Source organism: Pseudorca crassidens, chromosome 9, assembly GCF_039906515.1.
Source record: "Pseudorca crassidens isolate mPseCra1 chromosome 9, mPseCra1.hap1, whole genome shotgun sequence".
NCBI classification, from domain to species: Eukaryota; Metazoa; Chordata; class Mammalia; order Artiodactyla; family Delphinidae; genus Pseudorca; species Pseudorca crassidens.
In genome coordinates, this window is record NC_090304.1 from 78696353 (window position 1) to 78757300 (window position 60948).

Consider the following 60948-nt stretch of genomic DNA (forward strand, 5'->3'; position numbering starts at 1 on the left):
ATTGCAGAGTTTCAAATATAAAATATTTTACCACTAGATACAAAATCTAGACCTGGAAGAAGAATATGGAGATCCTATAGGACAGGAAGGTATTGACAAGTAGGATTTATTTTTCAAAATGCTGTTAGTGCCTTTCCCCCCTTACTATAAAACATTGAGGTAATAGCAATATCATGTCTAATTTTGGGAAATAATAATTAATAATTTCATCTTAAAATGGAATTTTAAAGAAGTTTTATGGGTGACTGATAATTTAAGAAATGTTCTATCATTTTAATTCCCTTGATTTTGCCTTTCCCCACTTTGACTAGAGTGGATTAAAATTTCAATTTTATTTGGTTCTAAGTTTTATTTGGTTAAAGGATTGGCAGTATTGCAGAATGGTAGAGAGCATAGATTATGAAACCAAATTGCCTCAGTTTGACTTTTGCTAGTTGTGTGTCCTTCAGCAATTTACTTGCCTCACTGTACCTCTATTTTCTTACCTGCTAAATAAGGGTACTAGTACCTACCTCAAAGGGCTGTTGTGAAGATGAAATGAGTTAATGCATGGAAAGTGCCTACCACAGTGCTCAGTGTTAGTTCTTATTATAAGTAGAGTTACTATCAAGCACAGGGCATCAGGTACCCCCAAAGCTAGCAATCAACTTCAGTGCCAACTGATTATGAATTATGGTTGTTTTCATTCAGTTATATGTGTATATGTGGAAGGAAGTTTGTGGGCAGAGTTTGAACGTGATTGTGTTTGTGTTCTTTTCTATAAAGATGACCTATCATTAATCCGGAAGAATAGAATGGCACTTTTTCAACGTTTGACTTGTGCGCTTCCAATCCTGGATAGTCTACTAACTGCCAGAGTGATTACCGAGCAAGAATGTGATGTCATTAAACAAAAAACACAGACATCCTTACAAGCAAGAGAACTGATTGATACTATCTTAGTAAAAGGAAATTTTGCAGCCACCATATTCAAAAACTCTCTACAAGAAATTGACCCCATGTTATACCAGCATTTATTTGGTGAGTGCTGGAAAATTACTTTTGGAACTTCCTAGGTCAATTGAAAATACGCTTTTATTAATGATTTGTGATTATTGAAAATAATTCAACCTAATTTATAAACTATTAATTGTACAAAAAGATTGAAGGCTTTCATTGCCTTGACATTATGAAAATTATCTATAGTATTTGGGCAGAGTCTACACTGTTAGTTTAAAAATATATATTCTGTGACTAAATATTGTTAACCTTATTTGTCATAGTAATGCTTTTGCTTTTTCTCCCTTAGTGCAACAAGACATAAAATACATTCCCACAGAAAATGTTTCAGGTAAAATAGTATTAATAATTTAAATCAGTAGAAAACATTGTTTTTTATTTTCTTGGCTTTTCATTGGAGGAGAAGCAGCAAATTGCCTTTTATTAAAATTTTTTTTCTCTTCTTAGATTTACCAATGGAAGAACAATTGAGGAGACTACAAGAAGAAAGAACATGTAAAGTGTGTATGGACAAAGAAGTGTCCATAGTGTTTATTCCTTGCGGTCATCTAGTAGTTTGCAAAGATTGTGCCCCTTCTCTAAGAAAATGCCCTATTTGTAGAGGTACAATCAAGGGTACAGTTCGTACGTTTCTTTCATGAAGAAGATCTAAAACTTTGTCTAAACTTTAGAATTAGTGGATTACATATATTGTAATTTTAACTTTGATACTGATTTGGTTTCTTTAAGATTTCTTATTTATTTACAACAATTTTGTTTTATATAAATATCTAAAACATGAACATACATATTTTATGTAGCATGGGAATGATAGGCTTTTGTTTTTGTGAACAAAAAACAGGAATAGCACTATAAGCACAATACTAAATGAAAATTTCAGCACTATTGAAATTGTAAGTGAAGTAAAATTTAAGATTTTGAACTGAAGTTTCATAGCTTTAAATATTTTGGAGTTGTATTCAGGATCAGAAACATGGATTCTCTTGCTTTTTCCATCAATGTCCTATACACAGAAGGTCTTGATGTTTGTTGAATGACTTTTTCGGGACATGATGTTTTTGTAAAGAATTCTGTGAGGAACATTTTAATAAATCAATCAAAATTACGCTTGTTCTTAATACCTTCATTTCTATGGTAATCGGATAGTTTACTGACTCCCAGCCTCCTTCCATACCTCCCTAAGACCTCTTGAATATTGAACTACAGTTTAGATCCCTTTCTGTAAGATGCTTCTTCATTTATACTTGTAGAGCACAGGGGTCAACCACACCTGGCTTTAATCTATAGGATTTTATAGGATGTCTGAGTCAAAATCAAATAATCTTCCCAGTAAATTTCTTTATTCATTTGTCTGTTGATTCATTCAAGGAAGTCTCATGCCTGCCCTACCCATTGGGAAAAGCCCCTAGTTTTATTCTCACCACTTTGGTATTAATTCTGGGACTTGAAAAGTACACTGGTTAGCAGCGTTTGGAACAAACAGCTTGTTCTCATAAATCGATTTGTTCTGTACTGCCAGTGCAGAAAAATTTCCTCCTTTGCATTACTTTTTGGTACTCAACATGTCCAATTCATAATTCTCTATCCTTTGCTTCCTGTAGAGTTTTTAGGGCTTTAAAACCAGAAGTGACACTATAGTTGGGAATAGACTGGAGAGACAAGCAAAGGCCAATCATCTAAACCAGTTCTAGATGTCTGCTGGAGTTCTACAGAAAGATTAGGAACCAAGCAAGAGGGGAGATTCCATCTCTTCATTCTGATGCTGGGAGACTACTTAGGATGCAACTGATTTTGCCTCTTTGTTAGAAAATTCAGTTGGCTAGCCTCATGTAACCACAGTGTCCTGCTGGAGTGCAAGGCTGAATCCATTGTATTATTGCTTAGGTGATTTGTAGCTCAGCTTTAAGATAAATACTTAGTATATACGCTTCTTGCAGCAGCTATTTTTTATCTGGTTCTTAGTTCATACTACACTTAATATTTGAAATTTGCCATCTCCACTGTGAAACTCTTGCTCATTTCTCATTTTGGTAATATATGTATAGCTAACATAACCAACTTATTTATCCAAATATTTTGTTATTTGCCTAAGTGTTAGTTACATTGAAATTTTGTTTTGGAAAAAAAAAGTCACTGTAGATAATAATGGTAGCTTCACTTGCTGATGTCATGTCAGGCATTAGGCATGTTTTTAGGTGCTTGACATGCATTCATTCATTTGATTCTCTCCAACTTCATCCACCATCCAACCTGGCCTTCAGTCCCCAGAATTGGGTAGATAATTTAAACCTCAATATACAATATATAATAAGTGTTATAATTCAGAACTTTGCAGTGGGCTTAATTTCATACTTAGGTTATGCTCCTCATAACTTCCATTCATTCTTTTTATCCATTTCCTTATATTACTTGATACTATTAGCCATTAAATTCCTTTGCAGTCACAGGCCATGTCATTCAAACATCTTTACCTCCTTTTGATGTCTTGCACATCATATTAGATAGCATGGATGTTTACCATGTAAGTTCCAGTCAAAACTATCAGATGGAATGTTTAAGAGATTCACTATTTTAGAAGCAACACTATAGTACGCTTGAGACAAAGAGTATTAGTAGGTCAGGATTACTCATTCTTTTAAAAACTGTGCCGACCCCTACCCTTCTAGTAAAGAAGAGATAGGCAAGGTCTAACCTCTGGAGTTTGTACCGTGCAAATACAATAATAGGTATTTTGCTCTTTATCAGATTCTGACACGGCCCTGTATAGTTTTCAGCCTCATTTTCTACCACTTTCCTCTTGTTCAATATATCTCAGCTACCTTGGCTTTCTTCAGTGTCTAAATAAACATGGCAAGCTCTTCTGCTTCAGGGTCTTTGACTGGACTGTTCTTTCATTCACTCTTTCCCTGACAAATTTCTACTCATTCTTCAGGTCTTACTTAGCTTAGATGTTACTTCTTCAGAGAGGCCTTCTCTGACTTCCTCCATCTAAATTATACCCCTTAGACTGTCTTTCTGATGGCCTATTTGTTCTTTTTCTTCATGACATTTACTACAATTTGTATTTATACATTTATTTGTTTAATGTCATGTTCTATTGTCAAAACTTCCATGAGAAAAGGAACTATGTGCTTTGTTCACCAGTACGTGTCTAGCACCTAGCTCAGAGCCTGACATAGAATAGGCCCTTACTGAAAAAAATGAGTGAATAAATGACTTTCTATGAGTGGGGGTGGGATGTGAGAGGGAATTTCTTCCTCCTTAATTACCACTGTTGTTAAAGTAATAAGGCATAATCATTGGTGGAGAATCATGGGCCAAATTCTGTACTTCTTTAAATATCAAAGGGAATTTTTAGCAAAGAGCAATCAACTTAGTTAAAAAAAGATTTATGGGGGCTTCCCTGGTGGAGCAGTTGTTGAGAGTCCACCTGCTGATGCAGGGGACACGGGTTCGTGCCCCAGTCCGGGAGGATCCCACATGCCGCGGAGCGGCTGGGCCCGTGAGCCATGGCTGCTGAGCCTGCGCGTCCGGAGCCTGTGCTCCTCAATGGGAGAGGCCACAGCAGTGAGAGGCCTGTGCACCGAAAAAAAAAAAAAAAAAAAGATTTATGTAGGAGGTGGGACTTGGAATTATTTTCAGAATGATGAAGCAAGGCATTTCCAGTTAGGAAAGAGCATTTTAAAGAGGTACAAATATGGGCATCAGAATCTTAATAATAACAATAATAAACTGACACTGAACTTGCATGTACTAAGTATCTGTGTGTATTATCTCATTTGAGAATCACTGTAATTTAAGAAAGACAGTATATAGCACGGGGATTAAAATTGCAGGTTTTGGGTTCAAATTACAGCTGAGTAATCTTGGACAAATTATTTAACGTCACAGTGCCTCTGCGTGCATCTGTGTGGAATGGGGATAATATAGCAACATCTCATGGGATTGCAGTGAGGATTTAAAGAGCTGGTGCATGTAAGATGCCTAGAGTGCTCAACAAATATTAAGCAGATACTGTTCTTGTTTTTTAAAGATGAAAAAACAAAGGTTTAGAAAGGTTTAGTATGTTGCCTAAGGTCTCACAGCTGGTAAGTAAGAGAGTTGGGAGGAGAACCCATATTAAATACTACCATCAACTGGAAGAGACCTTAGGAATTCTTTAACAATCATCTTGCTACCAGGATATTTGAATCATATCTATAAGGAACCTCTCAAAAAGTGCTCATCTGTCAGCTTTATTGATCTTACTGTAATAGGGGTGGATACAATAGAACTTAGGTGATGCCTAAAAATAGTGATCTATATGTTCTGTCAGGCCAAAATCCAATTCAAATTAGCTTAAGCATATTATGTGATATCATACTATGATATGGGATGATATATAATATCATATCTTAGGGTACCATTTTTCAAACACATGTAGACACTGTTATACAAAATCAACATACATGGAAAAGCATTGTTAAATTTGCTCAAAAGAGCTTTTTCAATAAGATTTATCAATTGATGGATATTAAAAGTGTCAAACTATAATGTGGATATCTTCAAAGTATTTTGAGAGGCCTTCATACTTTAAGATATTGGGAACCATTAGTTCAAAATAGATCTGTGTTAGCTGATATATTAGTCCCATGTCAGGCCATTGAGCACTTGAAATGTGACTTAGTTTGAATTGAGATGTGTGGTAAGTATAAAATACAAAATAAATATAGAAAACCTAGAAGAATATAAAATATCTCAATAATTTATACCGATTACATGTTGAAATGATAATATTTTAGATATTTAGATATGCTGTGTTATATAAATATATTATTAAAATAAATTTCACTTGTTTCTTTTTACTTTATTAATATGGTTACTAGAAAATTTTAAATTATGTATATCACATTACATTTCTGTTGGACAGTACTGATCTAGATAATATAATTGCTCTTAATTTTATCAGACATTAGAGACTCATCAGAAATTATTAAAAGGTAATATGTAACTATAAAATATCTTCTCTAGAAAGCTACTCTCTCCATGCACCATCCACCCCCTTTTCTCTGGGCTGAGTTAAAAGTTTTCTTCATGCTCCATATTTTAAAATTTTTCATTTTATTGAAGTATAGTTGATTTTCCTTCATGATCATTTATTGCCCCTGTACTTGACTTTATGCTAGCGCTTATCACATTGTACAGGGGTCATTTATTGGTCTCTTTTGCTAGTTTGTGAGCTCTTGGGAAGGGACTGTTTTTTATTTGCACTGTCCTTAGAATTTGTGCACATGGTATGTACTCCACGATTCTTTTTTTTTCCAGGTTTATTGAGATATAATTGACATACGGTACTATATAAGTTTAAGATATCCAGCATAATGATTTGCTTTACATACATCATGAAGTGACTATGACAAGTTTAATAAACATCCATCATCTCCCATAGGTGCACAATTAAAGGAATAGAAAAAAAATTTTCTTCTTATGATGAGAACTCCAGGAATTTACTCTAACTTTCATATATAACATACAACAGTATTGATTATATTTATCATGTTGTATGTTACATCCCTAGTACTTAGGTATAATACATTTAATACCCATGACTCATTTATTTTGCAACTAGAAATTTGTGTTTCTTAACTTCCCTCACCTAGTTCTTTCCTCCCCCTGCCCTCCTCCCCTCTGGCATATATCTCCTTGTTCTCTGTACTGTAACTCTGTTTATGTTTTGTTATGTTTGTTCATTTGTTTTGTGTTTTTAGATTACACATATAAGTGAAATCATATGGTATTTGTCTTTGTCTGTCTAAATTTTTTCACTTAGCATAATACCCTCTAGGTCCATCCATGTTGTCTCAAATAACAAGATTTCCTTCTTTTTTATGGCTTAGTAATATTCCATTGTATGTATATATAGCATATCTTCTTTATCCAGTCATCTCTTGATGGACACTTAGGTTGCTTCCATATCTCGACTACTGTAAGTAATACTGCAATGAACATAGGAGTGCATATATATTCTAGTGTTTTTGTTTTCTTCGGATAAATGTCCAGAAGTGCTGTTGCTGGATCATATGGTAGTTCTATTCTTAATTTTTTGAGGAATCTCCATACTGTTTTCTATAATAGCTGTACCAATTTACATTGCCACCAACAGTGTACAGGATTCCTTTTTCTCCAAATTCTCACCAACATTTATTTGTGGCTGTTTTGATGACAGCCATTCTGATAGGTGTGAGGTGATATTTCATTGTTGTTTTGATTTGCATTTCACTAATAATTGGCAATGTTGAACATTTTTTCATATGCTTGTTGGCCATCTGTATGTCTTCCTTGGAAAAATGTTTATTCAGATCCTCTGCCCATTTTTAAATGGATTGTTTGTGGGTTTTTGTTTTTTTTTTTTTTTTTGATGTTTAGTTGTATGAGTTATTTGCATATTTTTCATAGTAACCCCTTATCAGTATATCATTTGCAAATATTTTCTCCCATTCAGAAAGTGGCCTTTTTGTTTTCTTGATTGTTTCCTTTGCTGTGCAAAGGCTTTTAAATTTGATGTAGTGCCATTTGTTTCTTTTGCCTGAGGAGACAGATCCAAAAAATATTACAAAGACCATTGTCAAAGAGTGTACTGCCTATGTTTTCTTCTAGAAGTTTTATGATTTCAAGTCTTACATTTAAGTCTTTAATCCATTTTGAATTTATTTTTGTGCATAGAGTGAGACAGTAGTCCAGTTTGATTCTTTTGCATGTAGCAATCCAGTTTTCACAAATGTATTGAAGAGGCTGTCTTTTCCCCATTGTATATTCTTGCCTCCTTTGTCATACATTAATTGCCCATATAAGTTTGGGTTCATTTCTGAGTTCTCTATTTTGTTCCATTGATCTGTGTCTGTTTTTGTGCTAGTGCCATACTGTTTTGATGACTGTAGCTTTGTAGTGTAGTTTGAAATCAGGGAGTGTGATACCTGTAGATTTGTTCTTTCTTAAGATTGTTTTAGCTATTTGAAGTCTTCTGTGTTTTCATACACATTTTAGATTTATTTGTTTTAGTTCTGTGAAAATGCTATTGGTATTTTGATAGTTATTGCATTGAATCTGTAGATTGCCTTGGATAGTACGGGCATTTTAACAATATTAATTCTTCCAATCCATGAACATAGTATATCTTTCCATTTGGTGTCATTTTCAATTTCTCTCATCAGTGTCTTATAGTTTTCCAAGCACAGGTCTTTATTTCCTTAGTTAGATTAGTTAGACTTATTCCTAGGTATTTTATTCTTTTTAATGTGATGGTAAATGGGATTGTTTTCTTAACTTCTCTTGTTCATTGTTAGTGTAAAGAAATGCAACAGATTTCTATTTGTTAATTTTGGATCCTACAATTTCACCAAATTGTTGATGAGCTCAAGTAGTTTTTGGGGGGTGTCTTTAGAATTTTCTATGTATAGTATCATATCATCTGCAAACAGTGACAGTTTCACTTCCTTCGACTTGGACTCCTTTTATTTATTTTTCTTCTCTGATTGCTGTGGCTAGGACTTCTATTGATAATACTATGTTGAATAAAAGTGGTGAGAGTGAGCATCCTTGTCATGTTCCTGTTCTTAGAGGAAATGCTTTCAGCTTTTCACCATTGAGTATGATGTTAGCTGTCAGTTTGTTATATATGGCCTTTATTATGTTGAGGTATGTTCCATCTATACCCACTTTCTGGAGAGTTTTTATTGTAAATTGATGTTGAATTTTGTCAAAAGCTTTTTCTGCATCTATTGAGATGATCATATGATTTTTTATTCTTCAGTTTGTTAATGTGATCTGTCACATTGATTGATTTGTGGATATTGAATCATCCTTGCATTTGTGATATAAATCCCACTTGATAATGATCTTTTTAATGTATTGTTAGATTTGGTTTGCTAGTATTTTGTTGAGGATTTTTGCACCTATGTTCATCAGTGATATTGGCCTGTAATTTTCTTTTTTTGTAATATCTTTGTCTGGTTTGATATCAGGGTGATGCTGGCCTCATAAATTAGTTGGGAAGTGTCCCTGCCTCTGCAAGTTTTTGGAATAGTTTGAGAAGGATAGGTGTTAATTCTTCTTTAAACGTTTGGTAGAATTCACATATGAAGTCATCTGGTCCTGGACTTTTGTTTGTTGGGAGCTTTTTTTTTCTTTAATTACTGATTCAATTTCATTACTAGTAATTGGTCTGTCCTTATTTTCTACTTTTTCCTGATTCAGTGTTGGGAGATTGTGGGTTTCTAGGAATTTGTCCATTTCTTCTAGGTTGTCCATTTTATTGGTGTATAATTCTTCATAGTAATCTCTTACAATCTTTTGTATTTCTGTGGTATCATTTGTAACTTCTCCCTTGTTTCTGATTTTATTGATTTGGGTCCTCTCTTTGTTTCTTGCAAGTCTGGCTAACAGTTTATCAATTTTGTTTATCTTTTCAAGGAACGAGCTCTTAGTTTTACTGATCTTTTCTATTGTTTTCTCCATCTCTATTTACTTTATTTATACTCTGATCTTTATGATTTCTTTCCTTATATTAACTTTGGATTTTGTTTGTTCTTCTTTTTCTAGTTCTCTTAGGTATAAGATTAGGTAGTTTATTTGAGATTTTTCTTGTTTCCTGAGGTAGGCTTTTATCGAGGTAAACTTCCCTCTTAGAAATGTTTTTCCTACATGCCATAGATTTTGGATCATCATGTTTTTTTCATTTGTCTCCAGGTATTTTTAATTTTTTTCTCTTATCCTTTTGTTGTTTAGTAGCATGCTGTTTAATCTCCACATATTTGTGTTTTTTTTGCAGTTTTTTGTCTTGTAGTTGATATCTAGTCTTATAGAATTGTGGTTGGAAAAGATGCTTGATACAATTTCAGTTTTTTAAAATTTATTGAGACTTGTTTTGTGGCCTGGCATGTGATCTATCCTGGAGAATGTCCCACGTGCACTTGAAAAGAATATGTATTCTGCCATTGTTGGGTAGAGTGTTCTGTATATATCTATTAAGTCAATTTGGTCTAATGTGTCATTTAAGGCCAGTGTTTCCTTATTGATTTTGTGTCTGGATGATCTGTTGATTGATGTAAATGGGGTGTTAAAGTCCCCTACTAATATTGTGTTACTGTCAGTTTGTCTCTTTATGTCTGTTACTATTTTCTGTATGTATTTAGGTGCTCCTATGTTGGATACATATGTATTTACAATTGTTATATCTTCTTCTTGTATTGGTCCCTTGTACATTATGTAATGTCCTTCTTTGTCTCTTGTTACACTCTTTATTTTAAAGTCCATTTTGTCTGACATAAATATTGCTACCCCAGCTTTCTTTCCATTTCCATTTGCATGGAATACTTTTTTGCATCCTCTCATTTTCAGACTGTGTCTTTAGATCTGAAATGTGTCTCTTGTAGACCACATAAATATAGGTTTTGTTTTTGTGTCTATTCAGCCACTCTATGTCTTTTGATTGAAGTATTTAGTCCATTTACATTTAACGTAATTATTGATAGGCATGTACTTCTTGCCATTTTGTTAATTTTGGGGGGTTGTTTTTGTAGTTTTTGTTGTTGTTGTTCTTTCTTCTTCTTTTGTTCTCTTTCTTTGTGATTTGATGACTATATTTAGTGCTATGTTTGGATTCCTTTCTTTTGTGTGTGTGTATCTATTATAGATTTTTGGTTTGTGGTTACCATGAGGTTTATATGTAGCAATCTATCTATCTATCTATCTATACATATGTGTATATATATATATAATCATATATATGTTTATATTAAGTTGTGATCTCTTAATTTCAAATGCATTTTAACAACCCTGCATTTTTACTCCTCTTTCCCCCATTTACTCTTTTTGACATATTTTATATATTTTTATTTTGTGTATCCCTTAACCACTTATTACAGATATAGATGACTTTACTACTTTTGTCTTTTAGCCTTCCTACTAGCTTTATACATGGTTGATTTCCTACATTTACTGTATATTTGCCTTTACCAATGAGATTTTTTATTTCATAATTTTCATGTTTCTAGTTGTGGCCTTTTCTTTTTCACTTAGAGAAGTCCTTTTAACATTTCTTGTAAAGCTGGTTTGGTGGTGCTGAACTCTTAGCTTTTGCTTGTCTGTAAAGATTTTGATCTCTCCATCAAATCTGAATGAGAGCCTTGAGGGGTAGAGTATTCTTGGTTGTAGGTTTCTCCCTTTCATCACTTTAAATATATCATGCCAGGGACTTCCCTGATGGTCCAGTGGTTAAGAATCCATGCTTCCAATGCAGGGGTCATGGGTTTGATCCCTGGTTGGGTAAATAAGATCCCACAAGCTGTGCAGCACAACCAAATAAATAAATAAATAAATAAATAAATAAATAAATAAATAAATAAATAAATAAATAAATCATGCCACTCCATTCTGGCCTGCAGGGTTTCTGCTGAAAAGTCAGCTGATAGCCTTAGGGTAGTTCCTTTGTATTGTTGTTTTTCCCTTGCTTCTTTTAATATTCTCTCTTTAATTTTTGACATTTTAATTATGTCTTGGTGTGGTCCTCTTTGGATTAATCCTGTTTGTGACTATCTGTGCTTCTTGGATCTGTGTGCCTGTTTCCTTTCCCAGGTTGGGGAATTTTTCAGCTATTATGTCTTCAAATATGTTTTCTGCCCCTTTCTCTCTCTTTTCCTTCTGGGACCCCTGTAATGTGAATATTAGTGCACTTGATGTTGTCTTAGAGATCTCTTAAACTGTCCTCCTTTCTTTTTATTGTTTTCTTTTTTCTTTTCAGCATCAGTGATTTCCATTATTCTGTCTTCCAGCTCACTGATTTGTTCCTCTATTGCATCTAATCTACTCTTGATTCCTTCTACTATATTTTTCATTTCAGTTTTTGTATTCATCTCTGGTTCTTCTTTATATTTTTAATTAACTCTTTGTTAAAAACGTCTAACATCTCTGTCCATTCTATCTTCTCCTGAGTTCTTTGATCATTTTTATGTTCCTCTGTTACCTCATTTTGCCTAATTTGCTGTTTTTATTTCTGTGTATCTGATAGGTTGGTTATGTTTCCTAACCTTGGAGAAGTGGCCTTTTGTAGGAGCCATCTTACACATCCCAGCAGCACACTCCCCTCTGGTCACGAGAGCTATACGCTCTAGGGGTGCCCCCAATGTGGACTGCATTGGTCCTCTGTTGTGGCGGGCTGACTACTTTGTGTGGTCTAGTAGGTGTGGCTGGCCCCCAGTTTGGTTGGTTGCCAAGTTCTTCCCAGTGTGTAGACTGCTGGCCACTGGTTGGTGGGGCTGGGTCATGGGGTGGCTGGCTGCAGAGCCTCATGCGGTTCCCAGGGCTAGTACAGGCTCACTGGTGGGTAGAACCATGTTACAGGGCCAGGGTTTCTAGATCTAATGTCAGCCTGCTGGTGGGTGAGGCCAGTTCCTGACATGGCTTGCTGCAAGCTCTGTGGGCTGCTGGCCCACCTGTGAGTGGGGCTGGATCCCAGAGTGGCTGGCTGAGGGGTTCAAAGTCTCTTGTAGCTGGTGTTGGCCTGCTGGTGGGCAGAACCTGGGCTCAGGATGTCCTGGGACTTGTGCTGGTCACTGGTAGTCAGAGCCATGTCCTGGGTTCTCTGGGTGCAAAACCCTGGGGTCCTGAAACTAGTGTCAGCCCCCTGGTAGGTGGGGCCAGATCCTGGGGCCACTGGCTGATAGGCCCAAGGTTCCCAGAATTGGTGTTGACCTGATGGTGGGCAGGGCCAGGGCACCGGGGGTCCTGGGGCTGGGGCAAGTCTGCTGGTGGGTTGGCTGGGTGCTGACAAGGCAGTATGTGTGTTGTTGTATTCCTGGGACTAGTGCCGGCCCACTGGCGGGTAGAGCAGTGTCCTGGAATTATTGGCTGTAGGGCCCTAGGGGCTCTGGAGCTTGTTTGGTCTGCTGGTGGGTGGACGCTGCCTGTGGGGTCTGGAGTGCCCTGAAGGCTTGTGTCAGCCCACTGGTGGATGGGGCCAGATCCTGGGGCAGCTGGCTAATTGGCCCAATGTGTCTCAGAGCTGGTGTTGGCTTGTTGGTGGATGGGCTGGGTCCTGCTACGGCAGGCTGTGGGGCTGCAGTGGTCCTAGGGCTTGTGCCCACCTACTCGTGGGTAAGGCCAAGGCCCAGGGGTTCCTGGGGCTGGTTCTGGCCTGGTAGATGGAGCTTGGTCCTGGCATCTCTGGCTGCAGGGCACTGGGGTTCTGAAGTTGGTATATTGACCCACTGATGGGTGGAGCCGGGTCCCAGGGGGTCCTGGGGCTGGTGTCTGCTCACTGGTGGGTGGCTGGTTCCAAGGCTAGTGCCAGCTCCCTGGTGGGCAGGCTTGGAGATCCTGGGACTGATGCCTGCCCACTGGTGGGTGAGGCTGGTCCCAAGGCTAGTACAGGCCCACTGGTGGGTGGAGCTGTGTCCCAAGGTCTCTAGCTGCAGGGTCCTGGGGTTCTTGGGGCTAGTGCTGGCTCACTGGTGTGTGGAGCCAGGTCCTGGACCCTCTGTTGGATATGACCATATCCCAGGATGTCTGTGGGCTCAGTGGTCTTAAGGCAGCCTGCCTTATTAGTCCTGATGCTAAGAAGCTAGAGTGAGGATTCCAAAATGGCACTTGTCAGCACCAGTGTCCTAGGGGTAGAATGAGCTGCCAAAAGTGGTTGTCTATGTCTCAAGGGTGAGCTCCATTTGCCTCCTGCCTCTCCAGGAGGCTCTCCAAGATCATCAGGTGGCTCTGACCCAGGCTCCTTTCAAATTACTGCTTCTGCCCTGGGTCCTGGAACATGTAAGATTTTGTATGTGCCCTTTAAGTGTGGAGTCTCTATTTGCCACAACCCTCTGGCTGTCCCCAAAGTAAGCCCCACTAGCCTTCAAAGCCAAATATTCTGGAGGTTCATCTTCCAGGTATAGGACCTCTGGGATGGGGAGCCCTATGTGGGGTTCAGACCCCTTGTTCCTTGGGGAGAACCTCTGTAATTGTAATCATCCTCCCCTTTGTGGATCACCCACCAGGGGGTATGGGTCATGATTATACTGTGTCTCCTCCCATGCTACCCATCTCATTGTGGTTCCTTCTTTATAACTTTAGTTGTAGACAATCTTTTCTTCTAGATTCCAGTCTTTCTTATCAATAGTTGCTCTGTAAATAGTTGTAATTTTGGTTTGCCCATGGGACGAGATGAGCTCAGGGTCTTCCTACTCTGTTATCTTGGCCACTCATCTCCATGATTCTTAAATGAATGAAAGAGTTAAATAATTTATTCAAAGGCATGTTACTCAAGGAGAAACAGCAGAGATTAAAGCAAAATCTGTTTCACTGTAATGCCCAAGTTTTTGTGACATATTGCACATATTTCAAAGATTAGAATGATTTTGCACTGTCACCTATAAAAGGGTATGTTTTCACTAACATAGTTTACCTATGTTGTGAAGAGAGCTCAAATTTCTAAGTCACCTGAGGTTTTATTTATTTATCGCACTTTACTAAGGCTTTCAAATAATTCTACTACAGATTCAACTTCTCAGTTTCTCTCACATGATTATTTTCAGGAAAACCACAGGAAAAACTTTCTCGAGATCTGCATCAGCTATTTGGATCCTAGAAGTCTTTTATCTTCTCCTCCCTTGACAGGAAATATGCATAGAAAGAACAAGGTCCTCTATGCCTTGCGTTTGCCAACATGACTTCTTGTGACTATTTTTCTCCAATCCTAAGGCTTTTCCTTTTGTTATGAGTTCGAGGATTTCGGGACTTATTAAAGAAAAGACCACCAGGTGGCAGTAGCACACAAGCAGCTTTATTTTGGTGTGCTTGGCAGGTTCAGACAAGGGGAAATCCCTCACAACAGGCGACCTTCCAGAGTCAGGTGTGGGGCCACCACCATAAGGGGAAGAGGACAAGGGAACTCCCAGGCAAGAGGGGTACCAGAGAGGAGGCTTACATAGCTAGGTGATGCTGCAGACAGCTTAGTCATGGATCTCAGAAGGGTAGCAGTGACTGGGGTTCTTAAGCTGAGGTTTGTCCTGCGGATGCTGGGCATGCAAAACAGGCAGGCTCTAAATGGCTTAAAATATGGTTATTTAGGATATAGTTAAAGCAATTAGATGTGTAAAAATTTGAATTTGGCAGAGGCAAGCTTTTGAGCTAGTGGTCCCAATCTGCTATGAAGTAAAATATATAGAGCCAATATGCAGGGGCCATTTTTAATCCATTTATGTAAACCTTTATCATCCTAACTTTTAACTCATTGATTTTTTTCAATTAGAGCTGCTGAGATTCTACTTTATATTAAATAAAGTTCACTAATTAAGCTTTTAAATATTTCTGATATTTAAAAATTTTGACTTTTGCTACAGACAACAAAATTTTAAAGCTGTCATGACTAAGATATATAGTGTTTTTTTTTTCAACAGATAGAAAGGTAATGCTTGGGATGTTTGAAGTAACTAGACGTTCGGGAAGAAAATTGTGATGTGGCCAAAATTTCCAAGTTCTTAATGTGTTGGGTTTTGTTTATTGAATTTTTTAAATAAAATACTTCAAAAATTCAGGGAAGTATACATTTTATTTATGTACTGAGGGGTAACAGAGTATGCCACCCCAAAATGTACTTTTGGCAAATGGATTATTTTGAGCTAAAGGGTATTGAGATCTATCATGAAAAGCTCTAAAGTAAATTTCCATTTGTAGAGGTGTCTCCCTCTTCACTATCTGAAAGAGAAGTACTCTTAAAACTCTTATCAAAGGAGAAGGCAAGGACTCAAATCTGCATAACAAACCTCACTAAACAGCTCTTGTTTACCATGCTTTTCTTGGTGACCTTCCTATAACTTGCCTCTCTCACCCAGAAGCTCCAAACCTCTTTTCCTTTGTTGGTATTAAAACCCAAGTTCTAACCCTCTCTTTAAGGTTTCTCATCACTGAGGGTTCTTATTGGTACATGTGCAATGCACATGTTAATTAGCTTGTTTTTCTCTTGCTAATATATTTTTGGCTAGTCTAGTTTACAGGACCCCAGCTGGAGAACGTAAGATGGGCATAGGAAGAGATTTTTCCTTCCCTACGGTATATACTAATGCAGGGGAGAAAAAAATAATTTTCCCTCTACCTTTCTGAGTTCTTGGCTGACACCCCTGTAGTAAAAGACTGATTAAGAAGAAAAACCAACACAAGTTTCACATATATACCTCATGTATACGTGGGAGATACCCAGGGAAAAATGAGTAACTCCCTGAGGTGGACCAAGCCACAGGCTTAAATACCATTTTCAGCTCAAGACAAAAGAGAGAAAGAAGGGTGTGAGGAAGCCAGTTATGTGTAAATTACCAGGAAAAGCATGGTAAACCAGGGTAAAGTTTGTTATGTAGATTTAAGTCAGTGCCGTCTCCATTTGTCACCCTCCACCCCATCTTTGGCCTGTCTAGCCCAGTCTTAGCAAGAATCCTGCTAAGTCAGGTTAGTGAGAATGCTCCCACCCTTGATATCTGACTAAATTCTTTATCTTCCACTTTTGTTGTATAAGCCCTTGGCCAATCTTCAGCAAGAATCCACCTGCCCTTGATGTCTCCACTAAGTAATTTTTCTTCCACTGACCCCTTCATTCCATTGTTTGGCTACAAATCCTCAGCTATCTTTGCTGTATTCAGAGTTGAGCCTGATCTCTCTCCCCCATTGCAATGCTCTTATTGCAGTAGTCTTGAATAAAGTCTTCCTTACTTGTAGTTCCTTACCTGTTAATGTTTTAACAAGTGTCAGAATAATTTTTCTTTAATAATACCACATAATCAATCCTAACATTCCTTTATAATTTAAAAAAAATAAACCATTACATATGCAATTGATACACTAAAAAGATTATCGATCTTATTCATAATACAGCAATGAAATTAAAACCACACTGAGATTCTATTTAACAGACTGGCAAAAATCCAAAAGTTTGACAACATACTCCCCTGATGAAGCTGTGTAGAAAAAAGGAATTTACATACATTGCTGACTGGGTTGCAAAATGCCAACAGTTCCATGGAGGGGGAGGGGTATTTGATCATACTTAGCAAAATTACGGATGAATTTGCTATTTGACCTAAGAATCCAACTTCTGGAACATATCCTAAAACAAGATATCCATAACTATTCATTACAGCATTACTTGTAATAGCAAAAGATTGGAAACCACCCAGATGTCCATCAATAGGGAAGTAGTTGAATACATTATGGTATATGAAATAAAATTATATTTTATGGCAAGACAAGAAAAATTTAAACATAAAAAAATTTTCTCTGCTCTTTGGTCCCCTCTTCCCACCTCTACTGTGCATTGTGTATCTGCATTATGCATCAACCAAACCTCTCCATTGGCAGGAATACCTGCTCAACAATAAAGAGCAACATTCTCCTAGCCCCAACAAGCCAACTCCTTACAAGATAACATTCCTTCTTAATCTTGTATGGGGCCACAATGACCCATGACCCACTACACGCTAGATTATATTAACTGTCAATAATACATCATTTAACATACAGCCCTCTGTCTCAAAAACTTATATAACTGTGCTTTGACCTGTAAAAGGCAGAACAGTTCTTGGAGCTTTCTGAGAGACTGTTCCTGGGTTATAACCCTCAATTTGGCACAAGTGGGCTTTCCTGGTGGCACAGTGGTTAAGAATCCAGCTTCCAATGCAGGGGACATGGGTTCAAGCCCTGGTCCGGGAAGATCCCACATGCCACGGAGCAACTAAGCCCGTGTGCCACAACTACTGAGCCTGCGCTCTAGTGTCCACGTGCCACAACTGCTGAAGCCCGCATGCCCAGAGCCCGTGCTCCACAACAAGAGAAGCCACCACAATGAGAAGCCCATGTACCGCAACAACACCCCCCCCCACAACTCACCACAACTAAAACCCAATGCAGCCAAAAATAAATAAATAAAGTATATAAATTTATTTTTAAAAAATTTGGCTCAAGTAAAATTTCCATTTCTTTCTTAGATCAAATGATTTTTTCATCAACAGGGACTAGTTGAATATATTGTGCTACATCTACACAATGGAGTACTGTGCAGAAATAAGGAATCTTTCTCTATATATACTAGTATTGAGTGATCTCCATAATTTATTAGTAAGTAAAAAAAGGTGGAAAAAAGTATGCTACCAGTTATCTAAGAAAAAGGGAGATATGGATAAATGTACATAAACTCTATTTTTAGAATAAAAAAACATTAAAAAATGTTTAAATCATTGCCTACAGGGCAGGAAGGGAGTACAGGTGAGAATAAGGATTTTTCCGTGTGCAGGAAGGAAGGGAGCTGTACAATCAATGAGGTTAAATAAAACCTTGAATTCCTGAATTTGAATTGGAAGTTAGAGTTCATGATGCTTTTTATTAAAAAAACCAAAAGGCCATATTTACCCAACTGTGTCCACAGAACAGGTTATAAAAACAATACAACTCAATAACAATTAGTACCACAAACATTCAGATTATGGTCTTTATATATCATTTCCCACTAAAGGAACCAGAGCACTTTGAATAAATGGCTAATTATAGTATTGGGTAAGAAATGTACAAAGCCAGCCGACAAAGCAATCAAAGACTACTATGGCCATGTCAAAAGGACTCAGGAGTCAACGTGAATAAGCTCCCATTGGTCTACTATGGCCTGCAATAACTGCAATGGATTATAACTCAAAAAATATGTTTAAAACCCTGGATTCACAATCATAGCTGTTCATTTTTAGGGTTTTTATCCAACAGGAATTTTTTTTTAACAGTTAGGTGATTATCTAATTTTATTTTTCATTAGAATAACCATTCATTCAGTATTACTTATTGACCAGTTAATCCTTTTCTCACTGATATGTAATACCAATGTCATATATCAAATTCACATATACATACATATCTTTTCTGGGCTATTTATCTTGCTCCTTTATTTGTCCATCCTTGTGCTAATACTATCTGAATTACTATGACTTTATATATAACTTGTTATCTAGTGGACAAGCCCCTTCAGTCTTATATTCCTCCTCAAATTGTCTTGGATCCTGTAAATATTTTTCTACATAAATGTGAAAAATATTAGTATAGCAACCTCAGCAGAAAAACACAACTTATTTTTAAAAATCACCAGCAATTCTACACTGGAAATATGAAAAAGATTAACTGAATAAGTGGGTAACTGAATAAATTTAACACTCAACTACAAGGTTATATAGGATTAAAAGTTATAAAGTAGTATTTATTATACCTGAATGTTATTACGTGGTTTCTTGGGGAAAATATATAAGGACTTCGAGTTTTTGAAATATGAATTTTCCCCTATACTTTTTTGGTAAGGACAAGAACTGAAAAAGAGAAATAATCTTTAATAATCTTGAATCCAGAACGAACAATTCTTGCTAATACATATTTTCCCGCACATAAAAAGAAAGTCCCGTAACTTTCCCAGAAATTGCAACTTGAACTACATACTGAACTACTATCAAAACTCATGTGCATATTTGTAAGTTTTTAGTCATTGGGAGCCATGACATTTCTTTTCTCTGTATCACAAACTGTTACAAATACTTTCTTTTTACTATTAACACTGGAACAGAAGCCCTATTCTGTGACTGACTGGCATGCAGAAATGACAGGGACAGGAAATGGGAAACGGTTCAGGGTCTTGGAATTCCCCCGGCTGCCTAATTAAGTGGCTTGTTATTTGGAAGTTTTTGAAATATTTGCCCCCTGGAGTTCCCCTGAAAGAAGAAAACATCTGATTTCATTGACAAAGAGTGTCTTCACGGAACATAAACTAAAAAATTCTCTCGCTGCAATGCAGCAAATATTTACTGTGTTCACCGCACTGCTAGAGAGGGGGGAGAAAAACGGTCCCTGACTAGGAAAACCAAGATTTTGTATTTACAATTTTTCTATCAGTTAACTAGTTAAACATGTCATTGATACAGGGCTCCTCTGTGGTTCACGTATGATTTATATATACACACGTATATGAATGTATACACTCCATCCTAGTCACATTCAGGAAAAAAAAAGGGGGAGTGAAGCCTGGCCTGAAGCACCGAACCGTTGCTAGTGATGAGCTTCTGAAATTAGGACACTTTCGTCAGTGCATTCGCCTCCAGAACAGAAAAACAAAAGTTTAAAAATAAAAGATACAGTGGTTGATTATAAAATAGATATACTCCCCAAAAGACTATAAAATCAAAGCTTCAAAATTAATCCTCTGATGCTGTTCTGCTTTCCAACACTCGTCTTTTTTCCATTTTCACGGCCAGCTGTTTAAGATTGACATCACAAAGCTGCTGAGGAAAACGGTTACAACCGTTCACTTAACCGAAGCCGAAACGCCGCCGGGTTGACTCCGCCCCCGGACGACGCGGTCACCCACGCCGAGGGGAGGCCCCACTAGAGGAATCCGGCTGGGGCTAGACCCCAACCGGGTGACGCGGGGGAGACGCTCACCGCCCGCGCTGGGGCGTTTCCGCAGGGCTTCCCGCGATTCAAAATCTACGGCTCACGCTTCGCCACGTCCCCCTCAGGAGAATGTCAGGAACGGCGAGGGAAGGAAACGTCAAAAGTGCTCACGCGGCGAAATTAAAGGTTGGAACACCGAGGGGACGCCCGGCCCCGCCGCCCCCGCGGGCTAACAGACTGCGTACGGCCTAGCGTCCGCTTCGGGCCACTCTTCGCCTGCAGACGCCCCGGCGCCCTCGCGCGGCATGACGCGATCCCGGCCGGCGCGCTGTCGTCACTGTGCGTCGGCGTGGGCCCTGCGCGGGCGGGGGGCTTTGTGAGCACCGGAGCCGAGCCGTCCGGCTTCTTATTCTGTCGGCGTAGCAGCTCTCGGGGCTGTGGCGGATCCAGACTGCCGCGCCGTTCCCGCGTTTGCTACGCCGGCCCAGCGGTGAGTGCAGCTCCTTCCGGGCCCCGGCCGCGCGAGGCGGGTAGGGGCGCTCGGGCCGTGGGGGCCCGCTTCCCTGAGGCTGCAGTTGGGTGAGGGAAGACAGGGCCGGGAGCCGAGGCCGGGGGTCGCAGTGAGCTCTCTGTTCTCTTCACTCTCGCCGAGGCTGTTTAATTCGGAAGCTCCAGGTCCAAGACTTGCTGCCGAAAATAATTTTTTTTCAATTGACCTGTTTGCAAGTCTGCTCTGGCCGCCGCCCACTTCTCCGGCCCTTGGACTCTGACCAAGATGTTCGTCAAGTTTTTGCAGGGTTTTAAACTTAACCCTCGGTATTCCTTTGTTTAGTATGTTCAAACGGAGACAGTTGTGTGGCGGCAGATTCCCTGTATCAGATAGTTGCAACCGCGCTCTGCCGCTTTAGTGGTCTATTGTGTATTGTGAGAAATAGCTCCGGGAAATTAATAGGTAAATTCCATAGTTTCTCTTATTTTCCCTTGCAGTTTGTCTCCCGCCTTCAACCCCCAAAGCCACAGTTTGCCTAAAGAGGGCAAATCCACTGTACGGTGCTTGTAGATAAAAATCTGTAAAGATAGGACACCAAGTTCTGGTGTAACGAAAGCATTCATGCAAGTAGTCACATTCCCAAGGCCAGTGTTTCACAAGCCATTACTGTATATTGTTTTCAAGTTGTTTTCTGTGGTTGTTGCTTTGGAATTGTGAGGGCATTGTAGAGTTGTAGGGTTTTATGGGTGGATTCCTGATGCATTTACTCTCACTGGTCAGTTTGCCTAGTCCTGGAGAGACTTGACATTAAAAAATAACTTTACAGTCTATTATGCCATCTAAATAACTGCTGCACTGTTGCTGATGGGTGCAGTCTCTTTCACCACTAGTCCCCCTTTGCCTGTAGCAAACTGCCAGAGATATTATCCTTAAACTATTAAAAGTTGTCACCAGAAGAGGGGAGGAGACCAAGTCCAAAATATGTTTCTGTGTCCATCTGTCTTCAAAGTTGTGCATTAAAAAAAGTATTCTTAGTGCTACGGGGAGTATATTGCATTTATTTTGATTAAAAACTTTTCTAATTAGTTTTGTTGACAAATAGCTGGAATGAAGCTGTATTATCTAAAGTGTAAATCACTTTTAGAATTTACTGAATAAATTGAAAAGAATATAAATTGTATTCATCGTGAAAATAGTTTTCTAAAATAGCGTTTGTTTTTTCTTTTCAGATATACAGCCCTGAAGAGTCTACTTTTTCCCCCTCATTTTTTCCCCTGCAGTAATAAATCCTATTATGGAGACTCAGAAACTTTATAAAGGGATATAGTTTGAATTCTGTGGAGTGTAATTTTGTGTATGAATTATACTTTTAAAATATGAAGGGTTTTCAGAAAGAAGGCTAGTAGAGTTAATTACTGGTTTATTATGCATGAGCAGTAATTTTGTTGGTAATACAGTACCTTAGGCATTTGTGATAACACTAGAAAGGACAAGCTGTATCTTGATAAATTGATTTACCTTTAATTACAAAATGAATGATATTATAGATGCATGATTCTTAAATGAAAGACAAGTTATTTAATATTTTTGTAAGAAGTTTCAGCTGTGGAAATTTTATGGTTAACTAGTTTATGGAGAAAATACCTTCATTTGATCAAGTATACTAAAGTGGTAGGCAAAGTTAGGAAGAAAGACAACATAATAATGATGCTGCAGGAAATGGAAACAAATACAGACAATATTTAACAAAGAAGAGTTAGCAGTTTGTGAGTTTTAAGCAAAATTCATTTCATTTGACACTGTACGCAGTATAACTGGTTTAGGTTCAACAACACTTGTAGGTGTTGACATCTCCAAAAGTTGTTAGCTGAAGCTAGTTTAACCTTCTTAAGTAAATACTATGATGATAAACTTTGTGAAATTGGCCTTTAGATAATGTGACCATATGAAAACTTTAATTCTTCTTGTTTACTAGAATAAAAGAAAATTAAAAAAAAAATGTTAAAGTGCTCATAGGGAAAGAAGCCCGCATATAGTTTTTTCCTCTTGTAGCATAGTCATTAATTGGCTTGATATCCCGGCTTTGTAGCTTGTAACCGAAAGCAAATTAAAGGCATAATTTAGGTATTCTATCCTTGTTTAGAATTTTTGGAATATAAACCTCCTTGAAAAGTCAAGGAGTCTTAGCATATTTTTGGAGGTGTGTCAACTTCTTTCAGGCTATTAGGTCAGTATTACGCCAAATAACGAGCAAATAACATTTGAGTTAATATAATCCCAGAAAGTATTAAATAGTATCTTCGTAATTTAGGAGAGATATTCATCCTACCTGAGTATCAACTCAGGTATAAATCCAGTAAAGAAGGTGTAGTGAATTTCCCATAAGTAGGGGCCTATCATTTGATTCTTTTTTATGGAAAAAATCTAATGTGAAGGGAAGAGAATTGTCATGTGAAGGGTTTTAGCAGTCAAAAAGTAAAATGACTCATGCACAAAACTACCTCCCAAAGACTTTTCCCAGATCCCTTGTATCAAAAAATTAAGAGTATGATGGAAGATAGCACGATCTTGTCAAATTGGACAATCGTCAACAAACAAAAAATGAAATATGACTTTTCATGTGAACTCTACCGAATGTCTACATATTCAACTTTCCCCGTTGGTGTTCCTGTCTCAGAAAGGAGTCTTGCTCGTGCTGGTTTTTATTACACTGGTGTGAATGACAAAGTCAAATGCTTTTGTTGTGGCCTGATGCTGGATAACTGGAAACAAGGAGACAATCCTATTGAAAAGCATAAACAACTGTATCCTAGCTGTAGCTTTATTCAGAATCTAGTTTCTGTTACTAGTCTGGAATCCACCTCTAAAAATGTTTCCTCTTCAATGAGAAACAATTTTACACATTCATTATTACCTACTTTGGAACATAGTAGCTCGTTCAGTGGTTCTTATTCCAACCTTTCACCAAACCCTGTTAATTCTAGAGCAGTTGAAGACTTTTCCCCAATGAGGACTAACCCCTACAGTTATGCCATGAGTACTGAAGAAGCAAGATTTCTTACTTACCAGATGTGGCCATTAACCTTTTTGTCACCATCAGAATTGGCAAGAGCTGGCTTTTATTATATAGGACCTGGAGATAGAGTAGCCTGCTTTGCCTGTGGTGGGACTCTAAGTAACTGGGAACCAAAGGATGATGCTGTGTCAGAACACCGGAGACATTTCCCCAACTGTCCATTTTTGGAAAATTCTCTGGAAACGCTGAGGTTTAGCATTTCAAATTTGAGCATGCAGACACATGCAGCTCGACTGAGAACATTTATGTACTGGCCTTCAACTGTACCAGTTCAGCCTGAGCAGCTTGCAAGTGCTGGTTTCTATTATGTGGGTAAGAAAATGTATAGCTATACATTTTATCTAGTTCATTTTGATTTATATATTAGGACACGTATGTATTCAGTTTTATTATTGTGTTTTCTTTAGGTCGCAATGATGATGTCAAATGCTTTTGTTGTGATGGTGGCTTAAGGTGTTGGGAATCTGGAGATGACCCATGGGTTGAACACGCCAAGTGGTTTCCAAGGTAATTGTTTTGAAAGGTATTTCTACACAAATTCTGTGCTTAAAAGGAGTAGGCATACTTGAATGATTAAGTTTACATTTCAATATAACAAAGCTTCTTTATACCATTAGGGAATTAACCTTTTTAAAACACCAAATTGTAACATTAATTGTTTTGGTACAAAATGTTGTAGAATGTTGTATGATTTCTTTTGTAAGCCATGTATTCAGGATATAATTTAACTTATTCTTGATGAGTCACTTACAGTTATGGCCATACGTTTCATTTATGTTTTCCATTTTGCTTTAAAGAAGACTTAAGTATTATAAAAATATGTAAAATAGAACGAAAAGGAGATAAGTAAGAAAAAGATAAGAAGGAAAAAGGAAAATAAGGGACATGAAATGGATCTAGGAAAAGGATAAATACAAAAATGCATATAATAAAAGCTGATTGTACAATCAGTATTAAGTCTGATTATAATTGTAAATTATTTTTTCTCTGTACAATTTTATCTTGTCAAGGGAGATATGTCAAATATCTCCCTTTAGTCACTCTGTTTCTCCCACTATGTCCTATTTTTTACTATAGCCTAGAAAGAATTTAGAGGCAGTGCTGTTGATGGAAATAGAATTAGAAATTAATTCTGTCTTTGTTACTGAGTAGCTGTGTGAACTTGGACAAGTCATGTGACACCTTTGATCCTTTCCTCATTTGTAAAATGAGGGAGTTGAAATAGATAATATGGTCTTTTAAAAAAATTGTAAAATGTACCTAACATAAAATTTGCCATTTTAACCATTTTTAAGTATACAGTTCTATGACATTAAGTACATTCACATTATTCCTCATTCATTACCACCATCTATTTCCAGACTTTTTTAAAATCTTCCCAGACTGAATCTTGTACTCATTTCATTAATTCCTCATCCCTCCGTCCCTGCAGCCCCTAGCAACCACCATTCTGCTTTCTGTCTCTATGAATTCGACCATGCTAGGTACTTTATATAAAAGTGGAATCACATCATGTAGGTAATGTTTTGACTGGTGAGTGCCTTTCACAATAATGAGGAATCTCTTGAACCTCTTTAATATTCATAATGTATCAAGATAAATTGTGACTTTTTAATTCTCAAAAGTGATACATATTTTGTTTACTTTAAATTATTATTGTAGGAAAAAAGCATGTTCCATTGTCAGAATTGTATTTTCTTTTCTTTTTATATTTTTGGCCCCACCACATGGCTTGCGGGATCTTAGTTCCCCAGCCAGGGTTGGAACCCAGGCCACAGCAGTGGAAGGGCCGAGTCCTAACCACTGGTCCACCAGAGAATTCCTGATTGTCAGAATTTTAAGTGATTTGATTGTGCTTGGCTCTATGAGAGTATGTACATATAATTTGAAATTTAATACTGTATTAAAAAGACAGAAACAGCTTTCCAATTCCAGTGTTTCAGTTGCTACATTTTGTCCTTTATAAAACAAAACCAAACAAAATCTTAGTTTACTTCTGTAATTTGTGTTTTGTTTTAGATGGTTAAGTAAGGGAAAAGGCCAGTGGTGCTTTTTGTAAGCAACAGATTTCAATTGTGGATAATCTTTAATCTCAGAAAATGAAAAACCAAAGTGGATGATCATTATCACTGTATTTTAACACAATTTATTCATTAATTAAATATTTATATGCCTACTGGATACTGTTTTTATTTTTTCCCTCTTAACATTTTTAGTAATAATCATTTGGAATAAGAGGTAATAGGGTTTACATTTCTATATACAAAGGAATTTCTGTTTTTCATCAGTATTGGTATTTACACAACAGTGTGGAATCAAATAAAAAACCAAGCCAAAGCAAAAGAAAGAAGAACCAAATTAAAGTGAAAGGCAAAAATTGTGGTACCATTGCATATGAGGTTGAAAATGAAATGAATAGGCAGACAAATGCAGATTTTGCAGCAGACCAGGAAGAATACTGGGTTTCATTTCGATTGAGCATGATAATTCATGACAGTAACAGCATTGTCTGAAGGCAAGAGTCCTAGAAATAAGTAGTTGAAAGTAATGATGGGAAATCAGACATCATCATGAGGATCTTTTTTTCCTTTCTAATATCTTTTTTTTAAATTGAAATATGTGACACAATATTATATTAGTTTGAGGTGTACTACATGGTGATTTGATATTTGCATACATTATGAAATTGTTACCATGATAAGCCTAGTAACCATGTGTCCCCATACAGAGTTATTGCAATATTATGACCATATTCTTTATGCTGTATATTACATCCCCATGGCTTATTTATTTTATAACTCAGGTTTGTACCTGTTAATCCCTTTCACCTATTTCCCTATATCCCCCTGATCACTCTTTTAGATGCTGGGAATATATCAGTGAATAAGACAGACAAAAATCTCTGTCCTCATAGAATTTATTGGAGAAGGGGGAAATGCGGGGCAGCCAATGTTCATTATACTTCCTGTCTTTAGTCGTTATGAATATAAGTTAGTCAGTCCCAGGATGAAAATACTTTAGAACTATATTAAGATCATGAACAATGAAAAGCTGTATTCTCTGCATGATGAACTTGAGTCTTGAGCATGCTTACATGATCTCTACTAAATCTAACCATTTACCAGTTGAAGGACATTTGGGGCAATAATGAATAAAGGCACTCTAAACATTAGTAAACCTTTGTGAACATATGTTTTTGTTTTGCTTAGGTAAATGTTGTACTTAGGAGTGGGATTAGTGGGTTGGATGGCAAGTTTTGTTTTCTATTGTAACTTTAGAAGGAACTGCCAAATCGTTTTCTGAAGTGGCTGTACCATTTTAAATTCCCACCAGGAATGTATGATACCTCTAAGAATTCCAGATTCTTAATGACACACGGTATTGTCAGTCTTTTTGATTTTAACCATTCTAATTGATGTGTAGTGGTATTTCACTGTGATTTTAATTAGCATTTCCTTAATGATTAATGATGGTGAGCTTCTTATTTGCCATCTATATACAGTTGTCCCTCAGTATCAGTGGGGAATTGGTTCCAGGACACTCCCAGGGATTCCCCTCAAGAAACCAAAATTCATGGATGCTCAAGTCCCTCATATGACATAGTACAGTCAGCCCTCTGTATCTGTGGGTTCTTCATCCTTGGAACTGTATTTTCTTTGATGAAGTGTCTCTTTTAAATTTTTTTTTTTTTCATTACTAAGTTCCGAGACTTTTCAATATATTCTGGATACAAGTCCTATATCAGATGTCTTTTGCAGCGTTTCAGTCTGTGGCTTGTCTTTCCTTTTCTTATTAGTGTATTTGATGAGCAGAAGTTTTTAATTTTGAAGATGTCAGTTTATCAATTTTATCTTTTATGGATTGTGCTGTTGGTCTCTTAGCTAAAAAATCTTTACCTAACCTAAGGACAGAAAGATTTTCTCCTAGGGTTTCCCTGGTGGTGCAGTGGATAAGAGTTTGCCTGCCAGTGCAGGCGACACAGGTTCAATCCCTGGTCCAGGAAGATCCCACATGCATGAGCAGCTACGCCTGTGTGCCACAACTACTGAGCCTGTGCTCTAGAGCCCGTGAGCCGCAACTACTGAAGTCCCGTGCCTAGAGCCCGTGCTCCGCAACAAGAGAAGCCACTGCAGTGAGAAGCTCGTGCACCGCAACGAAGAGTAGCTCCGGCTTGCCGCAACTAGAGAAAGCCCGCATGCAGCAACGAAGACCCAACACAGCCAAAAATAAATAAATAAAATAAAAATTAGAGGAAAAAGAAAAGATTTTCTCCTGTGTTTTCTTCTAGAAGTTAAATTGACAGGTTTTGTATTTAGGCATATGATTCATTTTTAGTTTGTTTTTGTGTATACTATGGACATAAATCAAGGCTTGTTTTTTGCATATTTTATCAAGTTGTCTAGCACCGTTTGTTGAAAAAACAAAAGGGAAGAAACAGAAACATGTTATATGAACTTCCTGGAACACCATTGAGAAATTCTAGTAGTTTGAAAGCAAGTATTTGGGAAACACTGTCACATGTATAGATGAAAATACTTGATTCTCTATTTTTTAGAGAGAGGGTTTGTGTTAAGTATAATGGTAGAGTGGACAATGGAGATAGATTAGCAGATATTTTGTGAAAGATCACATTTTAGGAATAGCAAATTAAAGTTTCTGCTATGTTAAGTCCCCAAAGTAAATTATCTAGAACAGTATTTTTCAAGCCTTAGCTTGTGCTCCTTTGAGATCCAGACCTTTTTATTGTTGTGATTGTATTAATGCAATCAAACAAAATATCACAATGCATCAATGCATAGTAAGAATTTGTAATATTGTATGAGAGTTTTGTTCCTGTTAGATGTGTATATGTACTAGGTTGTGATGTAAAATGTTTGTACTTTGGGATACAATCAAATAATTTGAAAGCCACTTTTCTAGAGTAATCAGATTATATTTTTGTTATAAAAGAACTTAAAAATTTTTCCTCTTACGTTTTAGGTGTGAGTTCTTGATACGCATGAAAGGGCGGGAGTTTGTTGATGAGATTCAAGCTAGGTATCCTCATCTTCTTGAACAGGTAAATATGTTTTTATAATTGGCAACATTGAGTTCTCCTAGATAATAATTACAAATATGATTAGAAGTGACAATTACATCTGTTTTCTCAATTATAGTTACATGTTTTGTGTCCATCTTAATGGACATGTTTGTTCAGGGGCTTTTAAAAAATGACTCTTTTTTCCTTTTTTTTGAAAAATCACTCAACCTGCCACTGTACAAATTTGTGGTGGGGTTGGAGAAGAGCTTTAGTGTCTCCTCCGTATTTTTGAGAAAAACAAAATAACTTGTTAGCAGTTTGGAGTCTCTGAGAGTGATTCAGCTGAAATACGACTTTCTAAGTGGGATGAGAAACCATTAATACTTTTTCCTGTTTTCTTGAAACTAGAGAAATACTTGAATTCTAATTTGGAATTGGGTGATGTATAAGGAAATGTTTTATGATTAAAGTAAAACATAGCAAATTGAAGTATGTTTTCAAAAGCGTGTATACAGTAATTAAGATAAACTTAATGTTGCTATGTTCAGGTTGTTTGAGATTTCTGATTTTATCTATTATTTTTTTTCTACTGCTTCATAGCTATTGTCAACTTCAGATACTCCTGGAGATGAAAATGCTGATCCACCAAGTATGTATGAAAATATTCCAAATATAGGATAGGATTTTTTTGTCAGAATATTAAGAATGAAAGTATGTAAACAAAGGACTTCTGAGGTCATAGAAAAAAGTGCTAGAAAGTTAATAAATATTATGTATCTACTAAGATTCATGACATTTTTAGAGGATTCTTGGAAGTATTCTAGTTTTTGTTCTTAAAGTGCTGACATTCTCACTGGAGAGACAAGACAAGTGCAAAAGAAAAACAACTTCAGGGAATACCAAATGAGAAGAGCAAATAATAAGCCCTCCAAAGAGGAAATGTTTGTATAAGCTAGCATGTTTGGAAAGACCCAGTTCACATGGTTTGAAAATTGGGCTAGATATTAGGTATTTGCCAGGTATGTAGTAGTTTAGTGCAAGGATAGGAAATATGTCTTCTGGTTATAATTTAATTTTAGCCACATCTGGCATTTAGTGTATAGTGTTATTCAGGTCTCCTTTTTCCTTATTAACTTTCTGTCTGGATGATCTAGCCAGTCTTGAAAGTGGGATATTGAAGTCCCCTACTATTATTGTATTGCTCTCTATTTCTTCCTTTAGTTATGTTAATATTTGCTTTAAATGTTTAGATGCTTCAGTGTTTATTGCATATAAATTTACAATTGTTTTGTGTACTTTTTGTTTTGTTTTGTTTTGTGTACTTTTAATGAGTTGACCCCTTCATCACTACATACAGTGATCTTTGTCTCTTGTCACTGATTTTGACTGAAAGTCTATTTTATTTTATGTAAGTATAACCATTCCTCATTACTTTTGATTACCATTTGCATAGAACACCTTTTATATCTTTTCATTTTCAACCTTTCTGTGTCCTTAAAGCTAAAATGATTCTTTTATAGGCAGCATACTGTTGGATCTAGTGGGTTTTTTTTAATCCATTCAGCCATTCTGTGTCTTTTGATTGGAGAATTTAGTACATTTACATTTAAAATAATTATTGCTATTGTAATTATTGCTATATAAGGACTTTTTATTATGATTTTATTAATTGTTTTCTGACTTTTTTTAGTTCCTTCGTTCATTTCTTCCTCTTTTGCTCTCTTCCTTTCTGATTTATTTTCTGTAGTAGTGTGCTTTAATTTCTCTGTTGTATTTTCTGTATGTACTATAGGTTTTTTCTTTGTGTTTACCATGAAGCTTATGTAAAATATCTTAGATACAATAGTCTATTTTAAGCTGATAACAACTTACCTTCATTTACAAAAACTCTACAGTTTTACTTCTTCTCACCCCATGTTTTACACTATTGATGTCATACATTTTATATTCTGCATCCAGTAACAAGTTAATATAGTTATAGTTAATAATATTATTGTTTTGTGTTTTTTATTTTTATGTTTTTTCTATAAATATTTCTTTTTTCTTTTAATTTTTATTGGAGTATAGTTGGTTTACAATGTTGTGTTAGTTTCAGGTGTACAGCATAGTGATTCAGTTATACATATACATATATTCGTTCTTTTTCAGATTCTTTTCCCATATAGGTTATTGTAGAATATTGAGTAGAGTTTCCTCTGTAAGTCCTTTTTGGTAATCTATTTTATATATAGTTATGTGTGTATGTTAATCCCAAGCTCCTAATTTATCCCTTCCCCCCACATTTCCCTTTTGGTAACCATAAGTTTGTTTCTGAAATCTGTGAGTCTGTTGCGTTTTGTAAATAAGTTCATTAAATCAGTTTTTAAAAAATTAGATTCCATATATGAGTGATACCATATGATATTTGTTTTTCTCTGACTTCTCTTAGTATGATAATCTCTAGGTCTATCTATGTTGCTGCAAATGGCATTATTTCGTTCTTTTTTATGGCTAATATTTCATTGTATATATGTACCACATTTTCTTTATCCATTTCTCTATCAGTGGATGTTTGGGTTGCTTCCATGTCTTGGCTATTGTAAACAGTGCTGCAGTGAACATTGGGGTGCATGTTTCTTTCCAAATTATGCTTTTCTCCAGATATATGCCCAGGAGTGGGATTACTGGATCTTATGGTAGTTCTGTTTTTTAGTTTTTTAAGAAACTTCCATACTATTCTCCATAGTGGTTATACCAATGTACATTTCCCACCAACAGCATAGGAGGGTTCCCTCTTCTCTACACCCTCTCCAGTGTTTATTGTTTGTAGACTTTGATAATGGCCATTCTGACTGGTGTGAGGTGATACCTCACTGTAGTTTTGATTTACATTTCTCTGATAATTAGTGATGATGAGCATCTTTTTATGTGCTTTTTGGCCATCTGTATGTCTTCTTTGGAGAAATGTCTATTTAGATCTTCTGCACATTTTTTGATTGAGTTGTTTTTTTTTTGACATAGAGCTGCATGTGCTGTTTGTATATTTTGGGAAGTAAGCTCTTGTCGGTCGCATCATTTGCAAATATTTTCTCCCATTCTGTGAGTTGTCTTTTCATTTTGTTTATGGTTTCTTTTGCTGTGCAAAATATATTGTTGTTTTTTAACTTATGCTAGAGATACAGTATAGGGTGTTATGAATTTGACTACATATTTACCTTTACCAGTAAGTTTTATTTCATGTTGTTACTTAGCATCTCTTCATTTTAACTTGAAATCACTTTAGTATTTCTTCTAAGGCAGGTTTAGTGTTGATGAACTCCCTCAACGTCTGCTTGTCTGGAATGTTTTTATCTCTCCTTCATTTCTGAAGGACAGTTTTGCCAGTGTTCTTGGTTGGCATTTTTTTTTTCTTTTAGCACTTTGATATATTAAGTCATTCTCTCCTGGCCTTCAAGGTTTCTGCAGAGAAATGTGCTGATAGCCTTAGGGGGTTCCTTTGTATATGACGAGTCATTTTTTTCTTGCTGCTTTCAAAATGGTTTCTCTGTCTTTTAATATTTTGACTATAATGTGTCTTGGAGTAATCTTTGGGCTGATCTTACTTGAGGTTCCTTGAGCTTACTGTTTGTGGATATCCATATCTCTCCCAAGATTTAGGAGCTAAAGTTTTCAGCTATTATTTCTTTAAGCTTTCTTCCCTTTTTTCTGTCTTCTGGGATTCCCATGATTTGACTGTTTATTCATTTGGTTGTGTCCTATAATTCACGTAGGCTTCCTTCACTCTTTCATTCTCTTTTCCTTTTGTTCCTATAACTGGCTAATTTCAAATGATCTCCATTTGAGTTCTCTGATTCTTTCTTCTGCATTAGCAAGTCTGTTGTTGAAGTTCTCTATTGATGTTTTTCAGTTCTGTCCTGGTATTCTTCAGCTCCAGGTTTTCTGCTTGATTCTTTTTTGTGGTTTCTGTTTCTTGATTAAACTTCTGATTTTGTTCATGCATTGTTATCTTCATTTCATTTAGTTGTTTATCTTTGTTCTCTTGAATTTTGTTGAGTTTTTTTAAGGTGACTCTATTGAGTTCATTGTCAGGCAAATCATAGATCTTCATTTCTTTGGGGTCAGTTCTGGATCTTTATTGGTTTCTTGTGATGGTGTCATATGTGCCTGATTTGTATGATATTTATATGTAGCCTTGCCTTGGTGTCTGTGCATTTGAGGGAGCAAACGCTGCTTGCAGTCTTTATTGACTGGTTTTGGCAGGTAAAGACCTTCTGCTTTCAGTCTTGATGGATACTGAGCTGTTTCTGGGTTTGTAGCTGGGACCATGGTCAGGGATTCAGGTGCCTGGTACAGGCCAGTCTTCTTAAAATGGCTCTCCTTGGTCTTGGAATACACTTGGGTTTCATAATCTTATACCTAAATCCCAAAGCCTCCCACAAAAGGCACTTTTGTCCTTGGATGGATTCTAAAATGTTGTTGCGTGGGGTACAAGTTGGGGGCAACTTAACCGGCAATCTTGCTATCATAGTTTCCTGCATCCTTCTTAAGGTATGTTCCTCACTTGGCTTCCTGGACACCACATTCTTTTTTGTTTTGTTTTGTTTTGTTTCGGTACGCAGGCCTCTCGCTGTTGTGGCCTCTCCCGTTGCGGAGCACAGGTTCCGGACGCGCAGGCTCACGGGCCCAGCCGCTCTGCGGCATGTGGGATCTTCCCGGACCAGGGCACGAACCCATATCTCTTGCATTGGCAGGCGGACTCTCAACCACTGTGCCACCAGGGAAGCCCTGTACACCACATTCTCGGTTTTCCCCTATTTCCCTGGTTGATCATGAACAATTTCCTTTGGTGGTTACTCCTTTTTCAAACCTCTAAATGATGGAGTACCTCTCAACATTCAACCCAAATGTATTTCTCCATTTCCTGAGCTGCCGACTGTTTAACTACCTGTTTAAATCTCTACTTGTTTATACTGGGTGTCTCAGAGTTAATATAACCAAAGCAAACATTTTCTCCCTGTCCTTCATCCTTCAAATTTGCTCTTTCTCTGGTCTTCCCAACTCAGTTAATGGCACTCACTTCCTAAGGTCAAAAGTTGACTTAAGTTAGACATCATCCCTGATTCCTCCTTTTACTTGGTATATTTAATCTGTTAGAAGTCCTTCCATCTCTGCCTTTATAATATGTCCCAAATCTTACCACTTCTCTCCATCTCCACCACTATTAGCCTGATTCAAGCTGCCATGAGTGCCATAACGTCATTTTATGACTTTTTGTCATAAAATCCTAACAGGGCTCCCTGATTCCATTTTACCTCATTAAAATTTATCACAGAGCTGCCAGAATCATCTTTTGAAAAAACAAATCAGGTTTTATCAGTACCCTACTTAAAACCCTCCTAGAATATTGTAGCAAACTTAGAATAAAATATAAATTCCTCAAAAGGCTCTACATCATCTAGGCATCACCCTCATCTCTGACTTCCATCACCTTTTTGTTTCTTGAATATATCAAGCTTTTCTCTTGACTTGAGGCTTTTATACTTGCTGTTCTCTTTGCCTGAAAGACTTCTTTCAGATATTCTCATAGCTCCCTCCTTATCTTTCAGGTGTTTGTTCTGGCGTGTTCTCTCTTCAGACAGGGTTTCCACATACGTTTGAGCAAGGGAGCACATGCACATTGTATATTTATTTTTATTATAAAACAGTTTTCCAGCAGGTGGCAGTAAAGTGTCTTGAAGAATTATGTCATTTTGTAATTTTCACAGAAGTGCCATATTGGCTAACATTGACCCTGTTCTCAGAAAATGCTTCTCTGATCACACTCATCTATCCACCTTTCTAGGTCTTGTCCATCCTTTAAGTTCAAACTCTAATGCCATCTTTTCCATGAAGTTTTTGTTGATTTCACCCACTTTTCTAGCTGAATTAAGATAATTTTTCACTTCTAAATTTGTGTAGCATCTCAGTTTCCAAAATTGACTGTACATCAGAATCATTTGAGGAATATTTAGAATATTCCTATGCCCCATCCCGAAGAGTCTCTAATTAAGTAGATCTAGGATGTGGGAAGTGGTATTTTTTAAAAGTACAGCCTATTACTACACTCTCATTTGATGCTTATCAGGTTCAAACGTTTGTTGGAGTTATAGGTAGTTGGTGTATATAGCTCATCTCCCTTACCAGGATATAATCTGTACTAGAGTAAAGACTGTATCATAGTCATTATGCTCTGTATTTTTATATTTATGGAATTTATACAAATACATGTCTTTTAAACTAGTTGTTCATTTTGGACCTGGAGAAAGTTCTTCAGATGATGCAGTCATCATGAATACACCTGTGGTTAAAGCTGCCTTGGAAATGGGCTTTAGTAGAAGCCTGGTAAAGCAGACAATTCAGAGTAAAATCCTAACAACTGGAGAGAATTACAGAACAGTTAATGATATTGTGTCAGCACTTCTTAATGCTGAAGATGAAAAAAGAGAAGAAGAGAAGGAAAGACAAACTGAAGAAACAGCATCAGGTATTTGGGAATGTTAGTCACCTGCGTTACTTCCATTGAGGGCTCATAGGACTGTCTCACATGTTGCAGGACAGTGAGCATCCCCGTCTGTCCACTAACTGCTGGTGACAGCCACCAGTCATTTCCAGCCTCACATCCCCTTCACTGTGGGTAATGTATCACCCTAGTCGAGAAGCACTGACTACAGTTGTTTTTGTTTTTGTTTTTTTGAATGCTTATTTTCCAAGAAGATTGCTGATTTATGCTAATCAGAGGATTTTAGCATAATTCCTTTCTTGAGCTATATTGCATTTCTTCCTCATACATTAACAAATTTAAACTATTTTGAAAAAGCAAGATTTTATAGTTGGGTGCCTGTCTTGTTTCTACTTTTTTTTTTTTTTTTTAAGTTCCTTCAAATCATATTCTTAACATGGTGTTTGACTGTCTAATCCTTGCTTAGTGATCCTTACGCAAAAAATAGAACCCATGATGAAATCCTAGGCTTTGATGAGAAGCACCTGCCCAGTCCAAAGATAGTAGAGAACTGATTTTGGTATTCATCCAGTTTTATGTTAAGCCTCAGACTCCCAAAACAAGTCTTTTGAGTAATCATTCCTTTAATAAATGTTAATTGAGGATGAGCACCTGTGCCAAATAATGTGCTTGCTATTCATGGTGCTTGCTTTCAAGGAGCTTATAGACTAGCTGTGGAAACTAGTATGCAGAAGATAGGGTTAAAGGACCAGCAGAGGTGAAGGTTGCATATATAGTGTAAATTGGGGCATTTGGGTTGGAAGACACTTTCTCAGTTTAAGCTTTTAAGTAATGTTAGGAATAGTTTGAGAACCTCATTGTTTGGCCATGTTACACAGTGTTTGAAGTCTGATTTCTAGTTGAGACAGGTTTGTGTTTAAACCCTGGCTCTGTCAGTTACCAGGTTGGCAATTAACTTAACCAGACCTCAGTTTTTCTCATCTGTAAAATGGGGATGATAACAGTACCAATTGCATGGAGCAGCTATAGGAATCAAATGAGATGTTACAAGTAAAACAGTTTAGCACAGTGCCTAGAACATCAAAAAAAAATTTTAAGTAGATTTATTTGGGAAATGGGAAGGGCTTCGTGAAAGAAAGGGCCTGAGGAAAGTGAAAAGATTTTAAGATTGTTAACCAGTAATAAAACACAGGTTAAATGAAATCACTCTAATAAAACTGGTCACCATAGTTTTGTGACTTTCTTATACTTCGTAAGGTTCAACGAATAGTCTTAAATTATGGATTTTTTGTTGTTTGTTTTGTTTTGTTTTTGGCCAAGTGGCATGTGGGATCTTAGTTTCCTGACCAGGGATCGAACCACGCCCCCTGCAGTGGAAGTGCAGAATCTTAACCACTGGACTGCCAGCGAAGTCCCTTGAATTATGGATTTGAAATTGTTTCTTAATAAGCAAACAAGTCAGAAAAGGAATAGGGAGGAAGATCATTGAGACACCTGACTACATCTAGACTAGAATGGGAAGTAAGCAAAGCCAGGAGACAACTCTTGTGTTAGTAGTTGGGAATGACATGGAGATTGAAGAACAGATGTTAGTAGTGAGGTGAATTAGTAAGGTAGAAGGATATAAGTTGTGGTCAGAGAAGGGAATTCCATAATTTTGAGATGAATAGAGCGTTTGACTTCTAGAAAGAAGTAAAAGGTGAAGGAAATGGTCTTTTTTTTTCCCGGAACTTTACAATAGACTTCTTTTTTATTTCTCATTAAACTTGTAAATATGGAAATGTACTTTTTTTTTTTAAGGTTGAAAGCAGCCAATTAAATATTATGGTCAACAGAAGAGGAACTTTTTGAAAAATACTGTAGGAATTTATGCCCATATTCCATAAATGTAGGAAATTTAACAATGGATTTCGTGCTTTTTAAAAAAGATTAGGCTTGATTCATACGGAGTCTTTTTTAATTGCTATAAACCTAGACCTTTATTATTTTTTATTTTATTTTTTTCTGCGGTATGCGGGCCTCTCCCTGCTGTGGCCTCTCCCGCTGCAGTGCACAGGCTCTGGACACGCAATCTCAGCGGCCATGGCTCACGGGCCTAGCCGCTTCACGACATGTGGGATCTTCCCGGAACAGGGCACAAACCCGTGTCCCCTGCATCAGCAGGCAGACTCTCAACCACTGCGCCACCAGGGAAGCCCAAACCTAGACCTTTATAAGACAATATTGGTAGCTAATTATGTGCCAGATATTGTGATAAGTACTTCACATGTATCTCATTTAATCCTTACAACTCTTTGAGAAAGGTACTATTATTATCTGCATTTTACAGATGAGGAAACTGAGGTGTATGGAGGTTAGGGCACATAGCTAGTAAGTGGCTAAGCCAGTGTGGAGCTCTAGGTCTGTCCTAACTCTACAGCTCAAACTCTTCAACACTGCTTACTGCTTCTTAAACATGGAGTTGAAGACACTAATCTAGGAGACCTGATTCTATAACTGATTTTTTCTGTGACCTTGGATAGGTCACAGTTAATGATATTGTGAGTCTGTCTCTCCCTATCTGAAAATGAGAAGCAGTCATACCTGCCTTGTTTAATTGATAGGATCTTTTTATCAAAGGAGACAATCATATGAAAATGCTCATAAAAGTAAAGTGATATAATGCAAAGAGAAGTCAGTAGTAATTCCATGGGGGCAAAGTACAGAGGTTGCAAATTTATACTGCCCTCTAAAATTCTCTGCTTACTCTCAGCAGGATAAAGCAGGGTTCTAAGACAGGTAAATATATAGACTTTAATAAGTTAAAAAAACAGAGACCATGTGTGTACTTATATATAATATGCCTTAGCTAAATCTTCTGAAAGTTTTCCAAGTGACAGACATTAAACTGCAGAGGAGTAATTTTGTCCTTCTTTTTCCAGCTCCTATTTATTTAGTGTCTGAATTGTTCATAGGGTTGATTGTTAGTATATGAGTGTAGTTGGAGCAGTTTATAATCTAATGGATTTTTCTTTCTTTTTTCTAACATGAAGATGATTTGTCCTTGATTCGGAGGAATAGAATGGCTCTCTTTCAACAGTTGACATGTGTGCTTCCTATCCTGGATAATCTTTTAAAGGCCAATGTAATTAATAAACAGGAACATGATATTATTAAACAAAAAACACAGATACCTTTGCAAGCAAGAGAACTGATTGATACCATTTTAGTTAAAGGAAATGGTGCTGCCAACATCTTCAAGAACTGTCTTCAAGAAATTGACTCTACATTATATAAGAACTTATTTGGTGAGTTTGTTGGTAAAGTTATTTTAGAAATTCTTGGGATTATGTTCATCTTTGTGTTTGACAAACAAAACGAATCCAATTAGCAAACTTTACATTTAACTTGTTCTAAAAAGTGAAGTCTTTTATTACCCAAGTAGCATGGCTAAATAATTTCTGATGATAAATAGCTAGAATCTGTGTTGTTCAGGATATAGTAGGTGAAAAATAATAGGTAGTAGATGAAGCAGTCTTGTATTTGGTAGAGTGATGCCTTAAAAAAAATTTTTTTAATTGAGATATAGTTGATTTACAATATTATATAAGTTCCAGTTGTACAGCACAGTGATTCAAAATTTTTGTAGATTATACTCTGTTTATAGTCATTATAAAATATTGGCTATATTCCCTGTGCTGTACCATAAATCCTTGTAGCTTGTTTATTTTATACATAGTAGTTTGAACCCCTTAGTCTCCCTATCCTTATCTTCCCCTCAACTTCCCTCTCCCCACTGGTAACCACTAGTTTGTTCCTTATATCTTTGTCTTTATCTTATTTGTTATATTCACTAGTTTTATTTTTTAGATTCCACATACAAGTGATAAAATAGAGTATATGTCTTTCTCTGTCTTATTTCACTAAGCACAATACACTCCAGGTCCATCCATGTTGTTGCACATGACAAAATTTCATTTTTTTATTAAAAAAATATTTTTAATGAGTTATTAGAGTGATATTTTTGTTATGTTTTTCTTTCTTCAGTGGAAAAGAATATGAAGTATATTCCAACAGAAGATGTTTCAGGTAAAACAAAATTAAGACTTAGGACCAACATGAAATATTACCCTTTCATTTTTTTTAATGGAAGTTTCTGTTGTTACTAGGTCTGTCACTGGAAGAACAATTGAGAAGGTTGCAAGAAGAAAGAACTTGTAAAGTGTGTATGGACAAAGAAGTTTCTATTGTATTCATTCCTTGTGGTCATCTGGTAGTATGCCAGGAATGTGCCCCTTCTCTAAGAAAATGCCCTATTTGCAGGGGTATAATTAAGGGTACTGTTCGTACATTTCTCTCATAAAAGAAAAATAGGCTATATGTTGCCTACATATAAAAGTATTTAAAATACTGTTTGAACATTTGAAGCTATCTGAAGTAAAAAAGGAATTATTGGTTCTTTAATTAGTAACATTTTTGTTCTACTCTGCTTTCTTTGGTACTAGTAATCTTGTTTCCAAAAGAATACCATATATAATATTTAATCTTAACCTCTGTTTATATGAAAGGTAAGATTTATGTTTGAGCTATATTACTGTACATGTATGAACACAGGAGGAGTTAAAGGAGCAATCTTAATGCTATTATGTATCATTTTAGGAGTGACTAGGTTTGGTATTCTTTCTGAAAGCTTTGAGTACTACTTTAGAATGTAGTTGAAAGAAATGGAAACCAGGAGCTCTGGAGTTTATCACAGTTATATTGCCAAATTCTCATTGGTGTTTTTTCAGTTGTGTTGTAAAATAAGGATTTTTCTCTTACAGGTAAAAAAGCTTTTCCCTAATTTGTGAGAAACATCTTAATAAAGGTCTTTAAAAAGACTACATCATCGATTTTTTTCCTCTGATTTAAAAAGTAATTTCCGTAAGCCTTCACAGGGTTATATAAGGATGAGATAATGTACATAAGCATAGTATCTGTCACATTGTAAGCACTTCAGATGCTAGTTATTAAGTTAAAAAATTGAATTCATGAAACATTACCATGAAGTGTTTTTTTTAATAGTAATGGGATTTATGAGAATTTCCTTTAGATGGTTAATATCTGTCTAGTTGCTTTGTATATTATAGATATTATTTGAATTAAAAATCCATATCAAAAATTATTAACAAATAGAATTATGTAAATCTTCATTGGAATTTAAAAAAATAGTTTAATCATTTTGTTGCTGAGTAAGTGTTGGTGGGATGAGGAGGTGGAATACAGGCAATGGTAAGTATCTTTTTTTGGGTCCAGTCATATTTGACCTTTCCCAGGTCTGGGTCTATGGCAGACATCTGAGGCCAGGTGGAAAGGAGGTCTAATATTAAAAACTCTTCTTATCCTAAAACTCCTTTAGATCCCTTTAAATAGAGAATATAGTAGGAAGAAAGAAAATTTATCCTTTTTTTTTTTTTTTTCCCCCACAGAGCATAGGTGCTCTTTAATGACGGTTAAATAAAAATAGGCAGGAGTTCTATAGAAAACAGTATCCATAAGGCCCTGGCATGCATCCCAAGGGCCATGGGGGTGGGTCCTGTGCCACCCTGGCCGCAGCATGGCCCCTTTCTTCTGTGACTTGTGGGACGCTCACCACTTTTGGCCTGGGCCTGGGTCCCCAGAAAGCCCGAATCCTCTGCTGGGCAGAGAGCTGCCCTGCAGGCTCCACGAAACTTCCATGGGCCCAGGCCTGGCCTTATAAGAAGTCTGAGGCTCTGTGTCTGTTAGGGAGCTGCAGCAAGTTTTCCATGATGCAGGAGAGGTCCTGGCTGATGGGGGTGTGTGTGGCAAAGCCAGGAGCAGGTGTGCTTGTGAGAGTCTGGGGCCCACCAGCTGGACTCTTGCTTTGTTTCCATCCTGATGTGTTGATGCATTTATTTAAGTCCAAATGCATATGTCTTGGTGCAAGACCTTATGTCAGTGAGAGAAAGTTTCTCCCTGCCATCATAGAGGGAATCAAATCATTTTTGACACTGGTATTTAATAAAACCTATATTGAGGATTCACTGTGTACCAGGCACAGGGCTACTAGATTCTTTTAATAATTAAGATGTGTTGTTAGCTGAATTGTGTCCCCCAAATTTGTATGTTAAAGTCCTAATCCTGAGTATCGCAAAATGTGACTGTATTTCAAGATTGGGCATTTAAAGAGGTAATTAAGGTAAAATGAGACCATGTGAGCCCTAATCCAGTACTGTATGACTGGTATCCTTATAAGAAGAGATTAGGGCACAGACACACCCAGGCAGTGGACCATGTGAAGATACCTGAGGAAGATGGTCATCAGCAAGCCAAGGTAAGGACTTCCCTGGTGGCACAGTGGTTAAGAATCCGCCTGCTAATGCAGGGGATATGGGTTCGATCCCTGGTCTGGGAGCATCCCACATGCTGCAGAGCAACTAAGCCTGTGCACAACTACTGAGCCTGCACTCTAGAGCCAGCGAGCCCCGACTACTGAGCCTGCGTGCCACGACTACTGAAGCCCGCGCACCTAGAGCCGTCTAGAGCTCTGCAATGAGAAGCCACCACGAGAAGCCCATGCACTGCATTGAAGAGTGGCCCCCGTTTGCGGCAACTAGAGAGAGCCTGCACACAGCAACGAAGACCCAACATAGCCAAAAATAAAAATAATTAATTAATTTTAAAAAAATCTTGGGAAAAAAAAAAGCCAAGGTAAAAAAGCTTCAAAAGAAACCACGTCTTCCAACATCTTGATTTCAGACTTCCAGCCACCAGAACTCTGAAAAAATAAATTTCTGTCGTTTAAGCCACCCAGACTTAGTACTTTGAATGGCAGCCCTAGCAAACTAATACAAGGTGCTAAATAATTCAAAGCACGTTAGCTATAATCCTTTTGTTTGGCTGTACCCTGCAGGCCTGCAAGCCCTTTACTTGCCCCACCTGTAGACAAAGACCGAAGAAAAAGCCCAAAGTCAGTGACAGAGACATCAACGGTTTAATGCAGGAGTCCCCAACCCCCAGGCCACAGACTGGTACTGCTCTGTGGTCCATTAGGAACTGGGCCACACAGCAGGAGGTGAGCGGTGGGCGAGCGACCGAAGCTTCATCTGTATTTACAGCCACTCCCCATCGCTTGCATTACTGCTTGAGCTCCACCTCCTGTCGGATCAGTGGCAGCACTAGATTCTCATAGGAGCATGAACCCTACTGTGAACTGTGCATGCAAGGGATTTAGGTTGTGTGCTCCACGTGATAATCTAATGCCTGATGATCTGAGGTGGTGATGCTAGTGCTGGGGAGTGGCTGCAGATGCAGATCATCATTAGCAGAGAGCTTTGCATACAGACCATAATAAATCAGTTGCTTGCAGACTCATATCAAAACTCTATCAGTGAGTGGCAAGTGAAAACAAGCTGAGGGATCCCACTGATTCTGCATTATGGTGAGTTGTATTATTATTTCATTATATGTTACAATGTAATAGTATTCGAAATAAAGTACACAATAAATGTGCTTGAATCATCCCAAAACCGTCCCTCCCCCCACTCCCGGTCCATGGAAAAATTGTCTTCCATGACACTGGTCCCTGGTGCCAAAAAGGTTGGGGACCACTGGTTTAATGGATAGGGGGATTTTCCATGTCTGAAGTAAGGTCCCCCTGGAGTGACATTTCACTGTCTGGTAGAAGGGGGCGGGACATGGCATCAGGTACCAGTTACAAGGCGAATTGATGTCAGGTTGGCTCTTCAGTTACCAGGGAAACCAGCAGAGGTGCCATGCCTCTCACTGCCCCTTTGATAAGCTATCTTAGTGGAGATGTTCTGATCTAAAGTCAGAACAATCATTAGCTGGGACATAGTGCAAGTAGGTAAGGTCAGTAAGGTGAGTAGGGTGTAGGTGAAGCAGGCACTGGTTGAGCAGGGGATGTACAGAGAGCAAGAGAACAGCCATCTTGAGGGCTGGACCATGCACCTTTAAACAACTGCAAAATAAAGTTTGAACATGGGTCTACTTTGACTCCGTAGCATGTGCTTTTTAGGCAAATTGTCCAACTAAGCTGTATTAATATTTTTGAAAATTTCATGTGCTACCATCCAGCATAAAAATTAACTTTCTATTTGAGTTTGAGAGTTTATCTATTGTTTGGCTTTATTCAGCTAGTCAGTTTTTTTATTTATTTATTTATTTTTTTGCGGTACGCGGGCCTCTCACTGTTGTGGCCTCTCCCATTGCGGAGCACAGGCTCTGGACGCGCAGGCTCAGTGGCCATGGCTCGTGGGCCCAGCTGCTCTGTGGCATGTGGGATCTTCCCAGACCGGGGCACGAACCCGTGTCCCCTGCATTGGCAGGCGGACTCTCAACCACTGCGCCACCAGGGAAGCCCCAGCTAGTCAGTTTTAATAATGTATAAAAACATTTTCGCATTCAGTAAAAATACTGCATAAAGTATAAGTAAATGGTAATGTAATTAATATGTTATCCACTAGCCAAATCCTCATATGCACCTAGATCAGAGAGTAGGATTTAACCTCTTGCTGGATAAGTCCCTTTTTGCCCTTCTAATGATAATAATCAGTGTCATAATGGGATTTATTATGTTGAACAAATAGGTGAAATGTCAGATCTTTGTTAGGTTTATTTATTGCCTTATTTAATCCTTAATACCTTAAGAGACTCGTTATCCCTTTTTTTGTAAATGTGGAAATTTAGGCTCAGTGAAATGATGCAGGTTGCCAGAGATATGTGTCTCAGCATGTTCCTCCTTGGGTTTATCTGTCTGGGACTCTGTGCTTCCTGGACTTGGGTGACTATTTTCTTTCCCATGTTAGGGAAATTTTCGACTACAGTCTCTTCAGATATTTTTCTCAGGCCCTTTCTCTTTCTCTTCTTCTTCTGGGATCTCTATAATGTGAATGTTGGTGTGTTTAATGCTGTCCCAGAGGTCTCTGAGACTGTCCTCATTTCTTTTCATTCTTTTTTCTTTATTCTATTCTGTGGCAGTGATTTCCACCATCCTGTTTTCCAGCTCACTTATTCATTCTTCTGCCTCAGTTATTCTATTGATTCCTTCTAGTGTATTTTTGTTTCAGTTATTGTGTTGTTCATCTCTGTTTGTTCTTTAAATCTTCTCTCTTTGTTAAACATTTCTTGTATCTTCTTGGTCCATGCCTCCATTTTTTCCCCAAGATTTTGAATCATCTTTACTATCATTACTCTGAATTCTTTTTCAGGTAGATTGCCTATCTCCTCTTCATTTAGTTGTTCTTGTAAGTTTTTATCTTGCTCCTTCTCTGTTGTCTCATTTTGTCTGACTTACTGTGTTTGTGGTCTCCTTTCTACAGGCTGCAAGATTGTAGTTCCTCTTGCTTCTGATGTCTGCCCCCTAGTAGGTGAGGTTGGTCCTGCTGCTTGAGCAGGCTTCCTGGTGGGAGGGACTGGTGCCTGCCCTCTGGTAGGTGGAGCTGGGTCTTGTCCCTCTGGTGGGCAGGGCCGTATCAAGGACTGTGTTTTGGGGTGGCTGTGAGCTTAGTACAACTTAAGGCAGCCTGTCTGCTGATGGGTGGGGGTGTGTTTCTGTATTGCTGGTTGTTTGGCTTGAGGTGTTCCAGCACTGGAGCCTGTAGGCTGTTGGGTGGGGCTGGGTCTTGGTGCTGAAATGGGGACCTCTGGGAGAGCTCATGCCAATTAATATTCCCTGGGGCCTCTGCTACCAGTGTTCTTACCCCCACAGTGAGCTACAACCAACCCCCACCTCCCTAGGACACCCTCCAAGACCTGTTGGTAGGTCTAGCCTAGGTTCCTATGGAGGGACTGCTTTGTGCTGGGTCCCAGTGCATGTGAGACCTTGTGTGTGCCCTCCAAGAGTGGAGTCTCTGTTTCTCGCAGCCCTGTGCGGTTCCTGCACTCAAGCCCCACTGGCCTTCAAGGCTAAATGCTCTGGGGGTTCTTCCTCCCAATGCCAGACCCTCAGACTGTTTTGGAGGGCTATTTTTATGTGGAAATGCCCCTGTGTAGGTTTTTTTTTTAATTTAATTTTACTTCATTTTACTTTACTTTTTACTTCACTTCACTCCACTTCACTTCACTTCACTTCACTTTTTTACCCTCCTTCCTCAGTGTATGCTGGCCATTACCCCTTTGATAGGGGGTGTAAGTGATGTTGTGGTGACCAGAGCCTGCACTGGACGTTGAGTGGGGCCTTCCCTTTGCTCTTGGTTGTCACTGCCCTGTCTGGGGTGGGGCCTACTCCCTAATTGTTGGCGTAGAGGCCCCCAGATCTGTTTCTTAGCTGAGCTGTGCAGGCAGCTCAGACTCTGGACTGGCCCAACCCCTGCATGTACATGCCCACAAAGCCCACAGCTGCTAAAGCCACACCCATCTCAGCTACGGGAGCACTTGTCTGGGTGTTCCGCAGGCACTGGATTTATGAAGCCGTCAGCAGAGGTGTAACTCCTCAGTTTGCTCATCTGCGAGGAGAGATTTCAGCTCTTCTTCCTTAGTCACACAGTCCCTGGGGCTCAACTGTGGTTTCAGCCCCACCTCTGCGTCTGCTCCCAAGGCTGCCAGAGCATGCAAGTCCATCAGGTGGGAGGGTGCTGGGGCAGCAATCGGGGGAAACAGGCAGCCCAGGTGGGGAGGGGGTAGAGGAGGTGATGGCCAGGGGTGTGTGAGCCTACTCCAGCGGGAGCCCTCCCTAGTGTCTGTGGAGGCAGGGGCTGGTGCATGGGGAGAAAGGCTGCAATGGCGGCCTCACCCTTTGCACGTCACTCAACAATGGCACTTTGCTTCTGTGGTGCTCTGGGCTTCCTTCCATGAGCATTCCCGGTTGCGGAGCTCCTCACTCCCGTTGTTACTGGGCCCAAGCTCGTTCTGCTCGACACATGGCAGGCCAATAAATCAGGAGACAAGTTGTTGGAACAAGGAATAATGATTTTGATTGGAAAGCTAGCAGACTGAGAAGATGGCGGACTAGCATCTTCAAAAAACCATCTTACCTCAGGCTGAATTAGGGCTCCTTTTATACAGAAGAGGGGGAGGGGGAGGGTCCACTGTGGCATTGACCAATGGCTGAGCAGGACCACTAGCTGTTGCTCGTTGACAGTTGCTTGCTTGGGGGAGGGGCCCACTGTGGTGCCTGTCAGTGGCTGAGTGGGACCGCTACCAGTGGCTCATTGATGGTCGCTCACTTCGGGGAGAGGCCCACTGTGGCACCAACCAATGACTGAGCAGGGCTGCTACAGCTCATGCCTGCCCCGCCAGTATTACTATTACCCACTGTCAATGTCCATTCCACAATCTTGTGGGAAAGGAGGCAATGAACTTTCTGGCCAGTTCCTACTGAACAGGGGCAATGAGGGAGTGATTGTGAAATGGAATTGATCAGCTTTGGGTCAGGAATACTCCTTAAAATTTTTAGTAACCAATACAATTCTCTTTATCTACAACTATTTGAATCTGATGAAATTACTTCTACAATGAAATTTTCACCTCAATACTTATTCTTTTTGAAGAGCAACCTTAACCCTTCTAAGGGTTCACAAACCCATTGCTCTCTAGGCCTCTCAGGAGTTATGTCATTTTCTGATGACAGTGGTGCTGCTTTAACCCAAGTGTGATGAATCCATGGCTTTACTCCAGCTAACTTGACAGATGAGTGTGTGGTAAGTAATATCACTTGTGGTCCTGTCCACCTTGCAGTCAGCTGGTGTTCAGGCCCTTGCTCTCTCCAGGTTTTAAGGAGAACTCAGTCTGTAGGCCAGAAAGGATATAAGGCTACCTTAGTTGGATAGCCAGACCTGCTGGAAGCAAACTCATGAACAAAGGTTAGTATAGTGCCCAGAGTTTTAACAGAATTGGCAACTGCTAGATCTTTCAGAGCATTTATATCAATAGATTCTCCCACCTGGGCAGACACCCGAATGGCCTACCATACAATATTTCAAAGGGGCTAAATTTAAGTCTCTTCTGGGAGCCACTCTGATCCATAGCAGGGCAACTGGCAAAGCCTTATCCCAAGTTAAATTAGACTCAACTTATTTTAGCAATGCTCCCTTTTGATGTATAATTCATTTTCTCAGCTTTTCCCATTGATTGTGGTCTCCAGGATGAATGTAGCTTCCAATTAATTTGCAGTGCTTTAGACACTTGTTAGGTGATGCTAGAGACAAAAGCAGGCCCATTATCACTTTGAAGGGAGTTAGGCAGTCCAAATTGGGGGATAATTTCCTTAAGGAGAACTCTAACTACTTCAGATGCTTTTTCTGTCCTGGTGGGATATGCCTCTACCCATCCTGAAAGTGTCCACAAATACAGGTGTCTGAAATTTCCTGTGGCTCGAGGCATTTGAGTAAAGTCTATTTGCCAGTCCTCAGTGAGGTAGGTTCCTCTGTGATGAGTCCCCATCTGGGGAAGTCTGATAGCAGTCTTTGGGTTATTTTTAGCACAAAGCATGCAATTTTGAGTGACTCACTGGATGGCCTTTTGTAAGTTAGGACCTATTATATATTTTTGAATCCATTATAAGGTGGCATCTCTCCCGTAATGGGTACTATTATGAATGTGCTGCAGCGCAGTGTCCAAGAGTGCCTCAGGAATCAAAACAATTCCTTGTGCACTCCATTTCCAGCCAGATGAGTTGTGATCAAGAGGGAATCCCTACTCTTTGGCCCTCTCCTTGTCCTTTCCTGAAAACACTGGCTGGTATTTTGACAAGTCAATCTGTGGGAGAAGTGACCCTATCCTGACTTGATAATCCCCTTCCTTTGCTGCTTTCTTTGCAGCTTGGTTAGCTAACCAGTTGCCTTTTATTCTATGAGTTTCGCCCTTTTGGTGGCCTGGGCAGTGCATTACGGCCACTTGGGAGGGTTTATAGACTGCTTCTAATAGTGATGGGATTTCAGAAGCATGTTTTATGTCTTTATGTTTTGAAGTGAGGAGTCCCCTTTCTTTCCAGATTGCCCTGTGAGCATGCACCATGGAGAATACATAGTGAGAGTCTGTGTATATATTTACTCACTTGCCTTCAGTGAGTAGTAAGGCTCTTGTCAGAGCAATGATTTCTGCCTTCTGAGCTGAACTCCCTGGGGGCAGAGCTTCTGCTTCAACAATCTTTCTAAAGGTTACCACCAAATACCCAGCACATCACCTACCTTGGTCCATGAAGCTGCTTCCATCAGTGAACAGTTCCATATCTGGCTCAGCCAACGGCTGGTCCGTTAAATCCGGTCTGCTAGAGTACACTAGCTCGATGACATGTAGGCAGTTGTGCTCTGGGGATTATGCAGCATCAATTGGGAGCAATGTGGCTGGATTTAGGGTTGAAGAGACCAGGAGCCTTATATTGGGATTGTTTAAGAGAATGGCTTGGTACTTTCCCATTCTCCCAGAAGTTAGCCAATAGCCCCCTTTTTGTTCCGGTAAAGAAAGGACATGGTGAGGGACATACACTGCGGTGGGTTGCCCCAAGGTAAACTTACGAGCTTCCAGAAGTATGTCACAATTAGCTGCTACAACTTGAAAGCAAGTTGACCATCCCTTAGCAGTCTGTTCTAGTTATTTTTGAGAAGTAGGCAAAGGGTTGAGGGATATTTCCCAGAGTTTGAATTTACACCCCAAGACTTATGCCTTTTTCTCTCATAGACATATAATTTGAAAGGTTTTTCTAAGTCTGGTAGTCCTAAAGCCAGAACTGAGACTAACTTTGTTTTTATTGTTTCAAAGGCTGTTGTGCATTCCGTAGTCCAAGTAAGGGGCTCAAAATCATGTCCCTTTAAAGCCTCATAGAAGGGCTTTACTATGAGCCCATAGTTTGGGATCCAGATCCGACAGAACCCTACCATTCCCAGAAACCCCCTCAGTTGTCTGCAAGTCTTGGGTGTTCCAAAGCCTGCAATTGCCTGTTTTCTATCAGGCAAAAGACCCCACTCTCCTTGGGAAATGACAAAATCCAGATACGTGACTTGTTGCTTACATACTTGGGCCTTTTTCTGGGAGACCTTATATCCACAATTACCAGATAGTTCAGGGTTCTTATTGGTATTTTGTAGACACTTATCATATGTAGGGCTTGCGATGAGCAAATCGTCCACGTATTGGAGTAAGAGTCTTTCATCCAATATTAAGTTTCTAAGGTCCCTAGCCAACGTTTCCCCAAACAAGGTAGGGGAATTCTTAAATCCTTGGGTAGGACTGTCCAATAATAACTGTTGGACTACCTGTGCTTCTGGATCCTGCCATTCAAAAGCAAACAGCTGCTGTGATTTTTCTACAATAGGAAAGCAGAAAAAGCATCCTTCAAGTCCAAAACTGAGAGCCAGCTGTATTCTACTGGAATAGTTGTTAAGTAGAGTGTATGGATTAGGTACCACAGGGTGCAAATCTTGGCCTATTTCATTAATGGCCCTCAAGTCTTGGACAAAGTGATACTCTGTTGAGTTTGGCTTTTTGACCAGGAGGATAGGGGTGTTATATGGGAACCTGCAAGGTTTAATCAGTCCTGTTTTCAAAAACTTTTCAAGAATTGGCTGAATTCCTTTTGGGCCTCTTGCCTCAGAGGGTATTGTTCTAGATTAGGTGTCCCAGTGTCCCCTTTTTAACGGGATTAGCATTGGCCTTCTCTGGGGTGCCATCAGCCCAACACTTCTGGCCTTACCTTTTCTTAGACCTCGGAGGGGAAAGGGCTGTGTCTCCTTTTCTGGGGTGTCCATGAGTGCTGTCTGTAGTCTTACAGTGTGCTCTGGTGGGGCCCTGATGTCAAGCTGTCCTGGCGAAAAAGTTACTTGAGCATTTAATATACAAAGGAGATCTCAACCCAAAAGAGGGATTGGACACGCTGGAACATATAAGAAACTGTGTTTCAGGGTGAGGTCCCCTAATTGGCATTTTAGAGATTGTAAGAAAGAACGATTTTGTACTTCTCCAGAAACTCCCGTGACCGGGTTGGACTGAGATGTTTTCTGTGCCACCTTGGTGTTTGCCACAGAATATGTTGCACCTGTATCTATCAGAAAGTCAATCAACTTGTTCCCCACTGTCAGAGTTACCTGGGGCTCCTGGGGAAATTGGAATTGGACACCTCAAGTCGAAGGGAGCCCGGGCCTCTTCATCATCAGAGTGTTGCTCTCTTTGTACGATATGAGAGGCTCCTGTCTCTTTTATTGTCTTCTTTCTTATTTTTTAGTCCAGGGCAATCTTTTTTTCCAATGCCCTTCCTCTTTACAGTAAGCGCATTGTTCTCTCCCCAATGGAGGCTTACCTCTCCGGGTTACTTGCCTTCCGGGAATCCAGTGCTGCTGCCAGAAAAGCTGTGTTGCGTCTTGCATTCCTTTCTGTCGCTGTTTTCTGTTGTTGAACGCTTTAAAAGCAACATCTACCAATTGAGAAGGGTTCATTCCAAATGAACCATCTAACTTTTGTAATTTTCTTCTTCTATCTGGGGTAATTTGCCCAGTGAAGGTCATGTTTACCATTCTCATATTTTCGGGGACCTCAGGGTCTGCATCAGTTTACCACCTATAAGTTTGATAAATTCTTTCTAGAAACTCTGACGGGTTTTTGGTGTATCTCCTGAATTTTGTTTAAGCTCTTTTGCCTGGGTACTCCCTTTCGAAGACCCTCTAAGATAAACTTCCTATAATGTTTCCTATCATACACTTCCTATACCGGAGCGGCATATCTCCATTATGATCCCAGTCAGGCTCTGCAATAGGAACTGCCCTAAAATCTCTGTGCTCCATCTACTCATCCCTCCCTCTGAGCTAACCCCTGGCAACCACTAATCTTTTCAGTGTTCAGTGGTCTTTTTGTTTTCTCTTATATAAGATCTATTGGTGACTCTTGCATTTTGAATGGATCTTTTACCATCATGTACCATCTTGTATTCAGCATTTGGAAAATATTTGTTTACTGAATTATGTAGATCTCCCAAATGTTGACACATTTCATTATTCAGTATTCAAATCACGTTTGTTAGTCTCACCAGTACCACCAATATCGGGGCAAATCTAAGTATTGGGAAGCTCTCAAGCTCACAGAGGTAGATACAAATTTTCTAAAATTTTAATTTTTGCTTAAAAGCTTGATTTTTATCATTTAGCTACAACACTATCAGCTGTTTTCTCAGACTCACTCGTCAAATACTTAAGACTGTCAGTATTTTTTCAGTCATTCTTTTAAATAAAAATGCTATCCCATGAAAAAAGCAACTAGTTCAGCTTGCAATTCAACCACACAAATGCTTTTCCTTGAGACAATTGTTGTACTTTTGTATGTAGCATGAGGACTTTGTGTTTTTCCATTTCATCAGTATTAAAATGATGTCTGCTTGAGTCATACTTAAAAATAATTTTACTGCTTCATCGAAAATATTCTTACATGCAAGTTGGCAATTTTTTATACTGTGAATATGTGGCAGTAATAGACCTTGGCTGCTACTACCTCGATTCATGCTAAGGTCAACAGTTTTACCACCATTGTATTTGTACCATCAGTGAAAATGGTAAATAACATCTTAGTATTGTTTTTGAATTTCCAGAGCCCCAAAGAGTTTCAGGAACCCTCAGAGATCCATGAACCACCCTTTAAGAACCAGTGGTGTATGGTAACCATAAAATATTATTCGCTACAAAAATTAATCCAGAAAAAACTGTATTAAGGGAGAGCATTTAGTCTACTTCTTTGAGGTTTCCTTTGGCATAGAAGGAACTCTCTTTGCCCCTGCAATTACCTTCTTGGTGCCTTTTGGAGAGAAACTTGGGTATGCCTAGTAGCTCAATCTCATCTTCCCTCTTTTTCCTCTTTGGGAGCCAGCCAGACTGCCTGCAGATTTTGTGATTTTTGGCAACACAGCGGCCTGCTTTGGTTTTTCAGTATTTCCAGTAACTGAGTAGAAAAGTTTCATTTTGGGATTCAGTATTAGGAAATCTACACCTAAGTGTTGTCCTCAAAGTCTTTATCAGTAATAAAGATGCCATTTTAATCTATGTGTGATCATTTCTTTTTTTCAAATATTTATTTACTTATTTTTGGTTGCGTTGGGTCTTCGTTGCTGCGCGCGGGCTTTTTCTAGTTGCGTCAGGCGGGGGCTACTCTTCGTTGTGGTGCGCAGGCTTCTCATTGCGGTGGCTTCTCTTGTTGTGGAGTATGGGCTCTGGGCACATGGACTTCAGTAGATGTGGCACTAGGCTCAGTAGTTGTGGCTTGTGGGCTCTGGAGCGCAGGCTCAGTAGTTGTGGCACACGGGCTTAGTTGCTCCACGGCATGTGGGATCTTCCCAGACCAGGGATCAAACCCACGTCCCCTGCACTGGCAGTTGGATTCTTAACCACTGTGCCACCAAGGGAAGTCCCATGTGTGTGATCATTTCTTTTACCCTTTATTGGTTCTGCACTCGGGTAAAAGAGGGGTGTATTATTTATTGGGCCCCACAAGCCCACCACAGATTGTATTGCCTGGTTGATCTGTTGGGATATACGTGATTAGCTTAGTGGAAGCAGAAAAACCATGATAACAATTGATAATTATGCGAGGTCCTGTTACATTTCTGGTATAATTGTGTCCAGACAGGTTTTAACCAGTGAATCCTTGGCACTTTTAATCCTTTGCAGCTCTGGCAATAAAAGGTAGTGTATAATTAGCTTGTAAGCCAAGTGACTGTGTATTGTGGTATTGTGAAAAGAGCCCAGAATTTCAAATCCAAAGACTTTGTCTCTAAGCTCAGTTCTACCATTTAATAAGGATTTTAGCAAGCCCTTTATAACCCTCTTTGATCCTCAGCTTTTCTTTGCAGATCAATTTCTGCCTTACTTATTCCTCATAAGATTATAGTGGGGTCTAATGTGGGACTGCACATAAGAATTTCTGTGTTCTCTGTTAGCGGGCAGTGCTGATGACAGTGTCATTGGTCTCATCCCCAAGTAGCAAGCATCTTCTTCGATGTCAGACCTGGATAAACTGAGTCACAGCATTGTGTTCCACTCAGTGTTTTTGTTTTGTTTTGTTGTGCTTTGTTTTTTAAAGGCCAGGTAAAACTTGAATAGATACTTGTTGTAAAAGATTCAGAGTATTGATATATAAAGTAAATGTTTAAGTCCTCCTTAATTTCTCCCCACTGCTACTTTCAATCTCATTCCCAGGGCTTAATCACCCAGGGGTAATCATTAAATTTGCTATGTATTTAATGTGTGTGATTGTGTATACATACATGTGCATAGAAAATATGAATGTTCTTGGGACTTCCCTGGTGGTGCAGTGATTAGGACTCCACACTCCCAATGCAGGGGGCCCAGGCTCGATCCCTGGTCAGGGAACTAGATCCCACATGCATGCCACAGCTAAGAGTTCGCATGCCACAACTAAGAAGTTGGCAAGCTGCAACTAAGCAGCCAGCCTGCCACAACTAAGACCCAGTGCAACCAAATAAATAAATATTAAAAGAAAATATGAATGTTCTTTAGGTTGCTTTTTCACTCAACAGTATGCCTTGAAGAACTCTACTTTTCCATGTCAGTATGTAAATACCCCGTGATTTTTCTATGAAAATAGAAATCATAATCTTGGTTTCAAAGTTACAAGGAAACTAAAGATTTTTCTCTGTTCTTATCTGGTATATATAATCTCTATAGCATTTCAGATGATTACATTTCAGATGATTGCATGTACAATCTCCGTTTCCACCAGAATTCACTGTCTCTTGAGGAAGCTTATCCATATCCATTTTGAAGCTATTGTGATTGCTAAAGTAATTCATAGAACAATGTAATTTGGAATAATTAGGATATGCTTTACAGATGTCAAAGGTGAAAAAACATGGGGGCAGGTATAGAGACTGGTGATAGGTTTGGCATGTGTAAAGGCACAGAGGTGCAAAAGAATAAGATGGGGTACTGAGGCTCTGAAAGATATATTTTAATTCAAAGTAGAAAATAATTGCTGTAAGAGAGGTTCAGATAAAGTGTTATGGGGATTATTAAGAAGAATTTTAACTAAGGTAGTAATCAATTGGGTATTGAGGATTAAATAGGATTAGAGTATACAAAGTTGGAGAACAGAGTTATTGGGAAGTATTTTCCAGGTAGAAGGAAAAATATGAAGAAAGAGAAAAATGCATGAAGTAGTTTTTGGAAGAAGTGAGTAGTTGTAGGGTCAATGAAAGTATTTAGGGAAACAAGGTTAGAAAGTTAGGATGGGAACCAGATTTAAAAGGGCTACAGATTATGGGCTTTGCTGTCTAGACATCATTCTAAAGGTAAAGAAGAACTACTGATTTTTTCTGTAGATGAGTTATATGATTGTAGCTGTTATAAAGAATAATGTAGTGGCAGAATTGAATTTCTATATAAAAGGAGTTTGGGAAGGCTAGTTGGTTGGACTTGAAGCTCAATTCATAAACACCATAAATAATACTGAAAAACATCATTTGTGCCAAAAAAGGGAGAAGGGGATGTAGATTATGCAGATGACTAAAGCCAAAAGAGAATCCAGTACCCTTTAAGCAGTCAGTCCCCATGCCCTCTTCCCCATTGCCCCTGGCAAACAATTTGCTTTTTGTCTGTGGGTTTATTTAATTTGGATATTTTATATAAATGGAGCCAAACAATATGTGGCTTTTTGTGTCTGGCTTTTTTCACTTAGCATAATGTTTTTGAGGTTCTTCACATTGTAGCATGTATAAGTACTTCATTCCTTTTTATGGATGAGTAATATTCCGTTGAATGTATGTACCATTTTATTTATCCATTCATCCATTGGTGGACTTGTGTAGTTTCTACCTTTTGGCTACTGTGATTAGTGCTGCTATGAATGGTCTTCTACAAGTATTTGTTTGGGTACCTGTTTTCAGTTCTTTTGGTTATATACCTGGAATGAGGTTATTTAGGAACTGCCAGACTGTTTTCAACAACAGCTGCACCATTCATTTTACATTCCAAACAGCAATGCACAAAGGATCCCATTTCTCCACATTCCCTGCAACACTTTGTATTTTTTTCTTTCTTGCTCTCTCTTTTTTATACATGTCCTAGTGGATATGAAATTGTTTCTCATTATCGCTTTCATTTGCATTTCCCTAATGGCTAATGACGTTGAGCATCTTTTCATGTGCTTTTTGGCCATTTGTATATTTTTGGAGAAATGTCTATTCCAGCTCTTTGTCCACTTTTCAATTGGGTTGCTTGTCTTTTTGTTGTTGAGTTGTAGTAGTTCTTTATATATGCTGTATATTAGACCCTTCTTAAAAATATGATTGCAAATATTTTCTTGAATTCTGTAGGTTATCTTTTTACTTTCTTGATAATGTTCTTGATGCAAAAGTTTGGTTTTTAATTTTGATGAAGTTTGATATATCTAGTTTTTCTTTGGTTGCTCATGATTTTGGTGTTATATTTAAGAATCCATTGCCAAATTCAGGGTCATGAAGATTTACCCATTTTAAGAGTTTTATAGTTTGGCTTTTATATTTAAATTGTTGATCCATTTTGAATTAATTTTTCTATATGGTGTGAGGTAAGGGTCCAATTCCATTCTTTTGCATTTTTGAACAGGACAACAGGATATTCGTTGAAGAGACTATTCTTTTCCCATTGAATGGCCTTGGAACCCTTGTCAAAAAATCAATTGAACATTGAAGGAAAAACTTAAAGAAAAAAATAAATGAAAAGATACCTTGTATACATGAATTGGAAGAATTAATATTGTTAAAATGTCCATACCACCCAAAACAATATACAGATTCAATGCATCCCTATCAAAATTCCAGTGGCATTTTCCACAGAAATAGAAAAAAATTCTAAAATTTGTATGGAACTACACACACAAACAAAACCCCCAAACCTCTGACTTGCTAGAGCCATCTTGAGAAAGAAGAATAGAGTTGGGGGCATCACACTTCCTGATTTCAAATTATGTTGCAAAGCTATAGTAATCAAAAGAGTATGATACTGGCATTAAAACAGACACATAGACCAATGGAACAGAATAGAGGGCCTAGAAATAAACGCAAGCATATATGGTCAGCTAATTTTTGACAAGGGTGTGAAGAATACACAACAGGAAAAGGGTAGTCTCTTCAATAAAATGTATAGGGAAAATGATATCCACATGCAAAGGAATAAAACTGGACCCATATCATACACCATACACAAAAATAACTCAAAATGGATCAAAGACTTAAACATAATACCTGAAACTATAAAACTTCTGAAGGAAAAAAAAATAGGGAAAAAGCTCCTTGACATTACTCTTGGCTATAATTTTTTGTATATGACATCTAAAATTCAGACAACAAAAGCAAAAATAAACAAGTGGGACTACATCAAACTAAAATGCTTCTGCACAGCAAAGGAAACAATCAACAAAATTAAAAGGGAAAAATATTTGCAAACCATGTATCTGATAATGTCCAAAATATGTAAGCAACTTGTACAACTCAATAGCAAAAAAACAACTCAATTTAAAAATTGGACAGAGGAACTGAATAGACATTTTTCCAAAGAAGACATACAAGTGACCAATAGGTAAATGAAAAGGTGCTAATGTGACTAATCATCAGGGAAATGCAAATCAAAGCCACAATGAGATAGCAACAAACACCTGTTAGGATGGCTACTATCAAAAAGATGAGATAAGTGCTGGTTAGAAAGTGGAGAAAAAGGAACCTTGTACACACTTGGAGGGATTGTAAATTGTATACTCACTATGGAGTTTCCTCAAAAAACTACAAATAAAACTATCATGACCCTGCAATCCCTCTTCTGGGTATATAAACAAAGAAAATGAAATCAGTACCTTGAAGAGATATCTGCTTTCTCATGTTTATTGCGGCATTATTCACAATAGGTAAGATGTGGAAACAACCTAAGTGTCCATTCAACAAAGAATGGATTAAAAAATTGAGAGATTTTATATATATAATATATATATTCCAGCCTTGAAAAAGAAAGAGATCCTGCCATTTGCAACAACATGAATGAACCTGGGTGACATTAGACTAAGTGAAATAAGCCAGACACAGAAAGAAATGAAAACATGATCTCACTTGTATGTCAAATCTAAAAAAGTCAAATTTAGAAGTAGAGAGTAGAATTGTGGTTGCTGGGAAGAAGAAAGTGGGGGAAATGGGGAGATATTTGTCAAAGAGCACAAAATTGCAGTTATATTGGATGCATACATATAGAGATCTAATGTACAGCATAATGACTATTGTTATTATAGTTAATAATATTGTGCTGAATAATGGAAATTTGCTAAGAGAATAGAATCAGGCGTTCTCATCACAAAAATATCACATGGTAAATATATTTTTTATTTAAAATATAAAATTTTAAAAAATGGGCACTTGCTTTCAAGTGTACAGCACACACACACATCTTAATTGGCCATAGATTATGGGTTTATTCCTGATGTTCAGTTCAATTCCATTGGTCTATATGTCTATCCTGTGCTAGTATCACACTGTTTTAATTACTGTAGGCTTGTAGTAACTTTTTAAATTGGGAACTGTGATCCTCCAACATAGTTCTTATTTTTCAAGATTGTTTCTGCTATTTGGGGGTCCCTTGTAATTCCATATGAATTTGAGGAAAAAGCTGATGGACTTTCAATAGGGACTGCATTGAATCTGTGGATTGCCTTGGGTAGTAGTGCCATCTTTACAATATTAAATCTTCCCATCCATGAACATGGGGATTTTTTCCATTATTTAAGTCTTTAATATCAGCAATGTTTTGTAGTTTTCAGTGTACAAGACTTGCACTTTCTTGGTTAAATTTCCTCCTAGGTGTTTTATTCTTTTGAATGTTGTTTTCTTAATGTCCTTTTGGACTGTTCATTGCTAGTGTATAGAGACACAACTGATTTTTGTGTGTTGATCTTGTACCCTGCAACTTTGTGAATTTATTAGCTCTATATTCCTTGTTGTTTTATTGGGAATTTTTATGTCTAGAATCATGACATCTACAAATAGAGATAGTTTTACTTTTTTTCCAGTTTTGAAGATTTTTCTCTCACCTAATTGCTTTGGCTAGAATTTTCAGCACAATGTTGAACATCAGTGATGAAAGTGGGCTTCCTTAGTGGGAAAGTTTTTAGTCTTTTACCATTGAGTACGTTAGTGGTTTTTGTTTTGTTTTGTTTTTTAATAAATGCCATTTGTCAGGTTGATGAAGTCACTTCCATTTCTAGTTTTCTGAGTGTTATCATGAAAGATGTTGGCTATTGTCAAATACTTTTTCTCCATTGAAATGATCATATGATTCCCCTCCACGTTTGTTTATTAATGTGGTATATTGCATTGATTGATTTTGTTGTGTTGAAACGCCCAGCATTCCTGGGATAAATCCCATTTGATCAGGGTGTATAATATTTTTAATATGTTGTTGGATTCAGATTGCTAATATTTTGTTGAAGATTTTTGCGTTTATATTCGTAAGGGATATTGGTTTGTCGTTATCTTGTGGTGTGTTTGTCTGGCTTTGGTATCAGGGTAATGCTAGCTAACTTCACAGAATGAGTTAGGAAGTGTTCCATCTCAGCTGATTTTTTTTTTTTTTTAATATCCTTTGGTGCAGAGCATTTGAAGTTCCTAGAAACTTCCTTCCTGATCCCACAGCAAAAGCAGCAGGACAGGACGTTTTGAGAATCCTTTTGCTATATGCCCTCCTGTCAACACTTTGAAGCAGCAGCAATAGCAGAAAACACAGAACAGAAGAAAAAGAGCAGGCTTGAAGAAGAGCAGGGGCATGAGAAAAGTTATACATAAAAGAGGTGGCACTTTAACTGGTTCTTAAGAAATTATTAATGATTATGGTATTTTATTAATAAAAATAAGCAAGGCTTTTGAGTAGTCGGGAGGTGATAAAACTAGACATTTTGGGGCAGAAATCTATCTCTTCCTGAAATGGAATGGAAGAGGGTTAGGATGGATGGATGTGTGTAGGGGGAAGATAGGTGTGGTGGTGCTACTGCAGGAAAAGGACAGGAAGCTGAGTACTTTCTATTCACAGTAGAAATTTTCTAGGACTTAATTACAGATCTCCAACTAGTTTTTCTTAGTTATCAGCTATTTATATCCAGAGATATGTATTAAATTGTGTTCTCCCCTTTACTACAAACTCACTAATGAATCTGTGAATCTGCAATCACACAACAGCAGAGTAAATATAAAATGTTCATACTTATTAAATGTTTCTTTTTATTATGCATTACTTCTTAGGAAATTGTCAGTCACTGCACTCTTACACAAAATACTTGCAGGGATAATAACAAACATTTCTTTTGCCAGAAACATATTTAATGAAAATATACCATATGCTATTTAAATTACACTCTTAGTTCCTTGCATAGAACAAAAATTAATTTTCCTATATTTATTAAATGTAAGCTATGGATTTGGAGAGATATATTTGTACACATATTACTGATGAAAACTTACATCAAGGATATACAGAAAATTACAAATCAACAAAAAGACAGAAAACCTATCAGAAAAATGGGCAAGAGATTCAAACAGGCACTTCCCAAGAGTATAGCCAAATGGCCAACAAACAAATGAAAATGTGTGTAACCTTGTATAAAGAGTTATCAGAGAAATGCAAAGTACACCCACAGTGGGACACCACCACACATCTGCCAGAATGACTAAAATTCAGGACAGATAAATCAAGTGCAGATTAGGATATGAGACAATTAGAACTCTCAGGCTACCATGGGGGTGCAGACTGATTGAATCACTTTGAAAAACTGTTTAGCTTTTTTTTTTAATGTTCTTTTTAAAAAAATTTTTTAATTTTATTTTTTATACAGCAGGTTCTTATTGTTTAGCATTTTCTACTGCAGCTATACTCACAAATTATCTGACCCAGCAATTCCTGTCCTAGGTATATACCCAAAAGAAATGCTTACAGATTTGCATCGATGGCCATGTATAATTAGTTCATACCCATGTTATTTGTGTAAACCAAATTCTGGAGACCCAAATGTGCAGGAGATAAACAAATCGATATGCTCATAATGGAATACTAAACAGCAATGACTATAAATTAGTGACTGCTTACAATAATGTGAATGAATCTCACAGACGTTGACTGAAAAAACCTAGATGCAAAAGTAGCATGATTCCATCACATGAAATTCTAAAACAGGCAATACTAATCTATGACCTTAAAAGTCAATGGGCTTCCCTGGTGGCGCAGTGGTTGAGAGTTCGCCTGCCAATGCAGGGGACACAGGTTCGTGTCCCGGTTCGGGAAGATCCCACCTGCCGCAGAGCAGCTAGGCACGTGAGCTATGGCCGCTGAGCCTGCGCGTCCGGGGCCTGTGCTCTGCAACAGCAGAGGCCACAACAGTGAGAGGCCCGCGTACCAGAAAAAAAAAAAAAAAAAAAAAAAGTCAAGCAGTTGTTAACCTCAGAGGAGAAGGAGAGAAGTGTGGTTGGGAGGGGGCAGAGAGGGACTTCTAAAGTGTTGGTAATATTCTAGTCTTTGACCTGG

The 60948-nt window shown here is 38.2% G+C and overlaps 2 protein-coding genes across 6 annotated transcripts in view; both read left to right on the forward strand.

Moving 5' to 3' along the window:
- Positions 1–2104, forward strand: part of BIRC3 (baculoviral IAP repeat containing 3) — a 16777-nt gene extending 14673 nt beyond the window's left edge. For all 5 annotated transcript variants that reach the window (XM_067750821.1, XM_067750826.1, XM_067750823.1 and 2 more), the window contains 3 exons: positions 766–1020; positions 1289–1330; positions 1447–2104. In XM_067750821.1, the coding sequence (XP_067606922.1) occupies positions 766–1020; positions 1289–1330; positions 1447–1640 (491 nt within the window). In that variant the 3' untranslated portion in view covers positions 1641–2104. The remainder of the gene's footprint in view (positions 1–765; positions 1021–1288; positions 1331–1446) is intronic.
- Positions 2105–20403: 18299 nt separating this feature from the next.
- On the forward strand, positions 20404–40350 carry BIRC2 (baculoviral IAP repeat containing 2). Its single transcript, XM_067750827.1, has 9 exons — positions 20404–20914; positions 22144–24302; positions 24398–24497; positions 28971–29049; positions 29611–29659; positions 35270–35512; positions 38521–38775; positions 39515–39556; positions 39637–40350. The coding sequence occupies exons 2-9, from the start codon at positions 23402–23404 to the stop codon at positions 39828–39830; spliced, it is 1863 nt and encodes a 620-aa protein (XP_067606928.1). The 5' UTR covers positions 20404–20914; positions 22144–23401; the 3' UTR covers positions 39831–40350.
- The last annotated feature ends 20598 nt before the right edge of the window (positions 40351–60948 follow it).

Bases quoted from the DNA above. Each gene is read 5' to 3' on its own strand.
- BIRC2 (XM_067750827.1), top strand. From the start codon at position 23,402: ATGCACAAAACTACCTCCCAAAGACTTTTCCCAGATCCCTTGTATCAA. The intron at 29,660-35,269 runs GTATGTATGAAA...CTTTTAAACTAG, and splicing joins TGAAAATGCTGATCCACCAA to TTGTTCATTTTGGACCTGGA. The intron at 38,776-39,514 runs GTGAGTTTGTTG...TTCTTTCTTCAG, and splicing joins ATTATATAAGAACTTATTTG to TGGAAAAGAATATGAAGTAT.